Source organism: Diabrotica undecimpunctata, chromosome 7 (assembly GCF_040954645.1).
Source record: "Diabrotica undecimpunctata isolate CICGRU chromosome 7, icDiaUnde3, whole genome shotgun sequence".
Classification (NCBI taxonomy): Eukaryota; Metazoa; Arthropoda; class Insecta; order Coleoptera; family Chrysomelidae; genus Diabrotica; species Diabrotica undecimpunctata.
Window position 1 is genome coordinate 96,710,006 of NC_092809.1, and position 60,948 is coordinate 96,770,953.

The 60,948-nt window shown below is 33.4% G+C and overlaps 3 protein-coding genes across 3 annotated transcripts in view; 1 reads left to right on the forward strand and 2 right to left on the reverse strand.

Moving 5' to 3' along the window:
- fzr (fizzy and cell division cycle 20 related) overlaps positions 1 to 9,482 on the forward strand; it is a 124,043-nt gene extending 114,561 nt beyond the window's left edge. Inside the window, exon 5 of the mRNA XM_072537811.1 lies at positions 1 to 9,482. This exon is cut by the window's left edge and continues 3,779 nt beyond it. The gene's annotated coding sequence lies outside the window, so the exon portion shown is untranslated.
- LOC140446557 (zinc finger BED domain-containing protein 5-like) lies at positions 2,144 to 2,908 on the reverse strand. Its single transcript, XM_072539121.1, has one exon. The coding sequence runs from the start codon at positions 2,906 to 2,908 to the stop codon at positions 2,144 to 2,146; it is 765 nt and encodes a 254-aa protein (XP_072395222.1).
- Positions 9,483 to 15,142: 5,660 nt separating the features above from the next.
- Inos (Inositol-3-phosphate synthase) lies at positions 15,143 to 58,901 on the reverse strand. The gene is made up of 7 exons (XM_072537803.1): positions 58,607 to 58,901; positions 41,580 to 41,757; positions 40,335 to 40,585; positions 37,830 to 38,327; positions 23,241 to 23,349; positions 19,042 to 19,362; positions 15,143 to 15,357 (listed from the first exon to the last, which is right to left on the reverse strand). Exons 1-7 carry the CDS (start codon positions 58,712 to 58,714, stop codon positions 15,236 to 15,238), a joined length of 1,587 nt encoding a protein of 528 aa, XP_072393904.1. The 5' UTR covers positions 58,715 to 58,901; the 3' UTR covers positions 15,143 to 15,235.
- Positions 58,902 to 60,948: the final 2,047 nt, after the last annotated feature.

A 60,948-nucleotide genomic window follows, 5' to 3' on the forward strand; every position in this document is an offset into this window, starting at 1 on the left:
TGTATTTATATCCTGACTCATTATGTATATGTTCAGTTGGATAAGGCATTTAAAATATACTTGTGGAATTATTATTTTTCAGAAACTCTCGTTTCTATATACGAAAAGTAAAAAAGTACCGTAGTTCTGTAAATTTATTTAAAATTTGACTTCCGTGAAGTAAATTCTTAATCCCCACCTTTTTCTTTACTCCTATTATACAATTTGCTTTTTATTTATATACTTTTTACGCAATATTATCAACATACACCTATTTGTTATTATATAATATTTATATTAAATGTTTATACTGTTTATTTTCTGGTTTTTATCACTTTTATACTAGGTATTCTACACGATTTCGTAACATATACAGCCTGCAAAGACAAGCTTATGCTTTCTTTACTTTTTAAAATGTTTAAAAAAAAATAGTAATAATAATAATAATATTGTGTTGAGAGATCCTTGTTTCTCTCTTCTCTCTCCTTGTGGTGAGATTGTTCCTGTGCCAACTGAATTTTTAACTCTATTTCAACTAGCTATACTCTGTTTTTTAACCAGGAGGAGTAAACTAAAAAGACAGATTCACACCCAAGAAAGTTACTAGAAAAGTCACCAAATACATCTTCTTTTTTGGGTTTGAATAATAATTTTTCGAATTCACTTCCAATATATATTATTTAGTATTTCTAATTACAATAAAAAAATGTTGGACTGTTATGAAAAAGGTGAAGAATTTTTAGAGTTTATTTATCACATTAAAGAAGAAAATCGTAAAAAGAACGTATATGAAAGCGATATATTCGTGATAAAATGGTATCTAAAATCTGGAATTTTACAATACTACTGTTGAAGTCTGCTTATATTCCAATACAAGGTAAAGTAATGTGCTAATAAAATTAGCATTACTTTAGTAAGTCTTGATTTTAACAATAACTATTCTGCAAAACTAACCTGTTGCCTGTTTTATTTTTACTAGCGTGGCTGTTATTTTCATTCCAGAATTATCAATTTTGATTTGTTTATTTATACATGTTTATAATGTATAAGCAAATCATGTTTTGTTTCTCATTTGAAGATATATGACCCAAATCTACCCGACATTTTTTAGGTGTAGAGGAATAATTACCACTAGTACTTGGAATCGAATCCACATTGTTATCTTAATAACACTAATATGTCGCTAAATAGTTCTGAAAAGAACTGTTTTTTATATAAATACAAACGAAATATCTAAAAATGTAAGGAATAACGCAGAAAATACAAAAAAATCGTCGATATAAATATTGAATTTTAAAATTTCACAAATGTCATTAGTGTCAACATGTCATAATTTAGTGGAGTAAACTTGCCTGTGGTTGGACCAATTACAAACAAGCATTATAGCGCGGAAAATTTGAATTACTCCTCCTGGTTAAAAAACAGACCATAGTGTCGATAGACACTAGCCAAGGGAAACCGACGGCTTTACGGACTCTCCAAAACACGGTGAACGGCGCTTATAATTTTTAGAAATGAAAATGTTCTTGCAGAGAATCAAACTCGTGCGCTCTGGCGTAGAAAGCCAATATATTAGGTGCTGAGCCACCTAAATAAAAATAAAATTTAAAAGTTAAGAAGTTAGGTCTCTTGTAGTTTAGTTATTGATTACCTTTCTCGTTCTACGACAATTTTTAGTTTTTCACTGATTTTATCGAATTATTTTAGTTTAGCTAAGGGAAACATTAGTCTACACCAGTAGTTCTCAAACTTTTGTAGTCGTAAATATTTCGAGGCACGCCAACCCTTGAAGCGATGTGGGAAACGACAAAAAATGGAAAAAATACAATTCTGAGGCTCATTTGATTTCAATATAAACTTTATTTCAGATCAATAAAATATAATACATTTGATATTCAAATATCCTTACTTAATGTGATGAATGAAACTGTTTCGATGATGTTTTCATTATATCCTTTATAATTATGGGAATCTTTGTAATTTTGACCCTCAAATCCCTTGATGCTTGAAGTTTGCTTCTGTATTTGTTCTTAATGTAAGCATATGCGGAGAAAGAAGACTCACAGAGATAAGTCGATGTGAACATACAAGTTTTTTCACTACAACCTTGCCAACAACACTATTTTCTGAATATACCTGCATCCAAAACTCTTCTCTGCTTCCTTCACGGTATTTGAGTTTTAAACTTAAGATTTTGAAAAACTTCATTTGTCTTTCCGACAGGTTTATTTGTTGGGTCGCATGAAAATAGGTCCATCATCCAGCTATATAAGTCATCTGAATCAATGCCAGGAAAATAGTTTACAATACTTTCTTCCAAACCTTGCAAATGAGCAATAACAATTTCAAAGAAGTTTATTTGAGGATTGATTTCATTTGTTATAACAAATTCCTGTAATCGAGAGAAATTTGTGAGGTTCGTCTTTTCAACACATGCTTTAAAATATGTAACTTTTTTACGCAAGGCTTTGATTTTATCTAATTGTGGTCCTCCGTTGCCTTGAAGTGAAGTGGTGGTTTTATTTTTTATTTCGAAGATGTCTGAAATGTATCCCAATTTTAGCAGTCGATTGACATCTTTTAATTCTTGGATGAAAGATTCCTCTGTAAATGTGATAATCAGTGGATCTTTTAGTTCAAATAGTCTCCCTAAAATTGTTCCACTCGATAGCCACGGGAACTCTGTGTGGAGCAAAAGATTGAAGTGATCCATACCCATATCTTCAGCGGTGAACTTGAAAAGGTGTGCTTGAAGCGGACGACTCTTCACATGGTTAATTGTTTTCACAGAACCGTCCAATACGTCTTTCAAATCTTGCGGTATCTTTGTATTTGCCAAAGAATGGCGATGTAAGATACAATGATTGCGGAAGGCATTTTCTTCCACTACCTTTATTCTAGACACCGCCCCTCCAATTTTACCAACCATGCAGCCGCTCCATCACTGCAAATATCCATACATTTACTCCACTATATATCATATTTTCTTATATACTTGTGGATAGCCTTAAGAATTTCTTCAACAGTAACATTACTTTTAAGCTCTTCACACATAAGGAGTCTACAAAGTCTGAAATAGTGTGAATTCTCTTGCTTATAGTGCTGTTTGACATCTGCACATTATCAATCTTCTTGGTCATATCTGGACCTAACATGCATTGTACGACATCCTTCACGCAAGGTTTAATCAGTTCCTCGTCAAAGGTATGGGGTTTTCCAGCTTTTGTAATATGCAAACCAACAATAAATGATGCTTCAATGGCGTTCTCGTTATCATTTTTGCAGACTCTTTCCATCATGCATGAGCCTGCCTGAAGAGATGAAGTTTGATGACGTTCGAAGGTTTCTTCGGCCTTATCGGCTAAACCAGGATGACTATTTTCCAAATGTCTTTTTAATTTAGATGGAACCAAGCACCCATTAGCAACAATTTTGTGACAATTAACGCATTGGCCTTCTGGTGCCTGTTCGTTGCCAACTTAAATAAAGCCATATATCGTGAGATAGCTAGGGTCATACCTTCTCATTTTGTCCCGAATTTCTTTTTGGTGAGGAACCTCCTTTCCACGAATTGAGGGACAACTTGGATGAGCTGGACTCGAATGGATCTCATGAACATTTTCATCTTCTCCATCTCTGCTAGTTGTCACTGAATCGGTTGACTTAGATGCTTCAGTGACTTCACTACATTTCCTTTTCAAAGACGCAGATTTCAGCCAATTTTCCATTATTCTGGAATGAAAAAAATGTCCCAAATAAAAGAGAGCAAAACATTGCCGAATATGAAAGGTATTTTCCAACCGTAATAGTGCAAGGCATATTTTATGGCAAACATAGAAACAAAAGTACATAATATACATATTAATTCCAATGAATATAATTACTTACGTCGTCACTTGTCATCTGCAGTTATATCTAAAACTTCCACTTTGAAATCTAACTCTAATTTTTACAAAACTCACTTATCGGCTTCAAGAATTAAACTATGGAATGAATGGCAGGTAGCAGTCGCGTGAATACACAAGTACAAATAGCCAACATGTTTAGATTGAACAGTGTCGCAGCGGCCGGTTGTTCGACTTGTCTTAAATGTTCCACGTCACCCTTAGCAAATGCTTGAGGCACCCCAGGGTGCTGCGTCACCCACTTTGAGAACCACTGGTTTACACGATTAGTTTACCAAAAGACAATAAAGTGGTAACTACTATTCCATCATCTACTTACCATTCCGTATTCATATATCGTCTTTAATAATATTTAGATAACACCTCTACCACAGAAATTTCTAGTTATGAATGTTATTCTAATCTATTCTACTGAATGAAGTAATCGCTTTGAAAACTCTTTAAAATTCTTCCATGGTGCAATGTTTTTATCTTTAAATTATTTAGAGTCTTTATTTTACAGTTATTTTAACAATATTTTTAATTTATTTACACTGACACCAAATCACAACAACTTAATTTAAATTCAATTGATTTATTACTTAATGCAACATTATTTCAGACTGATCTAAAATTTAAATTGTTCTCTATATCTAGTGTATGCCTATGCCTCTTCAGATGCTTTCTTAGGGAATCATAAAATCTTTACCTAAAACTCGACCGCTTGAAACCGCCAGCAAAGGTTCCTCAATGTCGGTGAACACCTCTTTTTACTCGTATGTTTTAGAAGGTCGGAGGTCATTGAACGCCTCGCTAATGTTTGAGAGGCAGAAAGCTAGCGTAACGATATTAAGGATCGAAATAATAAAATCTAGTAATTTTTAGCCTGCTTCAAACAATGGCACTGGTTTCAATGATTATGAAAAGTACTGTCTTTTTTTACATACTCCTTCGCAAATAGGAAACTGATGTCTACGTAAAAAATAATTAATATACATAAAATAATCAAGATTACTAAGTTTTTTTTAATAGCCAAAAACTTACTAATAAATAGCCCGATCTTAATTAGCACGAATAAACAAACCTTACAGGAACATATTTTAGATAATTCAGTGAAATACTTAACTTATTTCAAAAATTCGTTACGTTTGTTCGTGCAAAAGTCAAAAATTCTTTTTAATTCACTGGATTGTTTCGGAAGCAACTTTAATTTTCTTTCTAAAGGGATAGTACGTTTACATCGATATACGAATATTCAAATAGTCATAGTCAAATAGTCATTGCTACGGAGCTGATTGATATTCACATCTTGCCTTCATTTCTATCAAACTCCAATTATTAACATATAACAAAGTCCAGTTTTGGTGAGGTTTCGCCGCGCAGGTGTTAGAACGCACATGTTGACTATTTTGGTTGTAAATCATCTCAATGAGACAGTGGGGACCCAAATATGCCTACATAATAAATAATTACTGTAGTAAAGTCATACTCAATAGGCCTTTTCATCATAATTTTGTGTACGCGTGCGTACATCAATTTTTTTCCGTTGTGTATGTTCGAAACAAGCATGTGAAAGTACCTGTGAACACATAATTAAGATTAAAAAATACCAAAGAAAGGATAGATATTGAAAAAAAGAAATGCGAAACTTAAAAAAAAAGTACCTGAACTAGCAAATATTTTTTTAAAAATTGTTTACGTACTATGTTTTGGAAACAATCATGTTAAAGTACCTGTCAATAAATAATTAAGACAAAAAAATACCAAAGAAAGTATAGATATTTAAAAAAAAAAACGAAAATAAAGAAAATATTGCCTGAACTAGCAAATAATTTTTTTTAATCGATTATTATTATTATGGTATCTGTACCAAAACGAACAACGAAGCGGTGTCGTTGTGGAGTATTTAAGAGTGATCTACACACTATAAATCATTTTATAAATTAGACAATACATATCATTTTATAAATTTTCCAAAGCTTTTATTTCTTTATAAACAATCTCGTGCCATACTTACAATATGTTATTATTTAGTACTATTCACTACATACATTTGTCATTTTTAGTCTTAAAATATTAAATGATTTATTTTATTGATTATACACTATAATTTAATATATTTCGGCATGTAATGAAAATCGACTAACACCATTAATTAGAATTAAAAATAAAAGATAAAGATTCCCAGTCATTGTTGTTCCAAACAGCACGAAACTACTGAATTGCTGCTGTTTAAACATGGCGGCTGCGCTTGCGCCCGTGACATGATGAAAAGGTCTATCTGTTATAGTTGTTGACTAAGACTGTTGCTACATAATACACATTATATATGATATTTATGAAGATATAGTATTACTGAAATTATTTGTGGCAAACTGTGCTGCATAAAAATAATTTGACATTACTATCAGAGTTCAATTCAACATTATTTCCATCAGAACAGTCATTTAAGTTTATAATTAGGGAATTTACTTCACTTTCTATATCTATATGCAGCTCTGTCTAAATCATCACCATAAGTGGCTCGACAATCTATTGTGGATCTTGGCCTGCTCACAAAGAAGTCGCCACTCCTGTCGATTCTTGGCAACTTCCCTCTATCTTCTGATCCTTATAATCTGTAGGTCTTCTTCCACATCATCAATCCATCTCCTTCGTGGTTGTCCTCTATTTCTTGTGCCCTCTGGTTATGAAAATGTTAATCTCTTCGTGTATTCGTGATCTGACATCCTAGCAATGTGTCCATCCCATCTAACTCCTGCACTCTGCGCTTTAACGAATTTCACAATATCTGGATCGGTGTATAACTGATGTAGTTCAAAGTTGTATCTTCGACGCCATAGCCCATTTTCATTTACGGCCCCAAAAATCTTTCTAAGAATTTCTCTCTCAAAAATCCCAAGAAGCCTTTCATCATTTTGAGATAAGGTCCACGTTTCAGCCCCATATATCAAAACCGGTCTTATTAAGGTCTTGTATATATTGAGCTTTGTTGCACGTTTTATATTTCTATTTTTTTAATGTTTCTGGAGACTGTGAACAGTTCTGTTTGCTATTGCTATGCGTCTTTTTATTTCGTCACTTCTTTGTTTCGTTTATTAGCGATCCAAGATATGTGAATTATTTGACTTGCTGAAAGGTATAGTTGTTAATTTGAATTCTCTATTGGATATTTCGGAGGTTTTTAGAATCTAACATATATTTGGTTTTTTCCTCGCTTACCACAAGTCGTAATTCACTTGCCGCGTCCGCAAGCCTTGTAAAACACTGCACCATGTCCCTCATACTTCTGCCCACTATAACTATATCGTCAGCGAAGGCCAGAATTTTCGTCGATCTATTAAAAATAGTTCCATTCATTCTAATATTTAATTGTCTGATTGCCTTTTCCAAGGCAATATTAAAGAGGAGACACGCCAACGCGTCCCCCTGACTTAGACCATTATTAATGTCAAAGAACATAGAGTTTTCTCCTTCAATTCTACGCTTACCGTTTGAATTGTTAGTTGGGTCACCTTACCTAACTTGAAGGAGGCTGCTTTGAAGTCGACGAAGAGATGGTGTGTATCTATGTTATATTCTAGTGACTTTTCTAGAATCTGCCTATGTGCTTGAATTTGATGTGTAGTTGACTTTCCAGCAGTAAATCCACATTGATATTGACCAACAATATCTTTTGTAAAATGTTAAGTCTTTCAAACAATACATTGCCGAAGAATTTGTACGCAGATACTAACAGAGTAATGCCTCTATAGTCCTACACTCCAGTTTATCACCCTTTTTATGCAACGGACATATTTTTCCCTTTAGACACTCTTCTGGTACCAATTCATTCTGCATATAAGTACTATTAGTTTATGGATTGCTGCAACAAGTTGATCACCACCTTTTTTATACATTTCCGAACAGATTTCATCGATTCCTGGAGTTTTATTGTCTCTTAGTTTTAGGATGGCATTGGTCACTTTTTCTCTTGCTGGTTCTTCACTGTGTAGTTGACGTTGGAGTTTTTGTTGATTTTCTTTGTTGTAACCTCCTTCAATATCGTTTATATTTAGATGTTCGCTGAAATGTTGTGCCCATCTGTTAAGAACTGAGTTTTTATCATGTAGAATTTTACCGTTAGTGTCTTTACAAATTTTTAATCGTGTTTTAAATTCTCGACGGCTATTATTTAAGGATTTGTAATATTTCCTCGTTTCATTTTTATCGACTAAACTTTGTATCTCATTGAGAGTGTTCTGTTCGTATTCCCTCTTCTTACGTCGATGGATACGTTTTATTCTCTTCCTAGCTCTGTCTAAATAATCAACTTATATTTGAATCATATTATATTGACATCTTTTTGCTAATCACGCTATATCATGTTATTTAGGAATAGTTGTGATTATTGATATTCTCACGTGTCTACTCCTAGAAGTAAAAAACTTAACTTTACCTTTTCTTTGTGATGAAATTTGTTTAATTATGCTTTCAGTGGTAGACAAACAATAGAAATATTGCTTTTCATTATTAGAATATTGAACATATTGTTAGTAGTCAGTGTCAATCCAGTTATTGCATAAAAAGCAAGTCGAGCGGTGAAGTTGAGTGATCAGTACGAAGAGTACCATCACTTCAATAGTGAATCGTGGCGAAAATACGACATTTCACGTACCTTATCATATTTGGCTTTTTACAGTATTATTAACTAAACAGTGTTACTATCTTTAGTAGTAGCTCCACATTCAACTTTCAATAGGGGTATTGCTACTTTCTACTTTAAAAATTTATACTTATTCAGAATTGTAGTTAATAATTTATTACCGAATAAAAATCGTAGTGCTTCACAGACCACTAATATAACTTTTCGGGTCTTCAAGGGTCTCTTTAAACTAAAAACATTTAAAATAATAATTGCACAAATTCTTGCTTTTTTAGTCTGTATATGTTTCGATTAGTCGTTAAGAAAATAATCATTTCTGATTGGACACAATATTAACGATGGGTGAATGATGTTTCTATGAAATTTTTTTTTGTTACAAAGTAACTTTTTGGGTTTGATTGCTTTTAAAACGGAATATATTAATTTTCAAATCATAGGCGTACATAAAAAGTATAAAATATATGTAATGTATTAAAATATATACATTGTTTTATAAGACTTTAAGCCATGAGTATATTATTTCCCGTTTTTACAGTTTAATGTTTTTGCTCGTAAAAACTCAATATAATTGTTCTCAAGTATTAAATAAAATTTAGTCATAATGAACGGGTATTTGTATTTAATATTTGTAATTTAGAAGAATTGTTACATAAAATTTGATCTCTATAACTATATTGACAAATCTTTGTTCAAATATCATTATTCATAGAAAATACTGACGCCTATGATTTGAAATGGGTTAGTTTTTGCTGCATGTAATGAAGAATGCTTTTTAAGGTTATGAACCTTGTTTCAGTCACTAGTATGTAAATAACTTGGTTAAAATGTTGTTCAGAATATTTTGTAATAAGGTTATATAATTATATATTTTCCTACAAGATGTAAATAATAGTTTATGAACACACAAGTAGGATAACTATAGTGGCAATATTATATGAAAGTAATTCATAGTTCAATAAAGACAACTATATGTGTTCTGTGGTTTTATTGTAATAAATGACAGTGAATTGGTAAAGGGAAAAGTGGTGAATTCATAGGTGATTTTGGTCTAGAGAAGAGAAATGAAAGGGGAGAAAGTTTAAAACTGTGTGTAGGGGAAAAAGAATTTGTAATACTAAATACATTCTTCACAACTACCACCAATGCGCTTGTATACTTGGGTCTGTCCGCAAGATCAACCAAGAAACATAATGTAGAATCAAATTGATTACATAATGGTAAACCAGAGATTCTGTGATGGATGCCTATCAGTTAAAAGTTACCGCGGTGCTGACATATCGTCAGATCAATCACTCCCGAATATATGTGAAACCTTTAACAAAATCAGAGAAAAACATCTAATAGAAAAGAAAGAAAGATGAAAAGTTGGATGAATGACAATATACTGCTAATCATGAAAGAAAGAAAAAAATCGAATAATGTACAACAATTTTCAAAGACAAATAAGAACCAAAATACGAAAGGCCAAAGAAAATTAGTTAAAATCACACTGTGAGGAGAGTTATTGGAATAAAAATAGGATACGTTTAATATGCACAAAAAGGTTAAACAAAAGCAGTTGGTCTCCCGAAAGCCAACACAGCTAGCAATTTACGAGATCAACAGGGGAACATCATCACAGATAAAAATCAAGAAATTTGCATATGGACCAAATACATACAAGAACTCTTTAATGAAAATAGGTCCAAACAACCTCCATGCTACATATGTAATAGCCACATCACATCAGATGAAGTGGAAAAACAATATCGCAACTAAAAGATGGTAAAGCTCCTGGACCTGATTTTGCATAAGCTGAACTCTGTATCAGTTGGGTCATGAGTCACAGACGCTACCTGCAAGAACATTGAGGCTTTCGAAATGTAGCTTTATGGTCGAATTATAAAGATATCTTACACTGACCAATGCAACAAGAAAAAGAGCTGTTAAACACAATAAAAACAGCCAAAATCGAATACATCATAAGGAACAGCGAAAGATATGGGTTGGTTGCTGTTGCTGCAATTAATTTTACAGGTAAAAGTAGAAGGAAAACGAGGACTATGAAGACGAAGGATTTCCTGGCTGAAACATCTACGTACGAGGTTCAACACAACAACAAAAATCTTTTCAGAGCCGCAGTTTGCAAAATACAGATTGCCATGATGGTCGCCAACATCCGAAACGGATAAGCACTACAAGAAGAAGAAACAAACAAAATAGGGTTAAATGTAGACCTGAAACCTTAGACAAGGAAAGTGAGGGGACAGATAACACTCATTTAATAAACCTTCGAAAATTCAAGCCAGTTTCGATGTGACCGCCATGTTTTGGTGACTGTACGTTGCCCATTACTACCCCTCCGCAGGGTTACCAGGTCTATTAATTTTTCAGTAGATCTACTGATTTCAACTTCAATTTACTGATTTACTGAAACACTATATCGATCTACTAAAAAATATGTAATGATAAAATCATGTGAAAAAAGTGGTCATTATGTCAGTGTTCAATTATAAATTTTGAAAAAAATCTATTGTCTCTTTCCTTGTGTAAGCCTGAAACGATATTTGACGTTTGACTGCTTGGCACTATGAATAGAAAGACATAATTGGACCAAAGAATATTCTCGTTCTCAAACGACTGTAGGTGGCAGCACTTGTTTTGATAGGTGGCGGACGAAAGAGGTATATCGTTTGTTGGCATTGTAAATTTGATACGGGATTTAAAAAAAAACCCTAGTTGAATGGCAAGCAACTTTAGATTCCAACCATATTTGTTAAATTTATACCAGTTTTATACTAATTTATTCAAATTTTTGACATTTATCCCTATTTTATTAGTTATCTATTTTGACAGCAGTTGGCAGCACGGTCGTTTGAGAACTCGAATAGGACGCATATAGAAGGATATGTCAAATGGGCGATTTGGTCACGGATATTCTATTTCAAAACACTCCTGAAGAGGGCGACTGCATAAACTCAAACCGTGGCCGTCAGCTTAAAACCATATCATGAAAGATATACACTGTGGTGCAAAATTAACCGGACACTCAGATTTTTTTTTAAATCAATATTGGAGACAACGAAGTAGTGCTTGTGGAAAAATACATATACCTTGGACACGAAATAAAGATCACAACAGGCAACCAAACATGCGAACTACGAAGAAGAATAAACCTAGCATGGGCAGCCTATAGAAAACTCAAAGACATCTTTAAAAGCGATGTACCAATTTCTTTAAAACGTAAAACATTTGACCAATGTGTGTTGCCTGTGATTAATGACTTAAGAAGAAAGAACAGGAGTTACCCATGTAATTTCCCGAATTACCACACGGAAATGGAACTAAGCCGGACACGTCGCCCGAATCAGTGATGAAAGGAGGACGAAGAGATTGCTTGAGTGGAGGCCGAGGTTAGACAAAAGAAGTAGAGGAAGACCCCCTACTCGATGGACTAACATTTTCAAGAAAATGTAAAAAAATTGGATGAAAAGTGCTTATGATAAAGCACAATGGACAAAAATGAGCGAGACCTATGTCCAGCAGTGGACGCAAAGGGCTGGGTGATGATGATGAATTGAACATAAGCTGATGACATTAATTAAAATTAATTTTATGTATAAATTTATGACATTCTTGCGTACTAACGAGATCAGGAATTGGTTTTTGATCGAAACACCTTACAATTTTTTGAGCTTTCTCTCTCGGTGATTGATTTTTAATTAATTTTAATTGATAGTTTATAAGAAGAGAGTTTTAATTATAATATTTGTAGATTTGTACATATTTAAATTAAAAATTTGAATCACAATATTTTTTCTAAAAAGATTCAGTTATTAAAGTTAAAATAATATTTTATTTTCTTCAAAAATGGTGCATGGGTAGGATTTGATCTCAAATTTTATAAAATGCAAGAATTTAATGCTAAACATTCTACGACCACGCGGCATCTACAATAAGAAAATATCTAAAGTTGCATTTGTTGCCCCACTCTTTCATATTTTAATAGCAGTAATAGCGCTGACATGACCGCTCCCTAGTGGTACAATAAGGAATTAAAATCTTGTTCAACTTTTATAACATGTGTATAACTTCTGACGAGACTAAAAAATGACACTGAAAGATCCTTATATGCGTATCTTTTCTTTGATTAGACTATGGATACAGCTAGGAAAATACATGGGATATCCAGTGAAGTAAATAAATCCGAAAATTATGAATGGAAAGACCAATTTCTAGATAAAATTTCAGCTGCTAATGTTATGCATGACATATCACACATTTTTGGGAAAAAAGACAACAATAACAATCAGACGATTTTCAGTAAATCAAGAATTAGATTGTTATAAAAAACAAAAAGAATACATCACCTGGATAGGATGACGTAAGATACCCTATGATTTTACAATTAACAATAAATACAAAGCTACTCCCAAGCAAAAATATGGATCAATAGCACAAGTGTAGATGAGTGGAAAGATCTACTGTAATACTTACAACGCTATGTGACCCAAACAAAAATCTTCATCTATGTGACTATATGAATAATTAAAAACCAATTGGAATACATATAGACAATATGGGTTTAAAAAAGGATTTGATACCATCAACGCAGTAACACATATAGTTACGGATATCCAAATAAGGCCTAACTGTAGATGAATAGTGTGGATTTATGTTAAAGGAGCCTATAACAATGTTGAATAGTTTAATTTGTGGCAAAAGATGATACCAGTGAAACCAGTAAAGGAGAATGATTAAAAATTCCAGTAGAAATTGCTAACACCATATGCAAACCCTATATAAACAGATAAGTAGGACTCAAAAAATATAGGGCCATCCAGTAAAATGCTGCTAACATTAAAGTGGATGACCAGTTGACAGAGACAATCTCCATATATAGAGGAGTGAGACAAGGATGCATTCTATCTCCAGTGCTATTTAACATGTACTCGGAGCGTATCTTCGAGCAAGCACTGGGACAACTACAGGAAGGCGTCTTAGTTAACGGAGTGCATCTAATCAACATTAGATATTCTGACGACGCAGTAGTTTTTGCAGATAGCCTAGATGGTTTACAAACAATAATGTCGCGCATATCAGATATAAGTCGAGAATATGGGCTGGATCTCAATACAACACTCAATGGGACTGTTGTGGGGAAAGCAAGATCAGCGTTCGTAAAGATGAAGTCTCTTTTCAGAAGTTACGATTTACCACTTAATACAAAAATCTCTATTATCAGATGCTATGTATTTTCTACACTACTATACGCGGTAGAGGCATTGACGCTCTCGGAATCTTCTTTAGGAAAGCTCGAGCCTTTCCGAGATGTGGTGTTACAGGCGCATCTTACGAATTTCTTTTAAAGATCGTGTGACCAATATTGAGGTCCTACGTAGAATGGGCAAGGAATGCGAGATCACTAACACAATCAAAGAGCGCAAATTAGAATAGCTTGGCCATATTATGAGAAATGAACACAGATATGGCTTATTGCAACTCATTCTTCAGGGTAAGGTATTTGGAAAGGGAGGACCAGGGAGAAGAAGAATATCTTGGCTTCAAAACCTAAGGAAGTGGTTCAATACGTCTACAACCGGACTATTCCGAACAGCTGCAAGTAAAGTTAGGATAGCTATGCTGATCGCCAACATCCGAAACGGATAGGCACCGTAAGAAGAAGAAGATCCAGTAAAATACCAATCTGTAACTTTAGGGTTACCGTAAGAATCTGTCCTTGCACCAATTCTTTTTAATATTTACCTCTAATATACACACCTCCTTATCTGAAACAACTAGTATTCAGTAGGCCGATGGTTTTGTTGGTTATTTACGTAGTAAACATTTCAGTCAATGTATCAACCTTCTGAACTCAACCATTGGATACCAAGTGATATATTTATGTCTAGAAATCTCCGTAGAAAAATCCATAGTGGTAATCCTCTCCAGAGATAACATGGAACGATTTCACCAAACGACTATTAATTAAATGTACCTATTTACCAGTGGATACCATTGTCAAATAGGTGGGAATTATACTAGACAAACAACATAGCAGTAAAACACCTAATAAAACTAATCTATGTAAACTAGATATTATACAAAACAAAACACTAAGAATATGTGTGGGAGCCATGAAATCCACACCGTTCGAACCCCGAAAAGTAGAATACATCGAACCTCCCAATAAAAAATCTTTCTGGGGAATAAAAAAACTCTTCTATGTGTGAAGATCTAAGATATGTGGGTCCAAAAAAAACAACACAAATAGGGATCATTTGGCAGGATAGGGAATTTGACACCTCAAAAAATAGTACCCCGCTGAGCTCTTAGTCGCTTAGAAAGATAGTAGTACTATATCCATTTTTCTTTTCTTTCGATTTTTATCTCGTGTTCACCTTATTTCATATGTAAGTTCGTCCTCATCTGCATGGTATTCAACTGTCTCTTTCTCGGTGTTATTAGACAGAGTTTTTCAAGCACTGTACCTATACTTTACATTCAGTTAATCAATTTTTTTTATTTTTTCTAAGTCGGCTTTTAGCTGGTCTGCCGCTAGCATTAACCTAGTAATTACCACTTATGCGTCACTATTTTTGTATTATTATGAAGTATATCGAGGACAGCTCTTGGAACAAATGAGAAAAGGCTAAACTTTTTATCAACGTTTTATTATCCTATGTAGCACAAATATATGATTATCTGACAATTTTAAAAAATATATCATATAAAACATACTATTATTCTAATGCTGTCCATTCTGCATTTTAATTCTTTTCGGTAATGGTTCACCGTCCGATTTTGAATTTTCTGCCATTAAAAACGGCAACTTGTGTTCCAATGTCATATTGTTTTCTGGCGGTAAACCTAAACAAACATATAATTAATTAGTAATGGTTATTATTTTAAAAATATATAAATTTTTTAAATCAATTTTTTAAACTATTTTTTAGCTACCCTAACTGAAATGAGTGTTTTAATCTCATGTTTGAAATCAATAGAGCAAAACTACTAGTTTTTCGCCATACTTGAAAAATTGCTTATATGGCACTGACGTATATATTAACATGACTGAGCACAAGAGAACAAATAAGATCCGAAATACGAAAGGCCAAACAAAATTGGTTAAAAACACAGTGTGAAGATATCGAGTTGTTGGAACAAAAACACGATACATTTAATACGCATACAAAGGTAAAACAAGCAGCTGGTCTTCAAAAATCATACACAGCTAGCAAACTGCAAGATCAACAGGGGAACATAATCACAGATAAAAATCAAGAATTATATATATGGGCCAAATACATACAAGAACTCTTTGATGATAATAGGTCCGAACAATCTCCGTCCTACATATGTAATGACCACTTATCAATTACATCAGGTGAAGTGGAAAGAGCAATATCACGATTAAAAGATGGCAAAGCTCCTAGACCTGACAATGGATATGCTGAACTCTAAAGCTGTTTAACACCGACGGTACTTAACGATTAACAAAAGATATTCAATGACATATTTAAACAGAGTAATACCAAGATGATGGCTGAAGTCAACGTTTATTGCTCTACCAAAGAAAACAAAATCCGTGTCCTGCAATGATTTCCGGATCATCAGCTTAATGAGCCACATTTTAAAGTTATTTCTAAAAATCATACATCAAAGGATATATAGACTATGCGAAGAAAAAATCAGCCGTACACAATTTGGTTTTCGGAACGCAGTGGGTACGAGAGAGGCTCTCTTTAGCATACAAGTGCTATTTCAACGATGTAGAGATGAGAATTGCGATATTTATGCATGCTTCATTGATTACCATAAAGCATTTGATACAGTAAAACACGACAAGCAATCTTAACTGGATTCAAACATCGCCTATCTTTACAGAGGCAGGAGAATCCGATGATTTCAAAATCAAACGTGGGGTCCGACAGGGGTGTATACTATCACCCTCACTGTTTAACATATACTCTGAGGAAATCTTTCAAGAAGCAGTAGAAGATGTTGAAGCCGGAATTCGAATTAACGGAGAATGTATCAATAACATTAGATACGCGGATGACAAGGTGGTATTCGCTGACAGTTATGATGCCCTCCAGGAGTTAATGAATAAAATCACAGAAGTAAGTCAGACATATGGACTTTCACTGAACATTAAGAAAACAAAATGTATGATGATCTCTAAGAAGGAACAGCAAATTGAAAGAATCAGTGTGCATGGTCAACCAATAGAAAGAGTAAAAACATACACCTATCTTGGTACGAACGTCAATAAAAATTGGGACAATTCCCTAGAAATAAAATCTAGGATAAAGAAAGCAAAATCTGCATTTTAAAAAATGGCTAAGATATTCAAATGCCTGGATTTATCAGTAACCATAAAAATCAGGTTACTACGATGTTATATCTTTTCTATATTATTGTACGGAGTTGAGTCGTGGACTCTCACAGACGCTACCTGTAAGAACATTGAGGCTTTCGAAATGTGGCTTTATCGTAAAATCCTGAAGATATCCTATACTGACCACGTTACTAACCAGGATGTTTTATTAAGAATGCAAAAAAAGAAAAGAGTTGTTAACCACAATAAAAACAACCAATATTGAATACCTCGGACACATCATGAGGAACAGCGAAAGGTATGGGTTGCTTCAGTTAATTCTTCAAGGAAAAGTAGAAGAAAAACAAGGACCAGAAAAGCGAAGAATTTCCTGGCTGAAAAATCTGCGTACGTGGTTCAACACAACAACTACAAATCTTTTCAGAGCCGCAGTTTGCAAAATACAGATTGCCATGATGGTCGCCAACGTCCGAAACGGATAGGCACTACAAGAAGAGAAGAAGATCACAAGAGTGAGAATGCCAGTAACGAGCAGTGACGACATCTTTTGCGTTTATTCGATCTGTTCCTCTTTAGCGCATTGAAATTCCTCACTCTCTCTCTCTGCCGAACAAAAAGAAACGCTGCTATACTTACTTGATGAAAAAAAGAGACAAATAACAATAAAAACAAAGATGGTGTCATCACTAAAGTCGACTTTACAATATGCCATTTTCACAGATTATGCAACTACGCATATACCCTCGGGATATTTCCAAGCAATATCTGTGCTAGACGAAAAATAGATTAGATGTTCTATTTTTCATGCCATTGGTGCCATTGTGATGCAACAGAACATTTCATCAGCCGCCATGTTTTTCGTACAGACAGATTTGACATTGGCGTATCGTATAATATGTATGCTATTGTACGTCTTAAGCACTGGTTTAGAAATTTGTAAAGAAATATTTATTAAATAAACCTTTTTTATTCAATAAAGAATTAGGTACATATTCTTTAACAACACCGCTTCGTTGTTCATTTTCGTACAGGTATTATAATAATAATCTATTAAAAAAATTAATTTGCTACTTTTGGCACTTTATTTTTAATAACTAGACTTTGTCTGGTATTTTTTGTATTTATTTTACTAAGCTAACCTATTTGTTAAGAAAATGTCGGTTCGAAAAAAATGACTGACACTATTTTCTGATGAAAAGTCCTATTCATCGTAAAAATTCATGTTGTCAATATAACAAAAATTTAGAATTTAGTTTAGAATAAAACTTAACCATATTGATTGTGTAAGCGTAAATGTTATTACCTAATTGGATGTAATACCTAACTTGTGATATAATATTTGAATATATTTAATGATGGACTGAAATTTTCAAGTGAAATATCTAAAGTTAATGTAATTTCCGGATTTCCGAAGTGGAAATTGAAACGTCAATAAACGTACTTTAACCTTTAATTGTGGCTTATTGCCATTTAAATAGTAATTACTTTAACATGCCACAAGAAAATAGCTTCAGAACAATATCTAAAGTTAACATGTTCTAATAGGCGAGGAAGACCCCGCCTTAGTTGGAGAGAGGGCATCAATAGAGAACTGAAAGACAGAGACATAGAAGAAGACATGGATGAATCGAGAGGAGTGGCAACTGGATATCGGAAGACGTAGGAGAACGTTTTAAACCGATCTATCTATATATATATATATATATATATATATATATATATATATATATATATATATATATATATATATATATAAAGAAGTAAACGTTAAATATTAAGTTTGCAGCAATATATTATATATATATATATATATATATATATATATATATATATATATAATGTTCTAATATATTTCTTCAGTTGATAACCGTGAAAATAGTATCCCAAATTTGCATAAAAATAGCTCTGATGTAAACAGATCAGGCCAGATAAGAGATATACTATGCAAGATGTAAAGCTATCTTTAGCTCTACAGACTGCTCGGTCTATGTTATTTGTGACTTAAGCTTGTTTGCATTTTACCTCCTCATATAACGAAACGTAATATAATGTATTTTTTATGAATTATTGATATACGCTAACGCTCTATTTGAACCTTATACAAAATAATAATTTTATTTTTATATATTTTATTGGAATATGAACGTTAACGATTTTTCTACTTGTAAACAAATAAAAATGTTATTTGAATTTAATGTAAACTAATTTTTTACCTATGCAAGCCTTTATGACGTTTTCAATACATGCCCTCTGCTTGTTTAAAGCATTAACTACCGGTGTGCCCTTTGGAACTAAGGGTGCTTTGCAAAGATAACTCAGTAATGACAATACTGGGTGGAATGAAGTGTATTCATCGTCTGAGGAGTTTTCTCTCTTTATCTTGATTCTAGTAAATAGTTCTCCCAATATGATTAAGTCCAACATTATTGGAGTGGCAAGCAAAGAGTCTTCACAGGTGTTATGAATTACTAATGTGTTTAAACCTCCCATCATTATTTCTGAGGTGTATTCATCTAAGGCTCTCTTAGAGTCTCCTGAAATTAAAAAAAAATAATTTACATAACTCATAGAAGCTACAAAAGCTCTGTATAAAGAAAATAAAGTGTCAATTAAAATGGGAACAAGAATCATAGGAGACTTCACCACAACAAAAGGGCTCCTGCAGGGTTGTTCCACATCTCCAACCCTATTCAAAATATACTTAGAGAAAGCCTTGACTACATGGAAAAGAAAATGCGAAGGCATGGGAGTACCGGTACGGAACGAATACCTATATACGTTAAGTTTTGCAGACGATCAAGTAGTAATTGCACAAGACCAAGACGACCTCAGCTACATGAAGAAGAAACTACAAGAAGAATATACCAAGGCTGGCCTAGATATTAACCTCGCGAAAACAGAGTACCTATCTACAAGTGAAGAAGACATAGAAGATCTACAGATTGATGACAACGTAACAATCAAATTAAAGGATAAATTCAAATACCTGGGGTTTATAATCACGAAAAAGGCAACAACAGAGGAAGAAATTACACAAAGATTAGGACAAACAAGAACAGCAATCCGACAACTTAACTCAGTATGGTGGGATAGACACCTAAATATGAAGACAAAAACGCAGATTTATAAAACATTAGTGCGAAGTATTATGACATATGGGGCCGAAAATTGGATCATAAAAAAGAAAAACAGCAGTAAGATAATAGCAACAGAGATGGAATGCCTGCGAAGATGCTGCAGAGTAACAAGAATGGATAGGAGAAGTAATGACGAAATAAAGCAAAGAACATCAATAGAAACAGACATACTAACATATATAGAACAAAAAAGACTAAAGTGGTATGGACATGTAAGAAGAGCTAGCGACAGCAGATGGATAAAAAGAATAACCGAATGGAGCCCCATAGGAAGGAGGAAAAGAGGACGACCCCGAAAATCCTGGAGGAACGAAGTAGACCACGCCATGAGTAAGAGAGGACTAAACGATGGAGAATGGAACAACAGAGAGAGATGGAAACGGTTGAGCGAGGGAAGGCAGTGAATACCGTAGAATCCCTAAATATATATATATAATAATTTACAATATCAATAACTTTTAAGTGAATAGAGAAGTATAATATATATAAAAAATTACAAATAGACCATTCTATTTGCAGTAATACGTGTAGTTTATAAAAATTTATTAGTATTTATAATTGGTAGGTAATATGGAATGTACGAGAATCCCATATGAGATTAGTTAAGGAATAGATTAAAGAGATTCTTCTTTCTTCAAATCTAAAACTAAGAAAGAGCTTAGATAGTTTAAAGTCTAAGATTTTTTTAGTGATTCTCCACAGAATGATTCAGATTGATATGATGTTCTAATATATATATATATATATATATATATATATATATATATATATATATATATATATATATATATATATATATATATATATATATATATAACAGAGCTACAAGCCTTGTAGGCCCCTGGCTTATTCCCCTCCATTTGTTTCGGTCCCTTGCTTTCTCTCTCCAACTTCTCACGCCTATTTCTGACAAATCTTGCTTTACTGCTTTCAACCATTTCTTCTTTGGTAGAAGATTTTTCTGAGCACCTTTCTTTTCCAGATCTTAACTTTCTTTTTTTCCTGCTGGCTCATAATCCACGTTTCACTGGCATACATCACTGTGGGTCTGATTACTGTCTCGTAGACTCGCAGTTTAGCTGTTCTTGACACATTTTTTTCTTTCAGTAATGAATTCAGTGACCCTATCGCTCTGCGTCCCTTCAATAATTTTTTGTCTATCCCTTTTTCTTCTTTTCCCGTGTTCGCTATGCACTGTTCACTGCTATTGAAAATAGTCCTGTTTGTGCTTATATTTGATCTTCTTACGATTTGTTTCAGTACTAGGTTGAATTAATTCGTTGATAGCAGATCCCCGTGTTTTAAACCTCTATTCACTGTGAAGTGTTTTGAAAAGCTTCCTTCCATTGTTACTCTATTCATCGTGTTCCTAAGCGTCATTCTCACTAGCCTTATAAGCTTTTCTGGTATTTCTAATATTCTCATGGCCTCATATAGCATCGTTCGATTTAGGGAGTCATATGCTTGTTTAAAATCGATAAATAGCATGTGTAATCTCAAGTTTTGTTTTTAGCTAGTATTTTGTATTACTTTTAACATACTTATTTGATCAATAGTTGTTCATCTTGATCTAAAACCTCCCTGGTATTCTCCGATCACTTTGTTATCATATTTTATTAATCTTTTCCTAATACTTTTTGCAAGTATTTTATAGACTACTTCTAATAGTACTATATCTCTATAGTTTTCGCACTCCGTTTTGTCTCCTTTTTTATAGATAGGACAAATAAAAGCACTATTCCATTGTTTCGACATTTCTTCCTTTTGCCAAATTATTAGTGTCAAGTGAAATATCCTTTCCTTCAATCTTTCGCCACCTTCCTTAAAAATATCGGCTGAGATACCACTTTCTCCTGCAATTTTGTTATTTTTTAGGTCTTCTATTATATCTTTGACTTCATTCAGATTTGCTTTCTCACACATCCCTTCTTCATCTTCTTGCCAATTCTCATTTCCCTCAAGTTCCTCTTGTTGGTCTGTATTTAATAGCTTATCGAAATATTCCGCCCATCTGTTTAATTTTTCTGTTGTTTCACCTAGAAGTAAGCCTTTTTTGTTTCTGCAATACTGTAGATTATTCTTTGTAGTTTCTTTGGGTTTCTTAACTTCTTGGTAGAAATTCTTTACCTGTTTGTTTATGTAGACTTCTTCTATGATTTTCAATTGTTTTTTAGCTGTTTTTCGACATGGATGTCTGTATGGTCTGTCACTCTTCATCTATATCCTCTTTGACTGGATTCTCTAGTTTTTTATTTATTTCTTCCTCTTCCTCTAGTCTGTTTACAACCTGCTTCTCTTGAAAGCGCTCTAATGGTAATTTAATCTATCTCTAACAGGTTTTGGTATTATTGGTAGTTCTTGTTTAGTTTTGCTATTATTAGTGTATGATCACTGTTGGTATCTGCCCCTCTGTAACTCCTGCAATTGATTATTGTCTTATCATGTTTGCTTTCAATTAGGACATGATCTATCTGATTTTTTATTTTTCCCTCGGGAGAAGTCCATGTTACCTTATGAATGTCTTTGTAATCAAACCTTGTGCTAGCTATCTTTATTTTGTTCTCTGTAGCAAATTCTATTTACTTTTTCCCGTTTTCATTTGATTCCTTATATAAACTTCGTCCCCCTGTTATTCTTCTATATATTTCCTCTTTTCCGACTTTCGCATTCATGTCACCAATGATTATCTTTATGTCGTATTTCTGTATATTCCCTATTAGTGTGCTTAGATTTTCGTAGAACTCTGTTTTAGTTTCCAAGTCTTTATTTTCAGTGGGCGCATATACATTAATGATACTTATCTTCTCATACTTTAATCTTACTATCAAGTAACAGGTTCTGTCTGATATTGGTTGAAAATTTACAACTGCATTGTTTACTTTCTCCGACACCATGAATCCCACTCCAAAATATCTCTTCGTCCCCCCACTCTTGACACAAATCTATTTTTTAATATTATTATTAAAGTGTCTCTCCACATTACAATCTCGTTAAACAACATACTCACTTATTCAAGAGTACAAAATATAACTTCAGGTTACTTTTCCCTTAATTATATTGTTAACTTAGATTAGTATTCTACGATGCGATCATTATTATTACGATATGTATCTAATGGATAAAGTCTGACCAAGCCAAAACTCCTCTCCACGGTCGCGCCTTCATACATACAAACACACACAACACACATACACTGTGAAAGTATAAGATATTTCCTATAGTAAGAATGTGTAATAAAAAAGGTTTAACAGTGATTATGAATTATGAGAACTTACCCACATATGGAACATATTTTATGACTACTACATGATCCGGCTTTTCTCCTGGTTTATAAAGAATGTCATTGGAGTTTACCACATCGTCAACAACGTTGCTTTTAGAAATCTGAAAATAGAAATAATTGCTGCGTGAGTAAATATAATAAAAAATTATTTCTAAACCAACTTTCACAGTATTCTTGTACATTTTGTGAGAAAGTATTTCGAAAAGACTATCATGAAAAAGAATACAACGTAAGATAGAATTTTAATAATAAATATTCCACAGGGTAGAATCACTACAACTATGCAGATTCGGCACTTCAATATCGGAATATGCAGCAGTCCGTGCAACAGTCGCTCCATCAAATGTAGGATATCAGATGATAATTTATAATGAATTAAATGATATTGATATTGAATGATAATTTATAATGAATTGAATCCCCTGTATAAGAGCCTTTATTTTTTACTTTTAGCATATTGTTCTGGCTTTTATTTCATATTATATGGATGGGTACTTTGCAGCTTCTCTCAGGTATCTATTTTGGCTGATTGGATCTTCTTCAAGTGTGTCCCTATGCTAGAGATGCATGTGTCAGTATGTATGATGCTATTAATAAATTTAGTTTTGGTTTTCAAGTTTGCTGCTTCTTCCTGTAAGTCCTCTGATGCTCGCTTGGGCGGCTGCGGCCTTGTGGGTCATGGCTTTCACGTGAGAAGTGAACGTTAGACCTTTGTCCATTAAAATTCCTAGGTATTTTCTTCTTCTTTAATTGATGGGTCTGTTGAGCACTTCTAATTGATTTTCTGCTGTTTCTCTCCTCTTTTCAAACGTAACGACTTGGGTTATTTTCGAGTTATTGATTTAATATTTTTCTTTAAAATCTGCGTTATTTAACATTTCAGTGTCCCCGATCTGTAGCTTGATTCGTATTGAATCATTGAAATTTACCACATTTGACCACTAAGAGGTGTTTTATAAATTATTATAAGATTAATATACACGAGATGGTATTTGAATATGAAAAGGATATACTTAGTTTAAATTTTATTATGCAAGATATATACATATATATATATATATATATATATATATATATATATATATATATATATATATATATATATATATATATATATATATATATATACATCTCTAGTACAAAACCAGGCCAATCGGTCCTACGTATCATCCCGGGCCACCACTTTCTAATATAGATAGACAAAAAATTGAGGTGTATAAATATTCAAATGAGGTATGTTGCACATGGAAATCACAATATACAATTAATTTTTTCATCCATAAAAGTTTTGTATATCGACCTAAAAATAGAGACCATCCCAGTCCAATTGACTTTCCTTACAAAGTCAGACCAGGGTATACAAAATTTTGTATCCAATAGTATAAACCCAGGCCACGGCTGTGTTGCCAAACTTATTTTATCGACTTCGTATAACAAAAAACCTGTGTATTGATTACTGTGTTAATATAAAAAAGAATATGATGAGTGTAAATGTTCATAAGAGAATTTATAGAGTTTTGGTATGTCCTCCTTCTCTATCTTTTCTCCTTCGTAAGGATGTAGTGGCGTAATGTAATTTGTTTGTCTATTTCTGTCCAATTATCTCTCTTCTCTGCGTGTTGTTCTGCTTCGGAGGGTGAGTAATCAGTCGTTACTCAGTCATTACAGTATATTTTGGTTGATAGTGGTAGTCTAGTTTTTATATTAAGTTCTGCTAGTATTTAATTATTTGTGCGATGCGCGGTACATAGTATGCGCAACATTCTACGGTAGACCCACATTGCAAACGTCATTATATGCTTTGAATCTGCTTTTTTGATGGTCCAAGTATCTGAAGCGTAGGTGGCGATAGGAAATATTAATGCTCGAGAAAGGCGTAATTTTGTGTTTTTTATAATGTCAGTGTTCTTCCGTATCTTTGTGAGTTTGGTTCTTGCCGATCTGGCCATTGTGATGCGTCTACGGATCTCGTCTTCGCATCCTCCACTTGAATTATAATAAATATAATATAATAAACCATATTATTGACTCTTACATCAGCGGTGTTATTTAGATTAAGTTTGTGTAATAAATATATTAAGTTTCTTTACGTACATGCATTTCTCTAAGTACATGCCACATTTTATCTCATTTTACGTTATCGAAGGCCTTGGAGTAGTCAATAAAGCACAAATATGTTTCTATGTTAAACTCTCGAGATTTTCCGATAATTTAACGAATATTAAGAGTGTGTTCTCTTGTTCCTCTACCTTGGACGAATCCGCATTTTTCTTGGGGAATATGTGGTAAAAGAATTGATTTTAGTCATTTATTGATGACGGTTAGAAGTACTTTGTTCGCATGAGACATCAATGCTACTGTATGGTAATTACTGTAGTCTGTCGGAGAACCTTTTTATATATGGGAATAAACGTGAGTTTACTCCAGTCATTTGACCACTTTCCGGTATTCCAGATCTCACTGCAAATTCTAAGCATTACTTCCGTCCCTAATTCTCCCATTTCTGTGAGTGTTTCAGCTTTTATTCCATCTTCCCCTTCTGCTTTTTTTAAATTTTAGCTTTTTTATTGCCGCCTCAATTTCTGATTTTAATATATTTTAGGTTTTTTTTAACTTCAATTTCCTAAATTTCCAAAAATTGCTTTCAGTTTCCTATTCTAATACTAAAATATTATTTAAAGTGGGTACATTTAAAAGGTGAGTAGGAATTAAAACCAAAATTATGTATTTATTTCAAAAGTCAGAAACATAACTAAATTAAAATTATAATTCTCAAATAAATGTTAACTTTTAGAATATTTAAAGATATTTAAGTCATATTGTATAATGCATACTGTCCACATAAAATATATAATATTTATGTGGGTTGATTTAAATTACCCTTATACATGTTGAAAACAACGGCCTTAATGGTGGTCCATTCCATTTTTCGAAATTCTTCGGATTGCTGCTCTTGAAATGCTTCAACTTCAAATTTTTTAGGGGGTCTTTTTTCCTTAATATTATTTTTAAAATGTTGTGCAATCAGTCTTTTTTGTTCAATGCTCCATTTATGTCTGACAATTGGGATTTTTCTACAATTCATTTTACTACTTGTACTGGGTACCTGTATTGTCGTGCTAGTAATATCATCACTGTCATCGTTTCTAATGTAAGTGTGTTTTTAATGTATGCCCCATAAACTGAGACAGCTGTTCCAGTTCTTTCTCATCAAAATGTAGTAGTTGGGTTATAGTTGCTAGGTATTTTCTTAATTTAGTTGCACTAATTGATTTCGGGTTATCTGTGCCACATTTTTCAGCATATTTGTATAAAATTTTGGTGCCATCTAAAAATCCTTGCCCAGCCGAATAAAAAATATATTTATTCTGGTTTGCAAATTGGTCTCGTAGGGAAGTAAAGTAGTCGAAATGCTTTTTCATCTCTGGGGACAACAATATTGGTACACCCCTACCTCGCTTTCCTCGTATAACAATGCGATAATAAGAATTCAACAAAATTCTTTCAGACTCTGTTAGGCAATTTTCAAACTCGGTGTTGAAAGATTATCCTAAGATTAATTGCAAGGTACTTGTCAACATTCATTTGAGCTACCTCTGCATGTCGGCGCCTGTTCAATTGTATAATTTGCGCATATACTATTTCTTTAAGTAAATTATATGATGAAGTAAGATGATTATATTTGTATTGTCATTCTGTAAATCAAGAAAAGCCCGATCAGTCCATTCTTTCAAAAATTGGTTAATATTTTTTATATCGTTCGTTAATGGTATTAAACCATTTTTATTCCACTTGTTCTCATTCAGATTTAATCCTGCTTGAGCGGAAATTTCGTCAGACCATTGCGATTCAATTATTTTTTTTAGTATTTTTAAATCTTTTCTCTGGTCGTTGGTATTTTCTATTTGAATATGATGGATGTAGGCTAAATCGCAAATTTTCTTAAGCAGGGTACCAAAAGTCATTGCAACTGTGGGAGATTCATGTTTGTCAAGATCAGCATTGTATCGAGCAATATGGTTGACAAGCGACGCATGTTTTGACAGACTAAGTCTAAATTTCCCTTAGTTTTTCTGCCTTTCATATTAGAATATGCATATTGACAAATTAAAAAATCACGCTGTGCGGTTAAGGTCGTTTTGTCTGCACGCATTCGAGGAAATAGTTCTTTAACTAATAACTTGTCATGCTTAAACAACGTACTCACCAGTAGTGCACTTTGGCCATCACTTTGTGATGTTTGTCTCTTTTGTTTAGTACTTATTTCCCTATTTTCTGGACATTTCTTTGTGTGTTTAAAGAGAGATTTTCGTTTATAAAAACCGAAGCAATAGGTGCAGGGCAGGAAGCTGTCTCTTAGAGACGTGTCACTTTGTACCAATCGTTTTACGCGTCTTACAACATTAGTTATTCTATTTCTTAAGAAGTCTCCTTTTTTACGTAAAGACGTAATTACCTCTCTTTTTTTGACTTCTTTTTTTTTGACTTAAGCGAAGCCCCCATAATTTTTTTAACATTAATTTCATTAAAATGCCAGTGAAAATATGTCTAGAAAAATGGTCCACGTCTTTTTCGCAATAGAAACAAAATGTGAATTTGTCATAATAACTTGCATCCGTAACTTTTTCGACTCCATCAGCCTCTTCATTTTCCTAAAAAAAAGTTATGTTGACACTGTCTTTTTATTTTAAAATTACAAATTAAACAAATTTAGTTTGAAACTTACTTTGTCATAGATAGTATTATTTCCTGCATCTACTTTCGTAATACTTCCCTATAATAAACAAAAAATCACGATTATTGAATACCAAAAAATATGGTTAGGTTGAAATGTTTCCTTGATTCTGAAAAGAGAGGTGCCTCACCTTTTTGTTTGAAACTAACGAATTGGAAATTATATTAGATTGACATGGAACAGTCTCAATGGGATCTTGATGCAAATGTTCATTTTTGCCTGATTCTTCGTTATAAAACATAAAAACTTAGGCAAATCTGCTAAATAATTTTAAAATAATTTCAAATTACCATATTTTTTAATGTAAATATATTTGGTTGAATTTGTATAATCGCAGATGACGCTGAATAATTTGTTTTAGAAAATTCTGTATCCAACTTAGTGTCCTAAAAGGAAAATATTTAAAGCAGACTGTAAAAATTTATTGATAAATTAAGAATACCTCTGAACATATTGAAGGGCTACATATTGTATTATCTAAATCCTTTCCAAAAACAAGCAAGACAGTAATAATCCCTGTACTAACAGAGCTATTTAATAGATGTCTCCATAATAGAAAGATCCCTAAAGACTGGAACGAGAGTCTAGTAATACTCTTACACAAAAAAGGGGACAAATGTGATCTACAGAATTATAGACCTATATCGTTGCTCAGTAAAGTGTACAAACTATTTATGAAAATTATTAACAACCGGTTAACCTACAAAATGGACAATTACCAATCGGTTGAACAGGCTGGCTTCCGCAAAGGATATAGTACATCAGACCATCTGCTGACAACGAGAACATTGATAGAGAAGGCAAATGAATACCAACTACCCGTATTTCTTGCCTTCGTCGACTATGAAAAGGCGTTTGATAGTATCGAGATGTGGGCCATAGAACAAGCTATTAATAATTGTAGAATAGATTCGAGATATAGGCAACTAATACATAATATATATGGAAATGCAACTATGATAGTACAACTAGACGAAAATACAAATCCCATCCCCATTAAGAGAGGAGTGAGACAAGGAGACGTAATATCGCCAAAGCTTTTCAACCTAGCCCTAGAAGACGTCTTCAAAACTACAAATTGGTCAACCTATGGCATTAACGTTAATGGCAACAAGTTAAACCACCTCAGATTCGCTGACGACATAGTGATTATAGCGAGAACATTCGAGGAACTGCAAATTATGATGGGGGAACTAGCAGCCAGCTCCCAATACGTCGGCCTAAAAATGAATATGAAAAAACAAAAATAATGACAAACACAGATGACCCCAGATGTATAACTATAAATGGCAGTGAGATAGAACAAATCCAGGAATATATCTATCTAGGCCAAATCCTGAGACTTGACAAAGAGAACCAAAGTGCGGAAATTACTAGAAGAGCAAGACTGGCATGGGCAGGATTTGGAAAACTTAGTTGGATACTTAAGAACCGCAAAATACCCCAATACTTGAGGAGCAAAGTGTTCAACCAATGCATCCTTCCTATCATGACATATGGATGTCAAACCTGGACCCTAACTAAGGCAAACATGAATAAACTAGCCACAACAAAAAGAACAATGGAAAGAGCAATGTTAGGTATACGACTGTCAGATAAAAAGAGGAACGACTGGGTAAGATCTAAAACAAAAGTCGAGGACATAGCAACAAAAATTGCCAAACTTAAATGGAGCTTCGCGGGCCACACTGCTAGACAAAAAGACCGACGTTGGAATACTACAATACAACATTGGAGACCTTACGAAAGTAAACGACCAAGAGGAAGACCACAGATGAGATGGATTGATGATATTAAAAGAATAGCCGGAACAAATTGGAAATATGTTGCTCAGGATAGAGACCAATGGAAGGAGTTGGGAGAGGCCTATGTCCAAACATGGACGACAGAAGGCTAAGAAGAAAGAAAAGAAGAAAGAAATCCTTTCCAAAGTTATCATCATCATCATGTTTCCTTTTTTGCCCAAAAATGGCCTAGATTAAACAGATAAAAATTAATAGAAATATATTTTCGGTTCGTTATTGAACTCTTTATAATAAAATAAATTATATAATATAGTATAATTATATAAGAAAGAAGAAACTATAAAGAAATAGTTTGCAAGATTAATATGTACAGGGTTTTCAACTATAATGGATCCCCTCTTAATTTTTTATTTGACATAGTGCAAAAAATAAAAAATAGCCAAATAGCCAAATAAATAATCGTTTCTTTTTCATATACATATAATAGTAGTATAGTAGTACACATAACCGTAGACTTTACGGAAAAATTATTAAGGAAAAGTTAGAAACTGAAATAAGAGGAAAAATTGGAGAAGACCAAGCATGGTTCACAGTAAAATCATGCCTAGAGCATACTTACACATTGGAACAACTAATAAAGAAAAAAATGGCAAAAGGTAGACCAGTCCACGTGGATTTGGTCGATCTAAAGAAAGCGTGTGACTCAATACCTAGAATCAAATTATGGGAAGCAATGAATGATCTCGGAATCTCTCAAATACTAATAGAAGCAGTTAAAGCACTATACAAAGAAAACAAAGTAGCTATTAAATGTGGAATTAAAGTGTCTAATCCATTTAAGACTACAAAATGACTTCTACAAGGCTGTGCTTCGTCCCTCACTCTGTTTAAAAATTTCAAATTCTAAATGCACCTGTTTACGGAGCAATTATTATTATTTATGTAATACCACTTTTCAACCTTTAAAAAAATATCTGGCAAAATATTGAATTTAGATATGGGGAACCTTGAACAAAATACCTTAATAAAGGAAAAATTTAAAAAATAAGTAAAAAGGGTAGCATTTTATTTGATATAGTGAAAATGGAATCTACTTCAGGTATTTCCAGAAGAATAATAATTTTAAAAATAAGGTCCATTAGCAAATTTTGTAAAAATAAGTAATATTCCATTCTCGAGATATTTCTAAAGCACGGGCTAAAAAATTATAATTATACTACGTCAGATGAAATATAACTAATTTTATACTTACCGTTATTTTGTTTCATAAGGTATAACCTCAATACATTATTTGCTCTCTGCGACATGGCTAGGATTTGCACCGCACTTACACTGACGTAATGCGTTCAGTTTCAGTTGCCTGGTAAAACATTGAAAACTCGATCGGGAATAACAGAATAGCAGTGTTGCCAATTTTACTGGCCCGGATTTGTCAATTGAAATACCTATACAAATTCGTTAAAATCAGCGCTCCAAGCGGTCATTTTGAACATTACAAAATGACTATTGATACATATACAGACCACAGTAAAATTTGAAATAACTATACTGAGACAGGTTAGACAACCTTGCTGTGGATTCGCCAGATTCTGTGGCGCGGCAGATTTAATCTGACCAAATTTGGTGACCTGAACGTTACTAACAAGCGAGTTATAAACCGAAACAATTCCAGGCCGCTTATATGGTCTGGGATTGCGGCACTGGCCTGGATTTGTGCATTCAGTTTACTATTCTTGGCCTGACTTTGTGCTAAAGATGTATCTATATATATATATATATATATATATATATATATATATATATATATATATATATATATATATATATATATATATATATATATATATATATATATATATATATATATGTATATATATAATAATAATAATTTAGTAACAAGTCGAGTAAAAAATATAAATATTTGTAAAACATCACAATTTTAGAATTAAAAGATAAAAAGTATATAGGATTAACTATTTACATCACCCAGATATTCACTTACACTGTAGAAACAATTTTGTAATAGAAAAGATTTTAATTTATTTCGAACTTTCTTTAAATTTGTCTCAGATTTAATACTGTTAAGAAGATTATTGAAAATGGTGGCAGTGCAGTTGTATCAATATGGCGGATATAATTGGGATAACGCTTGTTGATATAATTAATATTGTGGGCGATTCAAAAAGACCTTTAATTGAAGGACAAGCAGTGCCAATCACAAAATAATGTGCGGAGTAACATCAAAAAATGAAGTACTTGAGGCATTATGTTTCTGTTATCTGAAAGGATTACCGCATCAAATACGAATTCAAATCCTGTCAACCGATTCGAAAAAGACTTTTAATTGCAAGTGTACCTCTGAAGCTGGAGCCTCTGGGAAATGCAAACACGTTGTTGCTGTTTTGCTCTTTGTTTTTCGGTAAAAATACATATTTATTTTTTTAAGAATTGACAATATATATATATATATATATATATATATATATATATATATATATATATATATATATATTATATATATATATATATATATATATATATATATATATATATATTATATATATATATATTTGTAAATATATATATATAATATAAAATAAAAACAAAATAAAACTTTATTTTATATATATATATATATATATATATATATATATATATATATATTATATATATATATATATATATATATATATATATATATATATATATATATATGTATATATATATATATGTATATATATATATATATATATATATATATATATATATATATATATATATATATATATATATATATATATGTTATTTTTGTTGTAGATGCTCCATTCAGAACTTGGAAGACCTGTGGCGGAATGCTCGAAGAATGAAGATTACTGGGACTACTTGCTACAGTGTTTACACTTATTATAAAAATAAAAATCCAAACTGGTTTTTGAAAGTAAAGTCACTATTTGACACTCACTTCAAAGGGCAACATTGCAACTCGCCATGGGAAAATATTTGAGGGAGAAGCTTTAAACGCCTATCAACAACAATCGGACAACACAGTTAAACATATTGGCATTATTGCACCATCAAGTGCTTCATGGTTGGGTGTAAGTATTGATGGAATAGTAGACAAAAAATATTGTGTAGAGGTGAAGTGTCCTTTAGCAGGCAAAACCAGAACTTGCTGTGATGTGATAGAAGACTTAAAATACCTGAATATACACGAGAGAAAATTAAGTTTAAAGACCAATCATCAATATTATGGCCAAGTACAATTGCAGATGTTATTATGTGGATTAGACTTCTGTCACTTTGTCATATATTGCCCATATGATAAATCCAGTATAATCATTGAAATACCATTTGACACCCACTTCACAGGAGAGATGTTGTCAGTAATTAAAAATGCATATTTTTATAAAATTTTACCTGTTTTGTGTAATATTTATGTAGGTATAATTAGGATAAATTTTAGTTTTAATATACGATTTTTTTAGCTTTTTATTAGAGTAAAAACATTTGATTGCACAAAAATTTCCTTGTCTGAAGTTCTACCCCCATATACTTGGCTTACAAATGTGATCAAACCTGAAGGTTACCAAAGTACTTTCAGTGTGTGATCACCTTTATAATAAGAATAGGACATTATGCGGCACTTTAAACACCTATTTTTTCCCACAGGAATTTCTGTGCAATAAATTATTATTCGGGTATTAGGATACTTTTCAAAACAAGTTGGCATTCGTTTCAAAACTGTTTCTTGTGCCAGCCATCGTACAGCAGGTTGTAATACTTTATGTACTACTTCAACTGTCACATGAAAGTAATTTTTGCAAGTATTTGCTGATACCCCAAATAATACAGATAAACATCTAAATGAAAGGTCAAGTTTTAACTTCACAAACACTAGCATCATACGCAAAAGTTTGGCATCTTTCTTTTCTAGTATAGTGGCAGCTAAACATATTTTATCAAGTAGAATAATTGACTGAATCCCTGTGAAGTTAATACATTCACATCTCTATTTTCTCTCTGTTTTCAGCATATCTTCCAATGTGGATTTTCTACATTCATTTATTATTGATTCTGTAACTTGTACACCTTTTTCAGTTAAATAAGTCTTAAAACCAGGATCATTTTCTACAGCTGTAAAACTTTTCTGTATTAAACTTATCCCTTCATCTTGTGCAGGTGATGTAGATATTGTATCTTTTATACTGTTTGAGCAGCAATTTTCATGTACAAGGGCTTATCTTCGAGCTACTCTTGCAGCTCTAGCCTGCTTCTGAGGTGAAGATATTGTTCCATCAAACCTCCTTGTAGGAAGGTTCTTAGATGGAACACTACCTCTACCTTTTTTAAATCTTTTGTGAGTAGTTACACCTGAAAATAAAAACATTATTAAGCTCACAGAAGTGTATCAAAATCAAAATATGTAACTCATATGTTAAGTCTTTTATTAAAATAGCATGCAGGATTGGATATACCTACAATGGCCAATTATTTAAATATTTACTTACTTGGTAGAAAATAGTCATTCTCTGTAAATGTAAACTGCATACACTCTTGTATTTCGATATTTTCTTTCCAATGCGAAGTACACGACCCCATTCCTTCTTCTCCATTTCATTTCGGGGAAAATAGTGCAAGGAGATATCCTTCGTTGCTAGTCTTTTTGTTTTTGGTCTCCATAATTATAAGCAATATAAATAAATCTATCGTTCAAATGAATACAAATACAACCGACAAGCATTCAACTAACGTTGATTCTTTCTTCTTAACGTGCCCTATCAAGTCCCCTTGACGTTGGCGATTAACATGGCGAAACTGTCTCTGTCTTGAGCTATTCTAAAGAGTTGCTCAGCTTTCCTCATTCCTGTCCACTCCCTGATATTCTTCAACCAAGAGGCCTGCTTTCTACCAATTCCTCTGCGTCCTTCGATTTTACCCATCATAATAAGTTGAAGAATATTATATCGGTCTCCCCTTACTACGTGTCCAAAATAGGCCATCTTTCTACATTTGATGTTATAACGTTGATATATACGTTAATACTGTTAACCGATGATTTGTTTACATTTTCATCCCAATTCCTCTAGTTCCAAAAAAAAAACGCTAGCACAGTCGCTTAAGTTCGCGAATTATGTTTTGGTACTCTGATAAAGTCATTTTGTGTACTTGAAAAGTAGTTATGTTTGCTTTTACATGTAGTATACATTTAAAAATATATACAGAAGGTACTGTTAAAATGTATTTTTTAAAATATTGTCGCCATGGATGCCTGTATGGAAAATTCAAAATTAACCGAATTATCCATTTCTGAGAGACAAACACTTTTGAAGCATTCCTAGTACTACCCCAAAGATTTATATTGAAGGCCAAGTGAGAATAAACAACTACATAATAAACATTCAATAACTGTTCCATTTTAAGAAATCTTTTTAATTGCAATATTGCGTAATAACTACTATTTATTCTTTTGCAAACATGATTAATTTGAGATTTCCAGCTCATGTTGCTATGCTATCAAGATACTAACCTAAAAGTTTAGTGAAAGTTGTAGAATGAATCAGGCTATCATTTACATTTATAGAAAACTGGTAACTTGACTCTGATCTATACTAGAATTGCATGCTTGTGATTTTTGTAGCATTTACAATCAAAACATTTTTTTACACCACTCTGTAAAATCTTCTGATATAACATTCAGTTGAACAGTTAATTCCTCGGCACTTATAGCAGATGTAGCAATAGTTGTGTAAAGCAATACATAAATATGTTACTTAAACTGACATATCTGGCATATCATTAACATACCATAGGGATATTAATGGCCCCAATATTGAACCATGAGGAACCTCAATATCAATATCACCATAATCTGATCGTGAGTCACTAAGTTTAACGAAGATCTTCCTATAATGTAAATAACATCACAGCCATAATGAGAACTGACCCTTAAAACCAAGATTTTTTAACTTCTCTATATCAATTCTTACGTTTATGCTATCAAATGCTTTTGAGAGATCAAAGAAAAGTGTCCCCATAAAATCTCCCCGATCCAGTGCGATGTGAATGAAACTAAGTAATTCAGTGGTAGCACCTTCTGTTGATCTTCCAGGCAGAATTCCGTGTTGGTTGGAACATAATATATTGTATTTACTAAGGAAACTATACATTCTTTTGTACACACATTTTTCATAAATTTTGCCCAAAATAGTAGTGGCCGTAACTGGGCTGTAATTATCTAAAACTGAATTATCTCCACTCTTAAATATTGGAGTTACAACTCCTATTTTCAAGCTATGTGGAAAAACACCCTGTTCCACTGATAAATTTATTAAGTCTGCAAGGGGTTGCGCTATATATTCACTATTATACACTTTATTAATTTATTTGATATGCAATCAATACCTAGTGAGATAACATTTTTCAAGAAGCCAATAACCTCTCTGACATCACACTCATCTACAGGAAAAAAATAAAAGGGTTTATCTACATGTTGTGTGATATAATGATCAAAATTGGTATTTTTAAAAATATGTTTAGGGCAAGTAGTAAAATGTTCTACAAAAGCGTTTGCCATCTCATATTTATTAGTAATAATTTTATCAGCAAGTTGGATTTTATCCCAATTATTAGATTACGTTTTACCGTCTTACCTATTTTTTTATTAACCGTACGCCATATAAACTTCTGCATTAATTTGATGTATAGTATATATTCTTACATTCGAAACTCTTTTTTGCTTCGTCGATTAGTTTGACATATTGCTTCTTTTTTTCTTTATATGTTAAATGAATGTCTATAGTTTTAAAATTATTTGATAGCCAAAAAAGACTTCTCAAATCATTTCCCTCGTGTATTATTTGTTACCCAACTATTTTTAGAATGAATGCAAATTCTTTTTGTAGTCATTGGACAAGATATATCAATATAGTATGTAAGTACCTTCAAAAATGTTTCAAATGTCAAATTAGCGTCATCGAGATATTCGTAAACCTATTCAAAATATTCAGTGAAAAATCTGTTTTGTAGATTTAATAAATTCGATTGAGAAAGATTTCTGAATGTTACATTTTGACTTATTTTTCCTTGTACTTTTTTGATTTAACATCTAATAAAAAAAATTCCAAACCAAAATGATCTCCCAAAATAAAGTCTTTGGTAGTTTCTTCATATTCATATGACCACTAAGCTACAATACAACCGACACATATATTTTAATCGTTTTAGCTTTGTAAAAATTATATCCTATAATATTAGTGTGATATTTTAAGACCAAGTGCCTCCAAACAATTTTCAAGCAAAAAGTTTTTTTTTTCAAAAATTGCTAGAAAATATTCTTAGCGATACTATAGAATTATTAGTCCCGAAGGCTCGCGCGACTTTGAAGTAGGTAGAGAAGAGGGAAGAGCGGAGCGCTCCAAGCGGTTAATCCGACCATTCAAGCGGACTGCGTGACGGCAGCTGTTTACTTTAATTTGCTTTTTTCGAAGCCACATTTTTTCAACTAGGTTTCAGTCGTATTTCGAAAATATTGCACTTATTAAGATTAACCAAACGGCATTTTACTCTTTAGGATGTCTCTCTATGGTCGGTACTACAACAAAAATATTCATTGTTATTTAAAAAAGTTATCAAAAGGCAAAAAAAAGGGTCGAAAAATTCAAAAGTCCACCATTTTTTTTTTTTGGTGAAAATCCATCCGACCATAGCAAATTCGATACAGAATATGAAACCATTTTGTTGTTTACTTTGGATCATTCGTTTGCAAGAAATGATGACACCCATCAACAAATTGGACGAGTTTGGGCAACCATTTTCAGAGGCACCATTTTGACAAAAAAAATTTTCAACTAGTGTAATGTATGTACCTTCATCTGTAAAAAGTTTGATTTTTAAATATCTTTTGTACTATAAATAAAATTTATTTAAAAAACAAGGTGTAAAAATTAGAACGTACCTAGGTATAATTTTTATAAAAACCGTTTTATATGTATTTTATCACCCATTTTTTCGTCTATTATAAATTATATTTATTTAGAATAATACAAAATTAAATACCACATATGTTAATAACTTTCAAAATAGAAACCAAATTATAATTTACCTCTTTAGATCTGAACTGAGGAGGTGCAGATAAATTCTTTCCATCATTATTTCCAAGATGATTGTAGCTAACAATACTGACAGGTTTAATACCAGCACCCACTAAGAAGTCGACCAAAACACTCTTTATCTTTGTTTGACCAGATTTAAAATCATCTCCGGCGATAAATACACCACGTTTTTCAGCAAATTCGATAATTCCTGGAACGAATGTATTCTGTGGAGATCCATTTATATAAGTACATCCCTTAGCTATAGCGGCGTATGCAAATAGTGTAGATGGTGATATATTGCTGTCATTGTTGGCGATAGCAATTTTAATGTTTTCAGCTGTATCATTAACGCCATCTAAGACGTCGCTAAAGCATTCCGTGTTCGCTGTCCATAAAATGATTATTTTGTCAAGATTATTGACGTCTTTAAACTCGGCTATATCTTGGCATATATGTTCTAACTGCTCCTGTCTTGTGCCTTTAATCACATGATCTGCTCGAGATTTCTGGAAAATAAAAAACGTATAATGTAAACCAATAATTCCAAAACCTGTTAGAGATAGATTAAATTACCAATTAGAGCGTCTTCAAGAGAAGCAGGTTGTAAACAGATTAGAGGAAGAAATAAATAAAAAACTAGAGAATCCAGTCAAACAGGATATAGAAGAAGAGTGGCAGACCATACAGAGAGCCATGTCGAAAGAAGCGGAAAAGTGTATAGGAAGAGAACATATAAAAAGATTGGTTCGATGAAGAATGTAGGAATGCTTTGGCAAGAAGAAACAGGGCAAAACTACAAAGAGATAAAGAAAATACCCAAAATGCGATCTAAAACTATGTGGCAAGAAGACGGGAAGTAAAAAGAATTTGCAGAAAAAAGAAAGCAATTGAAAAACATAGAAGAAGCCTACATAAACAAAGAGGTAAAGAACGTCTACCAAGAATTTAAGAAATTCAGGGAAACTACAAAAAATAATCGACAGTATTTCAAAAACAAAGAAGGCTTACTTCTAGGAGGAACAACAGAAAAATTAAACAGACGGTCGGAATTTTTCAAACGTCTATTAGATACAGACCAGCAAAAGGAAATTGTGGGAAATGAGAATTGGCAAGAAAATGAAGAAGGGACGTGCGAGGAACCAACTGTGAACGAAGTCAAAGAAATAATAAGAGACCTAAAAAATAATAAAAGTGCAGGAGGAAGTGGTATCCCAGCTGAGATTTTAAAGAAAGGTGGCGAAAGATTGAAGGAAAGGATATTTCACTTGACACTAATAATTTGGCAAAAGGAAGTAAAACCGAAACAATGGAATACCGCTCTTATTTGTCCTATCTATAAAAAAGCGAAAACTGTGTAAACTATAGAGGTATAGCACTATTTTTAGCAAAAATATTTAAAAAAGACGGCAGAGAATATTTGGAGAAGACGAACCAATAAAGAAATATTGAGGATGTATGGAAAACCAGCAATTACGGCAAAAATACAAGCCCAAAGAGCTAGATGGCTTGGTCACATTATACGAATGCCAGAGAATCGAAATGTTAAAACAATATTGAAGGAGGGAGAAATGGGGAATAAGAAGAGAATGTGGTAAAAAGAAGAAATTGTTGGAAGCAGTAAAGCAATACTTGTCAGAAATAGGCGTGAAAAATTGGAGAGAGAAAGCAAGAGACCGAAAAAAAATGGAGAAAAATAAGCAAGTTTTTAGAAGCCAGGTACCGACAAGGCCTGAAGCGCTATATATATATATATATATATATATATATATATATATATATATATATATATATATATATATATATATATATATATAAATATATATATATATATATAAATATATATGTATATAAATATATATATATATATATATATATATATATATATATATATATATATATATATATATATATATATATTGTAGGTATGACAGGGATGAATATATCTTTGGAAAGTAAGGATCACGTTTAGAGCTTTAAAATATGACGTCTTATACACGTATTTTACATATCAGAACGGGTGGTGGGAGATGACAATATAAACATTTAATATACAGTATAATTGCGGTAACCTATATTGTAGAACGCTTTAAATGCGCGACGTTGGATCGCCTCTTTTTTACAATCGACAGGATACCCGTGTCGAAGCACCAAAGAAGCGGTTTATTGAGGAAGCAGTTCGTTAATAGAGTGTAGAGTGTTGTTTGCTGTAATTAAAGTATTTTGAATAGTGATGTGGCACAATATGGTTGAACATATTGCGTACGATAACAACACTGATTTTGTAGAAAGTGCCAGTGCCGATGCCGGTGTGAATGTAATTCCTGAAATACAAGTACCTGTAAGAAGATTCGAGTGCATTTAATTAAACGCTGAAACGTAGCGATTATTTAATCATAATTTAAACTTCCTTTTCTGGCGTTATCTTTGTTGGGTTACGTTGTTATCAAACAATCTGGTATTTAGAATTGAGAATATTTTTATTACAATAAAACTCCTTAAATAGCAATATTCACCTGATTAGCAGCTATAAATTCCGGTATATAGACAGAAGGCTTTGGTTTTAATGTTTGCATATGTGGTTTTAATTGCTGCTGAAGCATTGGTTCTAAAACTTGAGCTCGTTCCATTGATTCAGCTAAGTTAGCCGAGCTGATATCCCAGCCGCCTATTACGATGTCATCTGGATCTACCATGGGTAACAATTTTGAAAAAGGCACGAATACATCGTTACCTAACGCTACTGTAGCGGCTTGTGTAAGGGACCCTAAAAAAATAAACATTAGAAACATTTTACGCTTGAACAACAACGAAAAAAAATTATAAAACATTATCTGAAAAATAAACTATTTAAAACGATTTGATTTTGCGAAGAAGTCGAATTACTGCCATTTGGAGAGACATTTAACAGAATCCTCATAGTTTTTTTATTTGAAACTGCTTCAACCACAAGGGTTATTAGGGTCGATTTTACAGATAACATAAAAAAAAAAAGAATACAATTAGATTTTGTTGATTAGTCATGAGGAAACCAAAAAAAGTATGGAACGATTGTGATCACTATGTTCACTTATAATGTCTTTTATTGTTGAAGGTAACTGTTCGTGTTGTCTTTCAAATTCGTACAACGGACACTCCACTAATAATCACGCGTAACACAAAGGTTTGATTTGCTTCTGTAGTAGGAAATCATGTGTGATCTTGGTGAAAAGAACTGAGGGAGGCCTATGTCCAGCAGTGGACGCGATTGGCTGATTGATGATGATGATTCATAATAAATTCAGACGAAGAAAACAGCACTTGTAGCTCCTCAGACTCTGAATAATTTAAATGGTATGATTGTATGTTTTGAAAAACTTAAGATAATGCTACTTTATTTAAAATACTTTGATTGTATATCTTAGTTAATGAATATTTTATTTTAGCACATTTTTCTTCAATGGAACATTAAATTTTACTCACAGTTAAACTTCAAGAAATTCATTCTTATATTTTTAGTTTCAAGAAATAAATATTTAAAAAAATCTATGATACACCTTAGTACGACCCTGTTTGGCTTTCATGTGCAATTGTTTACGGTTGGGAATATGTAACATGAATGAACTTTAGGCATTGTAAACGACTTTCAAAAACTAAGAACCGCGCATAGCTAAATTTTGATCGGTACTTAACTTACAAGTTAAACCTTTTAGTGGTTCGCAAATTTAGAAGAAGAAAATGTTAATCTCATGTTCTGATAAAAGTTTTGATCTAATACATACCATACCAGTTTGCTTGCTGGATTCCCCTTTTTGTGGGCCATGTTAAACCTAACTTATTTGCTATTACAGCGGCAGTAAACGTAGACCCATTATTGCCACCCCATCCAACTAGCATAACACCTAGTTTAGGAACTTTTTTAGATGTCTTTAAAACTAAATTTTCTGATATTGGTGTAACCTGGAAAATAAAAATATTTTTTTAATTATTATAAACAAATAAGCTGGAAAAAAACTTGCTTGAAAAAAAAAAGGCTGGTGAAAGACTTGTAATCAAATCGCCCCAGAATAACTTTCTATTTCTTCGAAATTTGTGTAAAAATTATTAGCTTTTCGAATATGAAAAAGATTTTATCTAGGAGAAATAGTTTAAAAGTTATCTTAAATGTTTATAAATTAGAAGTAACCCTAATCTCGCAGAAGAGTTTTGCGTTGTAAAATTTTTTCACTTTCTTTTTTCACTTTTTTATTTTTTTTCTGACTAATGTTACTGCTAATAATAATAATATAGAAAGAGAACTAATTTATGGATCGATCTGAAATTTAAAGGGTTTAGTAAGGACCTCAATACCGAGCTTTGAGAGCAATAATAAAAATATCTAGGTTGATTTTTCCAATGGTTATAAACAATTAACTTTTTTGCTTATTTTGCAGTTTTTGAAGCAACAAATTAATCTTATAACTTCTAGCAATCGCCATTCTAAAGCTTTTTTTATGTTTTGAAAGTTTTATAATTTTACCTCAAATATTAAGCTTTTTAAGCAAAAAATAGAAAAATGAAACTTTTTAACACTAAATTGTTAATAATAAAAAAAATGCCGAAATCTCTGCAGAAAATGTATAGGTTTTCTTTATACAGGGTGTTTCATTAAGAGATTTTACCCCATTGTTTTAACACCTTCCAATATTTTTTGTTCAAACTTAACAAACAGTTTACACATGTTAGGGTATTTTAAATAGTGTGACAAGATAGTTTTCCGCTATTACCAGAGGCGTGCTGTACGGATAGATACTTCCTATTCCCCCTCACAATCTAAGTCACTGTCGTAATAGTCATTTCAGTATGTTTTTTTTTTTGCATAAATATCATCCTTTTGTCTCATTTCGATAGGTAAATAGTTTTCAAGTTATTTGCGTTTAAAGGTAATGTTTAAAACACATAATCTTTTTTTTTTTATTGAAAAAGTTGATTAGCGAGATTACAGTGTAGGTGTACAATTCTAATAGTTTAAATTTTATAATATAACGAATGGATGACGGACGAAATTATGGATCTAATGGAAAAGCGAAGGCAACATAAACAACAACGTAATCAAGACAAATACAAACAGATACACTAAGAAATTCGCCAGAAAATTAAGAAAGCAAAAGAACGTTGGATGGTGGAAAGGTGCAACGAAATAGAACAATTGCAGGAAAAAGGAGATAGTTTTGGACTACATAAGAAGATCAAAGAAATATCGAATATACACAAAAGCCACCACAGAACAAGAATACGCAACGACAGAAACGAATACATAGAGTCAGAAGAGGAGATAGCAATGGCGTGGAAAGAATACGCAGAAAGACTTTTTAATGACGAAAGACCAACACAACCAACGCGCAAACTTCCTTCCGAAAACTTATCAGGGCCATCTAATAATGCGAAGTGAAATAGAATATGCAGTTAGAACCACAAAGATGCATAAAGCAACAGGTGCAGATGAAATTAATATAGAAGCAATAAAACTACTAGTCGAGGAGAATATCGAAATCTTGGTAAAGCTGTTCAATAGAATTTATGATACTGGTTACATTCCGCGAGAATGGCTGCAGTTATCCTTTGTGATGATCCCAAAAACAGCTAATGCCACAAAATGCAATGAACACCGCTTAATCAGTTTAATGAGTCACTTGCTGAAACTCTTCCTTAGGATATTACACTCAAGAATGTACAAGATACTAGAAGAACTTAGCGGGTCAACACAATTCGGTTTTAAGGGAGGACTAGGAACAAGAGCGGCAATTTTATGTTTGAACACCTTAATACAAAACTGTTTAGATCAACGAAAAGATGTCTACCTCACCTTCATCGACTACGAGAAGGCATTTGACAATGTTAAACATGATATCATGATGGAACTACTACATAGGGCCAACATTGACCAGAAGGAGATCAGAATTATTCAAAATCTATACTGGAACCAAATGGCAAAGGTGAGGATTGATCAAGACCAATATACGGATGAATTTGAAATCCGGAAAGGTGTCCGCCAAGGCTGCATACTCTCTCCGATGCTTTTTAATTTATATGTTGAAAATATATTTGCGGAAGCATTAGAAGACCCGGAATTAGGCATTAAGGTGAACGGCATACCAATTAGCAACCTACGCTATGCGGACGACACAGTGATTATAACTGATAATTTGTAAGATCAGCAGTTATTACTTGATAGGGTAAATAGCATAGGTAAAAAATATGGCCTCAAAATCAACATTTTGAAAACGAAATATATGGTCATTAGCAGAAACCCCCAGAAAACCCGATAATATGCATAGGTGACGATCGCATAAAACGCGTGAAAACTTTTAAATTCCTTGGCACCACAATCAATGACCAATCGGATCCACAACAAGAGATAAAAACCCGAATGAAAATGGCAAGACAAGCTTTTGTGAAATTCAGACCGCTCCTATGTAATCAAAACCTAAATTTCGAAATACGCTACAGAATGGTCAAGTGCTACATATGGTCCATCTTGCTTTATTGCATGGAAACGTGGACTTTGAAAAAAACATCTATCAACAAACTTGAAGCATTTGAAATGTGGTCATTGAGAAGAATGATGCGCATACCTTGGGTGGATAGAGTTCGAAACGATGACGTCCTTAAGAGAGCCGGCGTGGAAAGAGAACTCTTTGAATTAATTAAAAAACGCAAGATTGGTTACCTTGGGCACATATTGAGAGAAGCAAAATATGAAATACCACAGTTAATCCTACAAGGGAAGATCGAAGGTAGGAGAGGAGCCGGCCCCAAACAATTATCCTGGTTAAGGAATATTAAAGAATGGACAGGAATACACAATACAGGCGAGCTGTGACACGCCGCCAAGAACAGAATTCTAGTAATGAGATAGTAGCCTACGCACTTTGGTGTATGGCATGTTAAGAAGAAGAAGAAGAAGAATATAATCCTATACATTTTAAATATTTTCCCAAATCAGCATAATTTAAGTCTGTACCTAAGAGTTTATTGATATTGTTTGGAATATTAAACCTGTTGATACAGGTCGATACAACAACGAGCTTTATCAACTTTATAAGAAAGCACTACTGTTAGACTTTATTAGAATACAAAGATTGCAATGGGCCGGACATGTGATAAGAATGCGAGAGGGGAGACTACCGAAAAGAGCACTGAATGCTAGAATGCAGGGAAAGAGACCGGTTGAAAAGCCAAGCAAGTGCTGGGAAGACACAGTAAACAGCGACGCACAAGCAGTTTTAGGAGTCCGTATATGGAGAAGATCAGCCACAGGCAAGCAAGGGTGGAGGCAAAAAATAAAGGTCAAGGCTCAATTTGGGCTTTAGTGTAGAAGAAGAAGAAGATCAGTAACTTGGTTAAATATTATTAAATTATTAATAAAACAAGTATCTCGGTAGAAGGGATATTTTATTAAAGTGTTTTAGGTTAAATCTTCATATTGTGTGCTAAGGTTTCTCCTTTTACTATATGGACAATTCTTAATGAAACCCCCTGTATATTTTATATAATAAATAAAAACAAATTTCAGTCCCGAGAGAAATCTTATTTCCCCGAGCTAGTGGGTACCTATTTTTAGTTTATGACCATATTTTGAAATATGCAATAAAAACAAACTTCCAATTTCTTATTATTTTAACAACGCAAATTCTCAGCGTCATATTTCAATTAAACTTTTCCAGAATTTCACAGTGGAAATTTCCATTCGCACATCGCATCGCCAGAAAATCAATAACGGGAAACATCGTCGATTTATCTTGACAACTGAATTGCATAGAAATTCTATTGCTCTTTGTTAGTTTATTTTGTCGATTTAGACAACAATATACACTTGTAAATGCCGAATCATTGTAGACGTATATATTTATAATATACCGAAGGATTAACGAAAGTGATCCAAGCTACACACATAAAGTAGATATATATATATATATATATATATATATATATATATATATATATATATATATATATATATATATACATATACATATATATATATATATATATATATATATATATATATATATACATATACATATACATATATATATATATATATATATATATATATATATATATATATATATATATATATATATATATATACAGAAAAATGCAGTTGATACTCAACGGAAATACACTCGCGATCATAAAATCCGGGTCACCTTGAAAATCGCCGTTATTTCATTTTTAACGAGCTTTATCGTAAATAATAATAACACAAATACAAACTAATGCATGTTTCTGAGAATTGTTGTCAGCTTAGCGGTTTCCTTTGTAACAAAGAATTTCAATAGTGCCGATTTCGCGGAAAAGTGCACACTTCTCAAAATGAACGGTACCTGTAACTGCCGCTTGTTTTAAATGTCTCATTTGTGCTTCGACTTTCTGTTCAAACGCAACAAACAAACGTTTATTATTGCCGCCATTAGTATTTATTAGTGCCATTATTAGTGTTTATTATTGTTTATTTTTTGCCAAAAATGCCTTGACTGTTGTTGAAACGGCACTCATTGTTGCGCTTATGGAAGACGGTCACATTCAACGGCAAGTCGCAAGAACTGTTGGCGTAAGCCTTTCTACGGTTCAACGAGTGCTTCAACGCTTTCAGGAGACGAGTTTGCTAACCAGACGATCTGGCTCTGGACGAAGAACGACCACGGCACGAGATGACCGTTTTCTTGTGGTTCAGGCTTTACGAAACCGGACCTCAACTGCGGTTATGCATCGAAATTGCCTACAGGAAGTACGACATTGCAATGTTAGCGTTGCAACAGTCAGGAGAAGACTTCATTCCTCTGGACTATCTTCTCGGGTAATGGCTACAGGACCGCCACTTAGCCGGGCGCATCGAGTTGCACGACTAGCTTTTGCTCGACAATACGCGCATTGGGGAATTAATGATTGGAGCAAAGTGTTATTCTCAGATCAATCCCGTTTCTGTCTAACTGGATCCAATGGACGTGTAAGAGTTTGGAGGAGAACCGGTGAACGATTTTCACAAGCTTGCATTGCTCCAAGAATGCCATTTGGTGAAGGCTCGGTCATGGCTTGGGGAGGTGTATTTTCCGACTTCCGCACAGAATTACCCTACATCAAAAATGGGTCCTTAACTGCCCGAAGGAACATTACGGAGATTCTGGAAGAACATGTTATGCCCACCATGGCAGGGCTTGGAGAACACGCCGTTTTTATGAAGGACAACGGGCGACCGCACGTTGCCAGGATCAGTATGCAATACATGGACGAGGTTAGAATTACGAGGTTACCCTGGCCAGCTAGGTCTCCGGACCTAAATCCCATCAAACATCTCTGGGACGATTTGAAAAAACGTATTCAAACCCATACACCTCCTCCTAACAACGCACAGGAGCTTAAATATCTGTTAGTGAGAGAGTGGAATAACATACCTCAACATGTAATCCAGAGAAAAATTGAGAATATGCCCCGTCGTCTGCAAGAGGTTATTAGAGCAAGGGGAGGCAATACACGATATTAGTCATTGAAATTCCACTGATGTTTTACCACGTTCTGTATTTTTCATTTTTTCTTTCGTATGTCTGTTTCAACAATTTGGTTTGTTTTCTGCTTTTTCAATAAAAACAATAAAAAAACCGTTTTTTTTTTCTTTCAAAAGAAACATTGATGACAAATAAAAAATACATTAGCTTAAAAAAAAGGTTATTACTGCACCAGATGCAAAAATATTCAAGAAACTTGAAATTTTCAAGGTGACCCGGATTTTATGATCGCGAGTGTATCAACGGAACAAGAGGAATTGGTAGGAAGAAATACTCATGGCTCCGAAACCTTCGTCAATGGACTGGCTTATCAGCAGATGAATTAAAACATGCCGCGCAAGATCGAGAACGATATCGGCAAATCGTCATGGAAGCTACCCACGCCTAAAACTTGGGCACGGTACTCAAAGAAGAAGGATATCATCATCATCATTTAACCCGGATCTATCCACTGCTGGATATAGGTCTCCCTCAGTCTTTTCCATGTATTTCTATTTTGTGCTGTTTGCATCCATAGTATCCATTTGCTGTCTGCATACGAACAAGGAAATAAGACGGAGAACAGGAGTGACAGATGTCATAGAAATAATTATGACCCTTAAGTGGAACTGGGCGGGGCAAATAGCTAGAATGTCGAATAACAGATGCAAGAAGGATATATATATATATATATATATTTTGTTATAGTTGTATGAAATCATGTATATAAAATATATTTCACGAATTTGCGAGTGTTATCGCTAAATACTCGACAAGTACTTTACTATGCTCTCTACTGTATAGCATAAGAAGTACAAAAGTAAATTGCTCGAGTAATCTTCTTAGGGTGCCCGTCCATTCCGAACGTTGGCGATCATTCTGGCTATGATGACTCTGTTGGTTGCCATACGAAATGGCTGTGTTGGGATCTTTCTATACCATGCTCTCAAATAAGCAAGCCAGGATATTCTTCTTCTTCCTAGGGCCCTTTTCCCCTCAATTTTACCTTGCAAAATGAACTGGAGTAGCTTATATCTGCCTTGATTTCTCATTATATGTCCCAAGTACTGCAACTTACGGTCCTTCACGATGTTGACCAAATCCGCGGTTGTGTTCATCCTCCATAGTACTTCTTCATTGGTGACTTTGTCTATTCATGGTATCTTCAGGATTCTTCTGTATAACCACAGCTCAAAAGCCTTATGTTTTGATAGAGTCATGGCTCTTAAACACAGAGCTCATAATCAAGAATGCACTTTTTGCCTTTCCGATGCGACATTTAATCTCTTGGATATTGTCCCACGACTCATCGATTATAGTTCCCAAGTAGGTGGACTGTGAGATACGTTCAATTGTCATTTGGTTCACATACAGATTTGCTCCAGTTATGTTTTCCTTACTGATGATTATTAGCTTGGTTTTGCTGGTGTTTATATCCAGTCCATATGTTCTACTTGTTTCCGTTATTTTATTCATTCAGTTTTGCAGCCCTTCTATGGTATTGGAAAACACTATTATATCATCTGCATACCGCAAGTTATTGAGCTTTACTCCATTTATTGAGATGCCTTCATCAATATCTTTTAGAGCCTCTTTAAAAATGTTCTCCGAGTACAGATTGAATATCAATGGTGAAATTATGCATTCCTGTCTCACTCTCCTTAAGATTTTGACCTGATATTCTCCATCTATTTGGAGCACCGCTGATTGATTCCAATACAGGTTAGCTATTATTTTTAGATCTCTTCCATCAATCCCTGTCCTCTTCAGCACTTCCATTATTTGTTCATGCCTGACTCTATCTAAAGCCTTCTTGTAGTCAATCACGCATGCAAAAGCATCACAGCTGACATCTCTACATTTCTGAAACAATACCTGCACGCTAAATAAAGCTTCTCTCGTACCAACGGCGTTCACAAATTCAAACTGATTGGGCGCAATTTGTTCCTCGCACTTCCGGTAAATTCTTTTGCAGATAACTTTTTTAAAAACAGCTTCAGCAGATGTCTCATTAGGCATATGGTCCTATAGTTTTCACAAACTTTTGCTCCTGGTTTTTTAGGCAATGGTACGAACTCCTATTTGAGCCACTCTGCTGGTATTTTTCCTGCCTTGTGTATTTCATTAAATATTTCAGTTATTATTTTTATTCTGCATCTAATAGCTTTATCAGTTCTGCAGGAATTTCATGCTCTAGTAATGAAAATATGAAACAAGTAATTTCGAAAGTGAATTAAGAAAATCCTTTTATAATATTTTTTACAGTATTAGTAAGAAGTTATTTACAATAAATCCTTTTGATATAATTCATCTGCACTGAACATTTTACGCGGAAATGTTTGTTTGCCTAGCAGTTCTACCTTTTTTGCTCAACATAAAAGACAGTTCCATGTTAACAAGGTTATGAAAAGATTTAGATTCGTGGAATTCGCTCTGAAAAGACTTAAGTTACACAAAGCAGCATGCTATGATTTCATTACTGCTGATACCTTGAGCATCTTACAGCCCAGTATGTGAAGTGAGAATATTATATCGATTGTGTAATAAAATCTGACACACAGGCATCTGGCCTAAGGATTGGAGAAAGACCATAATTAGATAGACGATGCATAGACGCTTTTGAAATGTGGACATGGAGACGACTGATTCGAATTCTACGGACAGATCGCTGTACGAATACCTCGGTTTTAGATGAAATTAATCCCAATCAGCGTCTCTCTAGTACTGTTTACTCTAAAATTTTAACGTTCTTTGGCCATATCCATCGAAGTGATTACAAAATGGAGCAGTTGGTGGTCCAAGGAAGGCCTCAGAGTCAACGCTAACGCAACGCGCCAGATCTCCACAACGATGGGCAGACGTTATAAAAAAGCTTCTCAAACATTCTACTGAGGCAGTACATGTAACAGATGACCGCGACTATCCGAGCTGCTGAAGCTCATTGATGAACTACGACACATCTGATTCGAGAAGTCACTGATCAATGCAAGAGGAGAAGCACACACCTCCTCATAAACAAAGACGGGAACCTAACGATGACAGTTAAGGAGAAGGTGGTGATCTGCAAAATGTACATCGAAGAACTTTTCTGGGACTACCGAGGTAACCTTCCAGAAATAAATTGCATGACAGGGCCATCAATACTAGAAAGCGAGGTGAAAGCAGCTTTAAAACAGTCTAAGAATGGTAAGGCCACAGGTTCGGACGAAATACCCGTTGAACTTATTAAGGTGATGAGTGAAGTGAGTACGAAGGAGTTAACTCAACTGTTTAACGCCATATACGATTCAGGTAATATTCCAGAGGAATGACTATTGTCAACATTTCTAACACTACCAAAAGAACAATCTGCGAAATCGTGCGAAGATTTCTGAACTATCAGCCTCATGAGTCATGCACTTAAGATTTTTCTTAAAATCATAGATTCCAGAATTTACAAGAAATGCGAAGAAAATGTTAGTGAAATGCAATTTGGATTCCGCAATTCCATGGGTACACGTGAAGCACTTTTCACTTTACAAGTCATACTTCAGAGATGCCTCGATGTCAGTTGTGATGTCTATATTTGTGTTATTGACTACGCCAAGGCATTAGACCGTTGTCAGCACCAGAAGATGGTCGTCGCCCTACAAAGAGTAGGATTGGATGAGAAGGACATTCGTGCTCAAGTCAAAGTCGAAGACTAGCTGACCGACCTAGTGAAGATCATGCAAGGAGTAAGGCAAGGCTGTGTGCTCTCGCCGACTCTTTTCAATATATACTCTGAGGAAATTTTTACTGAAGCCCTCACAAATCTAGAGATGGGAATCCGAGTGAACGGTGAATACATCAATAATATCCGCTACGCCGATGACACTGTGTTACTAGCAACCAGCCTAAATGATCTACAAGCCTTACTAGACCGAGTGAGAACTGCGAGCGTAACATACGGACTAGACCTTAATATTAAAAAAACTAAATTCATGGTTGTCAGCCGTGCAAATTTAGATCCCGGGGCACTAATGGCAGATAGCGAAGAGATCCAGAGAGTTGACAGATTCACTTACCTCGGAACTGCCCTCAACTCACAATGGGACTACGCTCAAGAGATTAGATCCAGAATCGAAATGGCACGGTTTACATTTATCAAGTTGAGATCCTTGCTGTGCTACAGTGATCTCAGTTTGGGAACCAAGATGCGGATTGTGAGGTGCTACATTTTTTTAATACACACAACATTATATGGAGCAACATTATATGGAGTTGAAGCCTGGACACTGACGCAAGCCACAGAAAAGCGGATTGAAGTCTTCGAGATGTGGATCTACAGGAAGATAATAAAAATATCGTTTGTGAACCATGTCATCAACGTTGAGGTCCTACAGCGCATGACAAAAGAAAAAAAAGTGCTTAATTTAGTGAAAGGAGAGGACCGGGACGCCGTCGTATCTCGTAGTTAAAAACCTCCGACAATGGTTTGGGATGACCTCCGCGGAGCTGTTAAGCAGAGCAGTCAACAAAACCATGATAGCCTTGATGATCGCCAACATCCGGACCGGATAAGGCACTGAAGAAGAAGAAGACACATCTGCCAAGATGTTACATGAGCTACAGTGACGCAGCAATTTTTCTAAACATGACAAGAATTATTGAATACTGCTACTCCTGCAATTTGGAGAAAAGTGTGCGGAAATATGAGCAGTTAATAAAAGAATGTTGGATGCGTGAAAATCACATCGAAACAATTAACCCAGTCATCATTTACAATCCAAATAAAGATACTGACGACAGTGATAATGACTATGGATCTAATTCTTGATTATACTGCAAGGTAATATGTTTTTTTCTTATGAAGAAAAATTTTAAATGTTTTATTATTTTATCAGTAAATATTTACCACTACATCGACAGTGTCAAATATTGGGAAAGTTTGCTATTAGGAGGCTTACGTACCAAGCTTAACGACTTATAACAAGTGGTTGCTTGTTCTGATTATAATATAATTATTCTAGTTGAAACCTGGCTTAATTCTGACTTTAATAATGCTGAGTTGGGACTTTCCAATTACAGCATTTTTAGAGCCGATAGAAATCATCTAACAAGTCATAAGCAACGTGGAGGAGGGGTTCTGATAGCTACATCTAAATATTTACAAGTGTGTGAAGTTTTTATACCACAAAATAATATTGAACAAGTTTTTGTGTCAGTTAAGTGTCACAATCAAATGCTTATTTTGGGTTCTATGTACCTACATCCCTCCTGCGTCTGAACAGCAGTGTTACATTGATCATTGTAGCAGTGTTGAGTTTATTTTTGAAAACTTTCCAGATAGTGATATGATTATATGCGGTTATTATAACTACTATCCCAATGTTAAATGGATAAATGATGAATTTGGAATTAGAGTTCAATGTATTCCCAATTCTCCTGCTAATGATTTGTGTAATACTGACAGTTATTGTAATTTATCTCAAATTAATGTGATACCTAATAGCAGAAATACTTTTCTCGACTTAGTTTTTTCTAGTTTATCTATTATAATTGTGTCGGAACCATCAGATCTCTTGTTTGACAAAAGTGTCCATCATACTTCAGTTTCTTTGTGATTGTTTGTTTAATGTTAACTCATCACCTTTGAATTATGAAGAATACTTTGTAGACTTCAGATATAGTGATTACTTTAGCATAAATTATCTTTAGGCACTGAGATTGATTGGAAATTAGTTTTCATCAACAAAAATATCATCGAGGCTTGAAACCTTCTGTGAAATTCTATACAATTTAATACATAATTTTGTACCCATTAAAAAATATAAAACATCAACATATCCTAATTGGTATAACTGTGATCTAAAATCGCTAATATTAAAAAAGAAAACTGCTCATAAAACATTCAAACAGACAAGTAAGGAAAAAGATTATAATATATTTTCAAATATTAGAACTCAGTGTAAAGAACTTACGAATTCACTATATAAACGACATGTTCAGGAAACTAAAAACAATATATCTGAAAACCCTAGATCATTCTGGAAATTTATAAATAGTAAAAGAAACTCACCTATGTTACCAGCAGTTATTCAGTATGATGATTATATTGGGGAAAATAGTCAAGAAATCGTTGATATTCTTGCAAACTTTTTTTCAACTGTCTACAATGATGTAGTTAACCAAATTCCTATTTTTAAATTTGAGAAATATGCGAATGTAAGCAATTATGTTATTGACATTAAGGAAATAATTGATGAGATTCTGAGTAGCCCGTGGAAACTTACCAAGGGACCTGGCGAAGTTCCATTCTATTTTTAAAAAAAATGTGTATACCCTTTGGCACATTTATTTAACCTATCACTAACATCAGGGATATTTCTCGACTTCTGGAAATCTAGTTTTTTAAAACCAATTTTCAAGTCTTGTCAGAAAGATAAAGCTGAAAATTACCATGCAGTTTGTATAAAGTCAGAGTTACCAAAACTATTAGATTTTTTTGTAAAAAGAATGTTAAGTTTTGATTGTAAAAACATAATAATTGGTGAACAACATGGTTGTAGCCAAGGTAAATCCACAGTTACAAATCTCGTGTATTATACAAATTTTATCATTAACTCGTTGGAGTCTGGTTCTCAGGTCGATTGATGCTGGTCTATGCTGATTTTTCAAAAGCTTTCGATAGAGTCAATCATGATATCTTGATTGCCAAACTTTGTGGCTATGACATTAGCAGGCTTCTTTTAATAATAATTACACACTTAACGGTACTGTTCTGAAAGAGATACGTCAGGTACGGGATTTGGGTATAACACTGAACTTTAATGATCATATTAATGACATAACTTCACGTGCTCTTAAAATGTTAGGATTTATCCAGAGAAATTCAATGGACTTTTCAGTTTTTACGTTTAAAATATTATACTGTTCGCTAAATAGTGCGATGAATTATAGAATACTGCTCTGTTATATGGTATCCTTTTTATAATACCCAGAAAACTCAATTAGAAAAAGTTCAAAACAGATTTTTAAGGATATGTGGTTATAAAATGGGTTTAAGACGTGGAAATTATAATTACAGTTATATTCTTAATCAACTTAAAATGAAAAAATTAGAGACAAGAAGAGCTGAATTCGAATTATATTTTTTACATAAGCTTCTAAATGGATTTATTAATTGCCCTGAAAATTTGGGTTTAATCTCATTTAATATACCTATGCGAAGAACCCGCAATTTTGACCTGTTTTTTGTAGATTTCCATTCTACTAATTATGGACTTGTAATGAAGTTATTTCTAGGATGTTACGTACGGCGAACAATTACCAAACAGATTTAGAATTATTTAATACTTCAACTGCATCATTTAAAAAACATGTTAAAAAACTGTTGTAGCTAGCTTATGTATCTTACTGTATTTTATACATTTTGTACAAAAACTGAAAAAGAGTTTCGCCCGTCAATAAATAAATAAACTTTCTTAACACAGCGGACCGTTTAAGTCAAAATGTCATCGCTAATCCAAAATCCAAAAAAGGTTAATTCGTGAAATACACTATATATAGGTGACTGTGAGCTCCATCAATGCCATTACTGTATAAAATTATGAATAATGTTTATTGCAGAAAGCCAAAGGCGGCAACAAGTCAAATGTTATGTTTGTATGGGATTAACCCACAATTGCATAAAAAATTCAGTAAAATCTTTAAAAACACACTAACGCACCTTCGCCACAAGTATTACACATGTGCAACAATACTTTATCATGCTGCCTTCATTTCCACAACTGTTCTTTTATGTTATCTATTATCCTACTACCACTAGATTCTTGCCGCTCGCTTTCGGTCTTTTCTCTTTTATCACTCCCTAAATCATAACATTGACGAGTCTTTCTCCATGTCAATCTTGCATTTTCTTTCTCTTACTCAGCACTCGTATACAGGGTATGCTTATGCAGTGTCTAAATACCCTTCTTCGCAATGTGCATTATAATATATTCCTACTCACTAAAAGCTTTCACAAATAGAGGACGTCGTTTTGGAACAAATGTGCAGTAAGACAGTATTTTGATGAAACTTTTGTTTAGCATATGTAAATATAAATGAGTTCCATGAAAATTAAGCCACAAGCTGTAGAATCAAGACACAAACAAACTGAATTTTGCTGAAAATGTCAATTTTGGGACTTCAAAAAAGATGCAAAAAAGTTTGCCACTCCTACCGCCGGGCTTCCCCCTAAAACCCCCATCGTAGGAGGAGAAACGAAAAACATCGTATGTTTCTTAGCACTTTTTGTGTAGAAGTAACCGTTCTATCAGAAACAACGCTTGAAGCGACCGGCGCGACGATTTGAATGTAAGCTACGCTCGTGAAAAAAATTTTTCACGCGCGTATCCTATCAACTCGACGGTAAAAATTCGATATCGTCTGACCAGAGCATCCTACTGACAAAAATCAAAATGCGTTTAAAAGGTTAAGAGTGTAGCTTTTCTATGGATTTTTTTCATTTTGCAGCAAATAAAGTGAATTTCTATAAATCTGGTCAATAAATAAACGTTGCGCGATTTTTGCCGTTTTTCCATTATCAGAATCTGATCTTCAAAACCTCTAGCATGAAATTTCATGTTATAGTTTAGGCATTTGAAATATGCATAAAAAAAGGAAGGTGTTTTAGACGTTTTATTTGAAGTATAAGGGTGCTCTAAGAATTCTAACCTACCGGCAGTATTCGAGCGGAGCCCATTGTTACCTGTTTTCGAAGGGCTCTCTTAAAATTCTAAGACATGCCTTCATAAAGCAACTATATGGAGTCAACAGTAGAAACACTTAGCTTCAATCTACCGTTTCGAACGTTGCGAAATATGATTGGAATTAAAAGTTATATATGTTTTTGTGAAAACTCATGGGGAACTCGTTATATCTAGCCTTTACTTCAAATAAAATTATTTAAAATTGCTTCTTTTTGATATCACAAGTACGTTCAAAACTAGACAACTTCAGCTATAAAATCCACCTAATGCCCTCTTCGTGGAAGCATTTCCCGTAACGTGAGATCGTTTGTAATGTCAAAGTTTAAATTCAGCATATTTCAAGTGGCTCATATCTAATCTCACAATGTTTATTTATTTAATAGCTTTATAGGAACTGACTTCGTTTGGGCAAAATATAAAAATTGCATACGAAAGCTGAACTCTTCACCTTTTAAAGCACTTTAATTTTTGTTGATAGTGTCGTACCGGAAGGGTAATACTTTGGAAAAATAGCATCAAAATTACCACTCCGGACGCTCTATGTTTCGATATTGTCTTGAAAAAGACAAGATCTATTTGTTTTATAACTGTTAAGGTTAAATAAAACTCAGGTTTGTAGGTAGAAAAGACTCAGCCACAGAGTCTAAAAGAAAACAAGCAGAGCCCCTAGAGCGAAGTGCTCTAGGAGAGTCCGTAAAGGACCGACTTCGACTGCCTTAAGATCCAAATAATCACATATTTAAAGACATTTTAATATTTATATGAGACTTTCGGACCTCTTGGCCAATAGAAAATTGAATAAAATGCAAGAAGGCGGGCGATGCGCATCAGGGTGCGTATTAGTTTGCTACTAAAGGCACCAGGATGACATCCCCCCCGCTTTGGAGACTCTGAGGCTGGGAAAAGGTAATTTTTATTAAAAGGTTGAAAAACACACAAATACAAATAAAAATGCACAAGAAAATATGTGAAAATAAACGTACTTACAGTTTTTAAAAGATATAAAATTGAAAATTGTCCTTATTGATCGCAACACTGCACAAAAACACTACACAGGGGGAGGTCGGTGGTGGTGACAGCGTCTGCAGGTCCATCCTCGGTCGATGTACTCACTCCCTCGGCGGGTTCGTCCTCCTCTAGGCTGTGCGGATCCCATCTACCATATCAAACGGGGTTTCGTAGGCCAGGGGCCTAAGCCTACGTGGTTACGACCACATATCTGTAGGGAGGCACTAGCTGGTCCTACTCCGTGATTTTCGTTGGCAGGTGGGGCTTCTAACTTCGAAGAGGGCCGGCTCGTCGAAGGTATCTGCACATCGAAGGCTTCAGGTCTGCAGAAGGCCTGGATATCGGCATGTTAGTTTGATATGCTAACATCCGATGCTTCTCCCCGCTGTTTTCTTGAATCCAGCACACGGTGGATTCATTTGTGTGCCTTCTGTGCAGGCGGGTCGTAGGTCCGGATTTTAATCCGTGTGTTGGGCGCCATGTCGTACCGGAAGGGTAATACTTTGGAAAAATAGCATCAAAATTACCACTCCGGACGCTCTATGTTTCGATATTGTCTTGAAAAAGACAAGATCTATTTGTTTTATAACTGTTAAGGTTAAATAAAACTCAGGTTTGTAGGTAGAAAAGACTCAGCCACAGAGTCTAAAAGAAAACAAGCAGAGCCCCTAGAGCGAAGTGCTCTGGGAGAGTCCGTAAAGGACCGACTTCGACTGCCTTAAGATCCGAATAATCACATATTTAAAGACATTTTAATATTTATATGAGACTTTCGGACCTCTTGGCCAATAGAAAATTGAATAAAATCAGGGTGCGTATTAGTTTGCTACTAAAGGCACCAGGATGACAATAGGATACCTACTCTGATCAAAAGATATCGAATTTTTACCGTTGAGTTGATACAAATTTTATTTCGCGAACGTAATTTATATTCAAATATTCAGAAAAAGTGTTAATAAGCATTTTTGTTCAAAATTATCTCATCTACATTTATTGTTTAAAACATTTTTTTCGACGGCGTACAGATTCACGGGAAATCGATTTTTTTTTTCGTTTTCCCCCTACGAACAGAAATTTTGGAGAGAATCCCAGGGGTAGTAGTAGTAACCTTTTTCACATGTTTTTTGGGGTTCCAAAATTATTGTCCACAGTAAATTCAGCTTATTCGTCTAGTTTTTAAAGATCAAATCTCTGACAACTAGACAAATTCAAAAATAAAAATTTAATAGATGTTTTAAATATACATTTACGTTTAGAACATTGTAATCAGTTATATCTAAACCTTATACGTCAAATTTCCAGTTTAATTTATTAAATATATTTTTTTTAATCAATTTATTCGCTAATGTCTGATTAATATAATCTAACCTATCCACTATATTTTATATATTTGCTTCCATACACATTCCACATTCCATAAACCGTCTATCTACGTAATTTGTGGTATTTGATACCTATTTTATTTTCTGTATTTAAGTGAATATCATTGTTAATTCAATTGATTACTGTCCATTATAATGGTGCATTCAAACTATGCAATTTATCCAAATATTTACTTACCTCAACAACATCTCCATTTTTTCTGGCTTTGTTATATTGGTAGGTGTATTTGGTTTCGATAAAATTGTCAGTATATTTCACTTTATCACTGTTCACCACAACGCTCATGTTTTTCTTTAATTAAAAGTGCATATAATGACGACACTACCGGTTTACGTTGATCGAACACGTAGCTTTCCTGCTGAGTTAGAAGGAAATAATATGTGAGTGTGTCTTGATGGGAATATCCAAAATGCACCAGGCGCACGGTAAAATGTGGATTTATATGCGCAGGACTAACCACAGATAGGGGCAGGATCGACTGTACAAATATTTTACCAAATTAAAAATAGATTTTTATTTACAAAATATAAAACTAGTAATAAAAACTAATATATTTACAATATACTTCTTTTTTGGTTTATGCAAATTAATATTTAATAATTACAGTAAAAGAAATGATACTTAGTAACTACAAAATATATTCCAAGCAATAAAAGTATATTTTGATAATAATTATAGAAAAATAACTTTTGAAACAAGTTCCAATCAGTCGTGACATTCGGAATGATATCAGGAGTGATGTTTTAAATTTCTTCTTTAATACTCTGTATCATCATTATCATCATACGTGGCTCGACAATCTGTTGTGGATCTTTGCTTGCTCACAAAGAAGTCGCCACTCGTGTCGATTCCTGGTAACTTACCTGGCAACATCTTCTGACCCTTAGAATCTGTAGCTCTTCTTCCACATCATCAATCCATCTCCTTCGTGGTCGTCCTCTACTTCTTGTGCCCTCTGGTTTTGAAAATGTTAATCTTTTCCTGTATTCGTAATCTGACATCCTAGCAATGTGTCCAGCTCATCTAAGTCTCTGCACTTTAACGAATTTCACAATATCTTTATTCTTTATCGATGTAGAACTGATATAATTATTCAAAGTTGTATCTTCGACGCCATAGCTCATTTTAATTTACGGCCCCAAAAATCTTTCTAAGAATTAAAAGAAGTCTTTCATCATTTTGAGATAAGGTCCAGGTTTCAGCCCCATTTATCAAAACCGGTCTTATTAAGGTCTTGTATACAGGGTGAGTCACCACTAACGAGACGGAAGATTACAGCGAAACGGTAAAAGATTTTGAAAAAATTTTTAATGTATAGGTAGTATGTAAGTTGATAAAGGCTACATTTTAAAATTATTCTGAAATATACAGGGTGTCACAATAAAGCGCTGCGTTTTAAAGTTATATTTTTTCTTATGGATCACCCTGTATTTTATTGTATTTTCTAATTATATGCAAAAAATAAGATATAATTTCATAAGACTTCCCTATACCTATTTACAGAGTTCTGAGTTATGTCGAATTGTTTTAAAATGTAAAACTTTAAACGAGGACTCATTCGTAATTTATTTAAGCAATTCTAATAAAATTACTCATACATCTAAATAGCTGGATATTGTTCGAATATATTTCATGATTAATTATTAAACATTTATTTACAGGGTGTTCAAAATTTGTAGGTTCATTATTGAATTATTCAATGTGTAATATAAATTTTATTTTAAACTGAACACCCTGTATATTAATAAATTATTAAATTAAAAATTTTTTTTCTCTTTCGAATGATATACGTATGTCCTATAACTAGGAATGATAGTTTTGCCGTAATTTAAAATTTTGTTAAACGGAAATCGATTTCAAATATTTATAATTGTTACTTTCGATTTTTAAACCCATCATATTGACATATCATATAAACCCATCATATAAACGAAACCAGTGTAGTTGTAAATACATTTTTTGTAAATCAATTAAAATTTTTATGTCTTTGGATTTGTATTCGTTGGGAATAGGATAATTAGTACTAAAATATGATGAAAAGAAAATAAAAAAAATTTGTTGAAAATCTGATGTTTTTTAGATTTTCTACGATTCATCAAGTGAAAAGCAACTGCGCAGAGGTTACAGTTTTCAAAAATGACGTAGATATTAACGTTATGTTTAATTTTTTGTATTATTTTAAGTATTAAAATAAGTTTAATATTTAAATAAAAATAAAACTGTAATATATATTTATTTCTTTGAAGTCATAATAATAGATGTATCTATAACTTCTTACGTGCTTACGAGCACACACTCTTTTTTAACAATTAAATACATAACGAAACAGAAAGAATTTTAATAAAACAAATAATACAAAATAATACAAAATGAATAATGAACATAAATAATACAAAATAATCCAAAACTTACTATAAGTAAAAAATGTTCAGGTATGTAACAGATCTTCAAATTGCTTGCCATCTTGTGCAATACAACAAGCGATTCTATCTTCGAATGATTTATTTACATTATTTAAC

Bases quoted from the DNA above. Each gene is read 5' to 3' on its own strand.
- LOC140446557 (XM_072539121.1), bottom strand. From the start codon at position 2,908: ATGGTTGGTAAAATTGGAGGGGCGGTGTCTAGAATAAAGGTAGTGGAA.
- Inos (XM_072537803.1), bottom strand. From the start codon at position 58,714: ATGAGCGTTGTGGTGAACAGTGATAAAGTGAAATATACTGACAATTTT. The intron at 38,328-40,334 runs GTGAATATTGCT...TTTATTTTCCAG, and splicing joins AATTTATAGCTGCTAATCAG to AAATCTCGAGCAGATCATGT. The intron at 23,350-37,829 runs GTAAATTATAAT...TTCTATTTTCAG, and splicing joins CTCAGTTCAGATCTAAAGAG to ATTTCTAAAAGCAACGTTGT.